Source organism: Acinonyx jubatus, chromosome C1 (assembly GCF_027475565.1).
Source record: "Acinonyx jubatus isolate Ajub_Pintada_27869175 chromosome C1, VMU_Ajub_asm_v1.0, whole genome shotgun sequence".
NCBI classification, from domain to species: Eukaryota; Metazoa; Chordata; class Mammalia; order Carnivora; family Felidae; genus Acinonyx; species Acinonyx jubatus.
In genome coordinates, this window is record NC_069381.1 from 186,402,181 (window position 1) to 186,474,269 (window position 72,089).

The 72,089-nt window shown below is 39.2% G+C and overlaps 1 protein-coding gene across 3 annotated transcripts; it reads left to right on the top strand.

Moving 5' to 3' along the window:
* The first annotated feature begins 15,926 nt into the window (after positions 1 to 15,926).
* On the top strand, positions 15,927 to 51,709 carry CD28 (CD28 molecule). 3 transcript variants are annotated; one of them, XM_015074151.3, is made up of 4 exons: positions 15,927 to 16,165; positions 36,760 to 37,116; positions 37,346 to 37,470; positions 42,824 to 51,709. In XM_015074151.3, exons 1-4 carry the CDS (start codon positions 16,009 to 16,011, stop codon positions 42,950 to 42,952), a joined length of 768 nt encoding a protein of 255 aa, XP_014929637.1. In that variant the 5' UTR covers positions 15,927 to 16,008; the 3' UTR covers positions 42,953 to 51,709. The 3 variants fall into 3 exon arrangements, with proteins under 3 accessions (XP_014929637.1, XP_053071630.1, XP_053071629.1); XM_053215655.1 differs by having other exon boundaries at positions 15,939 to 16,035; positions 42,824 to 43,413; XM_053215654.1 differs by lacking the exon at positions 15,927 to 16,165 and adding an exon at positions 16,172 to 20,476 and having other exon boundaries at positions 42,824 to 43,413.
* Positions 51,710 to 72,089: the final 20,380 nt, after the last annotated feature.

Sequence of the window (72,089 nt, forward strand, 5' to 3'; positions counted from 1 at the left end):
ATGTGCTAAGAGAGCAGAGGAAGGAGTGACTAAACAGGTCTGAGTGCATGACACCTGTGCAGTTTCCCTTGTCCATTGCCAGAAATTGACATAGTGGAGTCTTTTTAGGGCATGCTTTATTATTACTATCCATGGATTCAGATACAGAGCTCAATTTATGTTGTCCTTCTGCTTCTCCCAAGCACAACAGCACTTAAAATAATTTCTTCCTGACATCTTGGATCCCTTCCAAGGTTCTGTTCAAACTTTTGGACAAGGCAGAAACAGGAAGAGGATGTCCTAATGTTCCCTGACTAGAGATTTGAGTTGGAATTTGGAATAGTTTTGTGATTAAAATCATTGCTAAGACTCTACTGTCCTGCACTATACATATGTGTATATGTATACACACACATAGTTTATATATAAACTATATATAGTTTATAAATCACTAAAATCTTCTGTAAGTTTGAATTTCTATACCTTTGTGTGTATCAACTATATTATATACAGTTTATAAATCACTAAAATCTTCTGTAAGATTGAATTTCTATACCTTTATACTTTATAAGTCTTATGTTACATGATGATGATTTTTTTTTATAATGTGGGATTTTCTCACCTCAAACACTTTTTTTGGCTATGACTTTATCATAAGTTAGTAGTAACATATCACAAACTCTCCTAACAACACAAAACAAATTCACTTTTCTATATCATCACTCTAGGTAGGAATTATTTCAATTTGGCTCCTTTTAATGAATCATTTCACAGATTATCTTTAAGATATTGAACATCCATATCTTTGGTTTTTTAATCATTTGATACTAGAGTAAATATCATTAAGTTTATATGACCAGACCGCACACTATAAACTGGTGCTGTTGTCTGCCTCTAAGAGATGGTCCATTCATGTCAGGATATTAAGTACATCCTGCATTTTGGTGTAAACACCAGGTGGGATTCTAATCCATTCAGCACAGAGCCCCTCACTCTTTCCTTCTTGATGAATGAAAATCTCTGGGAAGTCCCTGCTCAGGAATTCTCTATACCTTTTGAAGTCCATAATCTCACTCCAAAATGACTCAAGAAGAGGCTGGGTCAATTCCTCCCAAGCCTCCTTTATTCACAGCCTATTTCTATTCTTCAGAAACTCACAGAAAAAAGCCCAGGTTAACATATATCCCTTCTTGTACCAGGTTACTCTTTCAGGGTTGCAAGGTAGGAGAAATCCTCCCTCCTGTCCAAAGTTAAAATCGCCTGGGAGCTTTGTGCCCCTGACTCATTCCTACCTTATTTTCCTTCTAGGGCCGTCGAGAAGCCATTGTGAGACAAAGTGATCCTCACAACCATGGGATAACCTTTGGGTGAAAGTGTCTTTGGTTTATAGAACAAATGATGACAATACTCAGAACCAACTAGAGCAGAGGAGTTTCCCAGGTGGGGGTACAGCCCTGCTTTCTGATCTGGCCAGACATCACCACACAAAGCGCACAGGTGCTGGGGCTCTACTCTCATGGCCTTTCCTTCCTTACTACTGGTGTACCATGCTGGCATGGGTGGTCTGACAAATGGGCCAGTTCTGGAGGGGGGCACAGTACAGTAGCTTTGCAGAAAAAGAGGCTGTGTCTTCTGATGATTTAACCATCACCAAAGGAGTAATATGAAAATTGACAATTGTAGAAAACCACAGGCTGCCTGTTGGTATTGATTCTTCCCTTCCCTCCCCTCCCCCCCATAGTAACAGAATCCCTAACACTGGGATTCTGGGAACAGCCTTGAAAGCTCTGCTGCTCATATGACTAAGTTTTGACCAATGGGATATAAGCGGAAGTGGTGTTATTTCTGGGTTATGCCCATTATGGGGAGGGGCAGGCCCTCTCTTTCTTCGACCTACTTTCTGGTTTGCTGGGATGTTGGTGTGAAGGTATCCATCCTGGACCACGTGGGTTCAAGGGTGCAGAACTACACAATAGAAGGCATCTGGGCCTCTGAGCTTTGAGCTGCCATACCAGTCCTGGACTGCTTACTCCCAGACCATTAGCTGAGAGAGGAAAAACTGATTGAGTTTAAACCACTATTATTTTGTGTCTCTGTCAAAGCAGTCAAGACTTGATCCTAAATCAGTGTGACTTTGGATTTCAGTAGAATAGAGTCAGTTTTAGTTGAGAACATTGCTTTTTTATTGCAATTCATCTGTTTCAACAGGTAGCATGACTCTTCTCAGAGCTCTATAGCTTTCATGTAGGGTGTTGCCTTTTGGGGTGTACATAGAAAAAGAAAGCCCTGTGAAATTGGGCCTCTGCTAAAATAGAGTAGAGATCTGGAATTTTTATTTAGACTCAGAAATCCTGCCCAGAACTGTCACTTACTCCAAACGCTGCCATATTTCTCTGGCACTCCCCGTGATTGATGTCTATAAGAGCAGGAGTACTTTCTCAGACACAACTATAGTGTTTAAATTTGTTGCTAGGACATCCATGGAATTTCCATATTCTATCCCAGGAAAGAAATCTAATTTTTCTTTGATGCTACATTCTTCTTTAGCCAGAAATACAAGGCAACCGCTGTTTGCTGTAGCATTTTGGCAGAACTCTGAAGCGTGGCCTGATCTGGGAACCCACGATCCAAGAATAAGGCACCATTTACGTACAAAATTATTGAATTTGGGTAGAAACTAGGCTCAGCTATGCTTGTGAAGCCACTGTCTTGCAGGGTCAAAAAGAGCTTATTTTTCAAGTAAGTGTGTTTCACTGTTTACTGGCGACTACCAAAATAATTATTTCCTGTGTGGGTCACTGGGAGTGAGGTAATTCCAAAGAAAATGTTCCATTGTGCTTACTGGGCTGGGCAGTGCTACAACTCCAGACATTCCCTTAAAGCAGCAGTAACCATGTTGAATGATAAAATCTTGTTCATATACCCCTAGGAGGGAGATTCATTTTCTAATTAATATTTGCAGGACCTTGAAAGAGATGGCAAGTATAAATGTACACACACACACACACACACGAACATATCTCTGGTGCCCTTATGCTGATTCATTTAAGTAGTTTTATAGATGTTTTACAAAGAGAATGTCTATATGAACCAAGATAATGCTCTCTACTCCTTTCTTTTTTTAAAATTTATTTTTTATTTTTGAGACAGAGAGCATAAGTAGGGCAGGGGAAGAGAGAGAGGGACAGAGGATCGATCCCAAGTAGGCTCCACTGATAGCAGAGAGCCTGACACGGGGCTTGAACCCGTGAACCATGAGATCATGACCTGAGCCGAAGTCAGATGCTCAACTGACAGAGCCACCCATGTGGCCCATCTGCTCCTTTCTATGTAAAAGTTGAAACTTACTTTGTAAAGTAGTTAATGGTTTACCTGTCTTGAGGGCATGCTTCATTTGCCTGTGTCTTCCTAGCCCACATTAACAGGCCCATCACTGAGTGCAATGCTCATTAGTCATCTGTGGATGAACGTATGGCTTGTAAAGGAAGTGAATTTCAGGGAGGGGACTACTATTCTAAAACTGATGTCCCTGGAACTATGACACTGAGATAAGAGAGTTTTTCAGAAGGAGTTCCTGGCCAGCTAGAATTGGCGTATTCCTAAGGCACCAAAATCTATGGTTCCAGAGATTAAACAATTCTGTACTTCCTACTACCATATTCCCCGGGTTGAGAGAAGTAAGGCACGGAATTATCCACACCAGTTGTTAGATACTGGCATAGCAGGTACAGTGAACTGTGGCAGCCAGATCAATAGGTGATAGACAATCGAACTAGGCTGGATGGACTACTACTAAATTTTTTGTTGAGTTCCTAATTATGTGCTGAGATACAGAGGTGAAGAAGCCAGATGTGGTCCTTGCCCTTAAGAAGTTTAGCTTCTAATGGAAGAGATGGACAAAAGTACAAATATATAAAATAACTATAAACTGTGAGCATTTAAAAAAGTAAGCTGGATATTGAGGTAGGGAATAAAAGAAGTACCTAATTTAAATATGGCAGCCAGAAATGACTGTCAGGAGGAGAAGCAAGCCTCCAGAAGAGCCAAGGGGAAGAAGATTCCAGGAGAAAGCTCAAGTGAAGTCCTGTTGCCTAGAAGAAACTGGTGTTTCAGAGGATTAAAAACAACACTCATGGGTCTGCAGCAGAGGGAGGAAGGGAGGGAGTGTGCTCTGACAGAAATTCTCCAAGAATTTTTTGATTTACTGTCAAGGACAGACTATCAAATGGAAGATGTGGAGTGCCTGCAGTGGTCAGGGGGCTTGATGTTATCATGCAGAGCAGGAGGTCTGAGCCTGAGTGTGGTCCTTTCACTGTATATTGAAAGTCTCAGCACTGTATGTCTCACCCTGTTGAGGGACAGTGAGTAGAATGGAATGTTGGAATTCATCTAAAATGCAGGAGAAAAACAAGCACAGGTGGAACGGTCGAGCTTGTGATTCTGGCTCAGTATCAGGCCCACATGAGAAAACCATGGTTGGGAGTGGCCATCTGTGCCTGGTCAGGCATGGAATTGGAGGCTGAAGAGCATACTGATATTGAGGTCTCTAATGTTATTCACACTTTCTGCTCCTTGACCTTTCAGGATATAAGACATCTGGGATGTGTCCTTTATGAATGTCATTAAGATGCTGCCAGATTCCAGCTGAGGCTGAAGAGCATGTGTGTGTATGTGTGTGTGTGTGTGTGTGTGTGTGTGTGTGTGCGCGCGTACTGTGTGCACCCCACAGGTTGGTGGATGGGCTGCTGACGGCAGCCAGATGCACTGGCTTGTTCTGGGATTGTTAACCAGGAGTCTGATGTAATCTCGGGCAGGAGAGAAATTACATCTTCGTTTTCACTAACCCCTGAAACTTAGCATTGCAACAATATACTTAGGCCACAAATCACAGTAATTTTAACAGTACTCATGACTTTGTCATCAGTAGAAATCACATGATTAAGAGAGGGGTTTTTAGGCTTTCGGACCACCAATGGGTCCTTGACACAAAAAAGTTAAGAACTGTCAGATGTCATGGACACAGTCTCGACAGTTGGATGTAATAGGAATGTTGGGGACAGAATGTCCACACATCCTCTTGCATATCAAGCCATGTGAAGTAAATACTGAGGCAAGACTTACTCATCAACCCCATGTTTGTGCAAATGCATACATATTTTTATTCAGCTTGTGGATCAATTCAGAGACTGAGTTTCTGAGAAATAAAAAGAGAGGGATTGATCAAGGGAGACTTAGAGAGAGAGAAAGAGAGAGAGGAGGGAAAGTGCCCACAATCTTGGGTACAAAGACTGCATTTCCATCAACGTTTCTTAAGTAGACGGCTGGAAAAAAGCACACATAATCTTGCAACTCCGACCTCCTGGAGGAAGGCCATTCAGTCAGCCTGAGTCTTCCCCATTTCCTTGGGCTGTAGACCCAGGGTCCTCAGAGGTGACACCTCAAGAGTGCACGATGCAGATTGTTAGCCAGTCTGCCACCTCCCCCGCTTAGCCACTCAACAGGTGCTATTTTTAGGAAGTCTAATTTCTCAGCAGGGAGGTAACACCAAAAGCCCTGAGAAGTCAGCCTGGTTTCCCAAAAGTCTGAGGTGGCACCCAGAGAGAAGAAATCCTTTCATGTCCCTCTGCTGAAATTAAAATATTTCTTTTTTTTTTTTTTAAATTAAAAAAAATTTTTTAACGTTTATTTATTTTTGGGACAGAGACAGAGCATGAACGGGGGAGGGGCAGAGAGAGAGGGAGACACAGAATCGGAAGCAGGCTCCAGGCTCTGAGCCATCAGCCCAGAGCCCGACGCAGGGCTCGAACTCACGGACCGCGAGATCATGACCTGAGCCGAAGTCGGACGCTTAACCTACTGAGCCACCCAGGCGCCCCGAAATTAAAATATTTCTATTTCTGCACCCTGAGGCGATGGAGACAAAAAGGAAAAGGAGATGTTTGTTCACTTTTTCAGAGATTTCAGAAACCGGATTTAAAGCTTATGAGGCCATTCACTTGCTCCCAGCCTCCGCCCTCCACCCCACAAACTGAATGATGGTTTCTGAACGTGCCTCTTCTGTTGATTCGTGGTCTAGTGGAAGCTCTTTCTAAAGGGACGGTTTAATGAGATGATGGTTTAATTGAGAAGAGCAAGGAATCAGAGAATTCAACTCTCCCAGGATCAGTCTCAGAGCAGCAACAGAGCGGTTCAGTTCTTTTCTGCTACTAGTAGTCTTCTCATCTGTAAAATGAACCAGTAGACAGGGCTGCTCCCCATGGCTTCTATGAGATAATGTGTGTAAATTGAAAGGTGCCTGGTCAATGGCCATTAATCTGGAACTGCTTTCACTTCCGTTTCCCTAGATGAATGGCCAATCTCAAAGAAGTGCCCTCCTTTTTAATTAATGCTAGGTATTAGATTATGATCTAGGCCTATTTCCTATCACCTCTTTCCTTTTCCCCCTACAAATTATCCCATCTTACCTCTTCAGTCTTTCTGCAGTATCTTCCTTGCTGGATCATGAAAACATGCTTACCTCTCTGTATCTTCTACCTTAAACAGACCCTCCTCCTGACCTCACATCTCCCTCTGGCTCCTGCTGCCTCCTGTCCACATGATTGGGACCCATCTGCCTGCAGAGAACAGTGTTCTGCTCTGGCCCCAGTGGTAGCTTAGTGGTAAAGACTCTGCTCCTGTAGGTGGGGCCTCTGGTTTTCTAGCAATGACCTAACTTGGCAGGGGGGGGGGGTGGGGTGGTAAATCTGCCTAATTCTGGGGAGCCTGTTGTGGCTGCCCATCTTAGCCACATTCTCTGGTAGTACTCTTACCAGTGATATTTGCGTCTTCACCAAAGCCTGACTCCTTTGTCTTTTTCAGTCTTACTTGATTTAAAACCGTATTAGCAAGTAGAAGGGAACAATTTGTTAACCTCCTCCAACCCCAACAATGTAAAAATGCCAAGATTTAAGGGACAGATGGGGGAAGAGTAACCTGCAATCTGATCTGTGTTCATGGCTTTACTATAATCCCAGTCAGGGAGCCACAGAGAGCCATTCCTATCCTTCCCCTGGCCCTTCCCATGCTCCTACTGAAATCCTGGTCACCACCGTGATTCAGGCAGCTGATATCAATCAGTTGGAACTGATGTAAGAAATTAAACCTATCTGACAGCCTGGATCTAGCATGCTTATGTTCCTAAACCTGTGTCAGCAGCCCAGACCTGCATGCTGACCCATATTGTTCTCAGTGCAAAGAGCAAACTTCTTACCATGGCATGACTGCCCTGAATGCCTGTCACCTCCCTTGCCTTTCCACAGTGTTCTTTCTGCTCCAGCCACACTGAGCTTCTTATGGTTCCTTAAACAAGCCATGAACTTTCAGGGTCTTTCCTAGAAGGAAGTTCCCATTCTTCCCCATTGCTGATTGGGCCAATTTTGCTTATCCTCCAAACTGTAGCATCCCTGTCCAGAGAAGTTTCTCTAAGCAAGTTAGGGGCTTCTTCTTCAGTGTTTCTTCCAGACTTGAGTCTCGCCTGGACTCTCAGCACGTAGAACAAGGCCTTCTCTATTGTGGGCACCAAACATGGGTTTATTGGGTGAACACGTGCCTTTTCAAGGTCACTACAGACTTCCTAGTGTTGTTTGTTCTGTTTTGAAGCCCACTAAATAATTCCCATTTCTCTACAAAAGTCCTGTTTGGCATAGCAAAGCTGGATAAACTTCACACAATGAACAGGAGCATGAGAAATCAGAATTGTTTAGGTTCTTGACATGGATGAGATTTCCCTGTGTTTCCAATATTGATTCTGGCCCCTCAATGAAGAGAATGATGAGTTAGCTTTTAGTCACTTCAAATCTGAGCAGCCTAATATATCTATGTATCTATATCATCTATATCTATATCTAATCACCTATCATATAACAGAAACTAAACAAACCAGTTTAGTCTGAAATTTTCCTCAAGACTGTGTATGAAAGACATACACACTATGGTGTAAATGGATGTTTCTGGATGGATTCTTCCAGTTTATTTATTTATTTATTTTGAGAGAGAGAAAGTGTGAGTTGGGGAGGGGCAGGGAGAGAGAATCCCAAGCAGGCTCTGCACTGAGTGCAGAGCCCGATGTGGGGCTTGAATTCCTGAACCGTGAGATCATGACCCAAGTTGAAGTCGGACGCTTAACTGACCGAGCCACCCAGGTGACTTGGATGGATTCATAAATACTACATTTGTCTGGACCTTGCCTCAGACCATAGCCTTGCTCTTAACAATTCTATATATTACTCAGTGCTACCAAGAGAAGTGTAGTCACCATCTGTCACCATATAACATTCTTGATCCCTTACTGTTGGGCTTCTTGTTATAGTCTTTTCTTCTCATGTTTCCTTTTTTCCCTTCCATAATTTCTAGGAGAAAACATAAAATCTTCATTTTTATCATCAGTACATATGGAAGGTTAGTAAATGTGTGTGAGTGGATAAGATGTGGGGGTATAGTGACTTAGAAGGGAAAATCCCGCTTTTTCTAAAACTTAAAGGAAAAAATAGAACTTAAAAACTTGGAGTTCTTTTAGCTTATTTCTATATCTGGCACATAGGAAATACTTAATAAACATTTGCTACAATTGTTCTTTTAATTTTCATATTATTAGTATAATAGGATCCAGTACTTGAAAGCAGGTTGTTTTTACACCAAAGCATGTGTAGGGAATATACTCTCCTGGCCCTACACTCTCCATAGGAAGTAGAGATTGTATATATTCTCTGGAGTTCATCCAAGCTACTTTTGGGACAAACAGGATCATGTATTTGGAACAGAGGTCAACAGCTGCTACTCCTCTGTGGCATTCCGGAGATGTGGACAGATGTATTCAGATTGACCTTCCCTATTCTGTGAGTGTGGGAACCAGTGGGAAGGGGTAGGGGGAGGGGAGATACTGTAGCAGGGAGGGTGGGAAGGTTCCCTTGGGGCCCAGTAATATGAGAGACCACTGAAAATAATGTTGAAGTGAATAGCTCTATTTCCCGGAGGTTCTGGGCTAAAAACATGTTAGGGGGATGAAGGCCCTTAAATTTTTTCTAAAATGAGGAAAACCAGACATGACAGTTTTCCCAAGGCCAGGACAAGAGTGCACTTCCTGAAGAGGTCAGAGGTTTCCTCCTTACCATTCCACTGATTGCACAGTAGGGAATAGAAGAGGGTCAAAACAGGTTTAATACAAGATGTGGAGTGAAATACATTCCTTACTTTGCTCTCCCAACCCCAGTCATATTTAATTAACATTCCTGTTACCAGGAAATATCCAAATATCCCAGTGGCTTCAAAAACTTAAAAATTCAGCCTGACTCAAGGTCCTTGGTACCTTTGTGTAATGCCAGAAATAAGGCAGACAGCTGGTCTTCTATAAGACTGAAAGAATGTGGCTCCATGAGGCTGTTAGATTTTCTGAATAATAGGATTTGAGAAAAGCACAGTAGACTTCCCTCCTAATAATACCTTTAGGTCCTAAAACCTGTAAGTTTACATGGTCGTAATGGGTTAGCCAGAATCTGGTTGTTGGTAAACTTTCATGATGGTGATCGATATTTTCTGTACTCGCCACTCTTCTTTTTCCCCCAGATTACCAAGTGAATGAACCTGTTTTCATGAAAACACCTTTTCCTAAAGCTGAGATTAGCATTGCCTAAGCTCACCATGTATCTTTGCTGATGGGACACAGATTCCTGGTCTCGTCAGGATGGATTCCTTTACTGACGATGTCAAAACTCTACACATATTATTTCTTCCTCTCGACTGGGTCAGCAGAAAAGTAATGAGAACCACACACTCCTGATTGAAGAAAGACTTTGCAAGTCACAGAGAATTGTCACTGAATCTTTTTTTTTAGGTATAATTAACATACAATGTTATATTAGTTTCAGGTGTACAATATACTGATTCAACAATTTTATGTATTAGTGCTACCAAGATAAGTGTAGTCACCATTGTCACCATATATCATCATTATTGTACTATTGACTATATTCTTTATGCTGTGCTTTTCATCTCTGTGACTTATTTATTTTATAACTGGAAGTTTGTACGTCTTAATCTCCTTTATCTATTCATTCATCTCCATTCACTTCCCTTTGGGCAATTACCAGTTTGTTCCTCCTGTTTAAGAGTCTTTTTGTCTGTTTCTTTGCTTCTTTACGAAGTTGGTGCTAAAGGTCAGATGTGCCTATAAAAAGATACATTTCTCTCTAAAATCCTTGCTCCTAAACACTGCACTATCAATTACATATTCAAGCTGCTGTTGACCAGGGTTATGTCTGCTTCTACCATGATGTACGGATCCAGACCAAATGGAGCTTATCCCTGGTTTGCTACTTACTGTGTGATTGTGGGTAAATGACTTAAATTCTCTAAGTTTCTGCTTCCTTATCTATAAAATGGAGATATTAATAGTACCCACCTACTAGGGTTGTTGTGGATATTAGATGAGATAATGTATGAGTAATGCTTAGCTACTAGCAGGAAGTCTCCAGGAAATGTTAGCTCCAGCTTTTTTAATTTTTTTTATTTTTTTAAATGTTTATTTATTTTTGAAAGAGAGAGAAAGAGAAAGAGAGAGAGAGAGAGGGAGAGAGAGAGAAAGCTGGTGAGGGGCAGAGAGAGGGAAACAAGGAATCCAAAGCAGGCTCCAGGCTCTGAGCTGTCAGCACAGAGCCCGATGCAGGGCTTCAACTCATGGACCATGAGATCATGACCTGAACTGAAGTCGGATGCTCAACTGACTGAGCCACCCAGGCACCCCTGATAGCTCCAGCTTTTACCACTTGGAGTGGTAGACCTGCCTTTCTAAGTGCTCAAAAGGTTTTTAGATAGTTGTTTTTGGCTATTTTTTTACCATATTTTTCATGTAATCCTTGGTAAAACCTCCTAGATGGTTCTTGCAAAAAGATCTTTTTGTAATAGCTGTTTACTCAGTGGGATTAGTCAACAAATATGGCAGTTATTTTTTTGTTTTTCCTTTTTTTAGGCATAATGTTTTTCAAGATTTGGTCCTGCTGGCTTGTGCTAACATGCATGACTTTCTTAATGTCATTGTTGTCTATTTTTTAAAAGTTTTTCATACCAACAGCTGAGGTGATAGTACACAGATCAGAGAGAAAATCTCAGGCTTCATTATTTTCCCACAATCACCATGTGAGCATTTGAACCTCTGTAAGTCAGAGTTTGGGGGAGAATTAGAAACTAAAATGAAAGGCAAATTTCTTGCTGGAATTTATATCAAAGAAGATAATATCCTGGTAGGCTTGCTCTATATGAGTTAGAGAGAGCCACAGGGCTTCTCATCGTTGTTTGGGTTGACAACTATAATTCTTTATATTCTTCAGTAATACTTTGTAGTTTATACTGGTATATGTTAATATTAAAGCATTGTGCATCAAGGAAGAATACTATGCTAATTTCTTTTTTGAAACATTATTTTTTTTAATGTTTTTTTTTTTATTTTTGAGAGAGAGACAATGAGAGAGAGAGAGAGGGAAGGGGAGACAAAGGATCTGAAGCACTGGCCCTATGCTGAGAGCATAGAGCCTGATGTGGGGCTTGGGCTCATGAACCCTGAGATTATGACCTAATCGTGACCAAATCGTGACCTGAGCTGGAGTCGGAGGCTTAACCACTGAACCACCCAGGCGCCCCTATGCTAATTTCTAAAATAAGAGTTCTGGTGGCGCTCACGCTATGAAGTAAAATCAATCCACATAAATATACCGAACATACATTCAATGATCCATTTTGGTTGATCCAACAAACATCTATTCAGCCTATTATAAATGTGGTGAAATGGAGATTCATGAAATCTGATTTCTATCCTGATGGTGGGAAGAGTTACACATTATGTGAGATATAAACAGCTTATCGAGTGAGGTATTTTCATCTCCATTTTACACATGAGGAATTCAGACTGTGAATTTCTAGGATCATGTAGCTACAAAGTGGCCCAACTGAGGTATTTGACCCCTAAACTCACAGGACTTCAAATCTTAGCCATTGGAATTCAAGATGTGTGATTTTCTCCCTATTCCTACCATTTCTCCAATACCAGCTGGATGTCCTACAGTTCAGTTCAGTTCTGACACTGTTTAGTTAGTGTCAGATCCTACAAATTAAGGACTCAGTCCCAGGAGACTTCCTTCACTTCAGATGCCAATTCTAAGTCTCAAGTTGTCCATTTGTACTTCTGTCTGGCTTGCCTATAAACTGGGTTTCTACGACTCCTTACTTAGGGTCAATAATTTGCTAGAACAGCTCACAGAACTCAGGAAAACACTTACTTACCAGTTTATTATGTAATAAAGGATATGACAGAGGATGCAAATGAATAGCCAGATGAAGAGATATATAAGGTGAGGCCTGGATTCTAAGTTCTGGAGATTCTGTCTCTGTGGATTTAGGGTGCATCACCCTCCTTGCTTGTGATATGTTTACCAGCTCAGAAACTCCTTGAACCCTGAATTTCAGGGATATTTACAAAGGCTTCATCATATATGCATAACCAATCATTAACTCAATCTCTAACTGTTCTTCCCTTCCCAGAGGATAGGGGCTAAGCTTCTAATCATAGCTTGATCTTTCTGGTGAACTGCCCCCATCCTAAAACTATCCAGGAACCTACCAAAAGTTGCCTCCTTAGAATATAAGATGCTCCTACCACCCAGGAAATTCCACAGGATTTAAGAGCTGTGTGTCAGAAACTAGGGTCAAAGACCCAAATATTAAAACAGAAGATGCTCCTAGCAACTTCATTGATTAGGAAATCACAAGAGTTTTAGGAGCTATTGCCAGGAGCCAAGGACAAAGACCAAAATATATATTACATCACAATCTTACATGCTCTGAGATTCTTTTCTTCCCCCCAGGCTCTTACCCCTAGCCTTATTTCCTATTAGGTTTCAAATAGCCTATAGAATTTGGACACTTGTATTATATTTTTTTCTACAAGCCATGTAGTTGGGACTTCAGTATACTTGTTGATTGAGTAAGGTCATTTGTTTCATCATGTTGCATATGTCCTTGCATTTCAAGAGCATGTGCGGATTTAAGGAATCTGGAGTTTCTCCAGAAAAGTACATGTGCTGTTTTATGAAACACAGTTGGATTTATATATCCCCAGTGCCGTCTTGGCCCACTAGCTCCTTTCCTCTCTATACTCCAGTCACACAGGCTCTAATAACACATCTTCTTAAATATGCCTTGCAATGGAAACGTAACACGCATTCCCTATTCTTTGGTCCTGAAGGAATTTACAACACTGGGGAGGGTTGAAAGCAGGGAGTCAGTGCCGTGGTTAAGGAATAGCGGTTCAAGTTTGAAAGATCTAGGTTCAAATCCTGGCTGCACTGCTTCCTGACACTTCCTAACCCTCTCTCAGGGTCAGTCTTCTCATCTGTGTAATGGGGATAATAATAGCCTCTTCCTTATAGTTTGTGTGAGTATTGAATGAGATCAGGCATGTAAGCTGCTTGGTACATTAGCGCTTGCTACTATTATTGGAAATGCGCTAGAGTCTCAGTACTGTACCCATGTACTGCAATTGGGTCCCTTATTTGACCTCTATCATTTCTACTTCTTAGTATATGTGAGTGCTTTTGAATTTCAGGAGGAAATGTGAAAGGATTCTAATAAAATGATTTACTTTTTTTGTGTGATACATGTTGAAAACAAGAAGTCAAAGTTTGTGTTTCTTTTTATTCTAAAGAATGAAAACCAAATAAAGTTGGTCAAGTAATAAAATCAAGTACATTTAATTACTTAATTAAGTCATCTATCCTCTCTGGGCTTTAGTCTCCTTTGCAAGATAAAGGCATTAGACCAGATAACTGCACTATTTCTTTCTACTTAATATGATTCTATTAAACACTACCGTAGATACAATATTAACTAGATGCTATACCGTCATCCTTGGTATACTTGAAAATAGTTATTAACTCACATCTTAGCCTTTGTTATCAGTCATTGGAAAGTTTGGGTGGTCTTCGTTTCTACTATACATATTTTTAACCCTGGTAATGAGTTTCAGAGCCTCAAATTCTAGATCTGTGTAGTCTGGTGGCTCCAGAATAGGGGTTATCTTTTAGAGAAGGGTACCTTGCCTTCTATGACTGCTCCTGGAAAGACATCAGGCCCTAGGTAAGATCTAGAGGGTCAGAGCCAGGAATACTGGGTCAAATTCTAGAAGTGAATTTTCTCCAGGACTGGGGACACGACTTCATCATTTACTTTTAATTCAGAAGTGTAAGTGAACCGCTGCCAAATTGTTCCAAAGTGCAGAGAAATATGTCAGTACAAAAGGGTCACCAAGATCTGTTTGTGAGAAAATTGAAATGAGGACAAAGAGGGTCTGTCCGGAGACAAAATACTTTTGATCTGTCATTTACCAGATGAGGAGGAAGAGACATGAAGACTTTTTCCACTTGTAGCTAGATCATCAAAGATGTTCACAGTAGCATTTCAAAATAGCAAAAAGTTGGTAAGAACATTAAGGGATTTTTTTTAATGTTCATTTATTTTTGAGAGACTGAGAGAGACAGAGCCTGAGCAGGGGAAGGGCAGAGAAAGAAGGAGACACAGAATCTGAAGCAGGCTCCAGGCCCTGAGCTGTCAGCACAGAGCCCGATGCAGGGCTTGAACCCACGAACGGTGAGATCATGACCTGAGCAGAAGTTGGACACCTAACCGACGGAGCCACCCAGGCATCCCGAACGTTAAGGGATTTTTAAATAATTTATGATATAATTATAGGACGGGATATTATATATCAATTAAAAATGATGTTTATAAAGAATACTTACATGTCATGGGAAAATGATTACGGTATAACAGATAATAGTATATATCTGTTGAAAATATAAATAAAACGTAATATTAAATACATAAAACTCTTAATAGAAAAACCTATGGAAGGCAGTGGACCAGAATATTAACAGTGTTTATATCAGGGTGGTAAGATTATGGATGAGTTTTGTTTTAATAATTATTTTTAATAATTAAAAAGGTAAAATGAATCTTTTAATAAATTTTATATATGAAATATGTCCTTTCACAGTCAGAATAAAAAGCAGGACAGGTTATCTTAAAAAAATACATAACACCCCAAATTAGGGTAGTCATATAAAGCTTAGATTATCAGGAAAGGAGGAGAAAAATTATGAGAAAGGTCTTGAGAAAGCCAGTAAGTGCAAGATCTTGACCTGGATGGCCAGATGAGGAGAGCAGTGTTGGCTCCACCAGTGGGCTGGCCGTATATGCAGAAGGCCTGGCCAGCAGCAGAGGGTTGTGGAAGCATGGTGACTGGTCTTGGGAGCCTTCTAGAGAGCCTGTGTTCATGCCTCTTACTTAACCTTGAATGGTTCCTTGAGGAACCTAGGGAGATACAAAGGGGCTTTTGGTTACACTAGTGTCATATGTGAAACTTTTTGACTTTCCCGCTGCTCAGGGAACCCTTTCCAGATATTCACTGGGCTGGCACCTGCGTGTGGGGTGTGTTCCTCAAAGTTCCTGGAAGGGAGTTGGGGGAGGCTTGGTATAAACTAAGGCTTGTGTGCTGAATGCTCCACAGAGCTACCTATGTCTAACACAAAAGTTCAATTCCTAATATTTATAACTCCTCTCAACACCGATAGGGATGTTTCCCAAACCCTGTAATTCTTGTTGTTGTCTTTTGGACACAATCTCTACTCATGCTATAAAAAAATCTCTCTGCTGCGGTTGGTTCTCTTCCTCTTTTGAGAATACTTTGTTTGTCTTCCCTTCAATTCTTGGTGGGTTTCAAGCACCTATTCCACAAGCTCTGATACCTGTGTACAGAAAATAATTCTCATCAGCCCATCATAGAGTAACTGACATTCTTTTTCAATGACAAGAAAAGCTTGTCTTTAAAAGAAGAGGAAAAGTCTAAAGTCATCAAAACAATGTAATATCCTGTGTGAAATGTTGCAGTCATGATGTCTTGTGGTTTAAGTCCCTTGATCATGTGCCCTGAGTTGGTGGTGGCTGTGGATGACGGAGACACTCAGACTCTGGCAGGTGCATCTTCAGCTGCCCTCACACTTTGGGCTCCTCGGGGAGGAGGGGCTGGAGCCCTGGCCCACCGTTAGCACAATGATCCTCAGGCTGCTTCTGGCTCTCAACTTCTTCCCCTCAATTCAAGTAACAGGTAAAGAATTTTGATTTCTTTCCTCCTCTCAGTTTTTCTTTTGAAGTTTTCGATTGGCTTGGCTCATCTTAAATTTCAGACAACTTATGAAATGTAGTTTTTCAACTATTTGAAATGTAGTTTTGCTCTAATATGGCAACCTGTTATTTAGGAACTCATTGATTCTCAGTCTACAGTATAATATTTTAAGAAACATTGTTTGGAATTAAGTAAGATTTATTTAGCTAGTAGTTGACAATGTTTCAGGGAGCTCTAAAAATTATGCTTTGAAAAAAATTAAGACGATTGCTATAAGAGGGTTGGTTCTGAAAGCTCTGGATTTAGACCGCTAGGGTTCATATCACAGATCCATTTCTTACTAGCTGAGCTTAGGCTAGTATGTAAACTGTATGAGTCTCAGTTTTCATGTCTATAAAATGGGGATACTAACAACCTCATCTCAAGGGCACTGTGGGGATAAAATGAAAAAAATCTGTGTGAAATTCTTAGCACAGTCAGTGCTTGGCTTGCAAGATGAATGTTAGTCGTAGTTCCTATGTCTACTCAGATTGAATTCAGTGTGTCAGAATGAATTCTGGCGTCATTGCAGAAGGTGGCACAATCCAAAATCCAAATGCTAATGGAGAATTAGTTTCTTTTACAATTGGCTGAAATCTGTTACCTTAGATTAAAATCCTTTAAATTCCCAATGATGATGATGAAGATCGTACACTTAGTGCTATTATAATGGAACTCCTTTTCAGATGAAGAGATCAGGTGGTAGGGATGTTAATTTGTCCGAGGATATACAGATATGAGTTACTGCAGTCAGGGTCTGAACCACCTTAACCTGACTCTTCAGCTCTTGACGATTATACTATTCTGCCTGACGTGATGTGGTTTATGATTTCATAGCTCCAGATATATCCAGGGTTAAATTATCTTTGAAAATCACAATTCCAAACAGAAAGAGCTTGTTGCTTTGGTGGGCTGGGGACGGGTATTCGAATGGTTCTCAGAATTTGAAAAATGTCCCGCTTGGCTCAGGATTTGTACTGATTAGTGAGCACATCTAAATAGGATAATTATTTTTCCTTTAAGGTATGTTGACTAGCCAGTATCTTCAATGTTCTTTCTCATTTATTTTGGTGGTGTGGAGACTGCATTATTTGATGTTGTTCTTAACATCATGTGCATGAACTCCAAAGGGTATAATTTCCCAACCTGCACAAGTGAAATAGTTACATATACACCCATCTATTCCATTGCCTTTTGTGCCAGTGAGCACATTTACAAACTGTGTGTATTTATAAAACGTGCCGATACAACGAAAGACATAAGCTGGTGATGAGCTAGGTTATGCCCCAGTATCTGGTGCCAAGCATTTAAAACTACCAAATATATTTTAAAAGAATTTAAAAAATTTCTTTTAGAAAAAGGTCTTTAAACTATTTTTAAGGGATCTTTAAAATTTATTTTTAAAGATATTTAAAATTTCTCAATTTGTTACACAGTCAAGGATAGACAGAAAGGAAAGACAAGCCTCATTCTCACCGAAACTATTCAAGTATTTGTACACAAAATACTCTCCTGATGTGCTTTGTGGACAACCATCTGTCATCAACTCACTGAATCTCTTTTGAAGGTATTTTTTGTAAGATGCAAAGCTTTATATTTTTCCTTTAGAACATTTATTGAAAGAGGAGTAGCTAAAACTGTCATTAAGGATATACACATGTGGGACCTCTGTTTTCTACTTGGAGATATATCTGCATTTCAAATGCCAACTCACCCCCATAATAACTTTTAAGATTTGATACTGAGTGGCCGTCTAATGAAGTAGGGGTAGAAATGCTTTTAAATGCTTCTTCCGGTAAGAAAACTTATGAGAAAAAATACAACATAAAAAGATGCATGATCCATTCTAATCAATGATGCAAAACCTGCCATATGCTTTTTGCCTCTCTGTATTTGCCTTCCATAAAGAAATTATAGATAAAATAATTCTCTTGTCACACTGTAACTGTCCTCCCTAGGATTGAGAGAGATTACTGGTACGTCTGTGTTGAAGCGTGTGTGTGTGTGTGTGTGTGTGTGTGTGTGTGTGTGAAGAACTGTTCTTTTCCACTATTTAAAAAATTTGAACTCACTGGCTCACAGCATAGCTTAAAATGTTTATTCTATGAAGGTTAAACCTAACCTGATTCTTCATGATTTTAATGACACTGTAGAAAGATCTTTACAGCTAACTTAAAAAAAATATAATTTAGGAAGCATGAGGAAACCTTAACTTAGACAAATCCTTTAAGAAATTTACATGTTTCCTACCAGATTTGGGCAACTGTGCAGTTGAGATCTACAAATTGAGAGGATTTTGTTGGACTTTCAAATAGAGTCCAACTTAGAATTGCAGTCCTTGAATGGGAACCAAGTTGTGATTGATGGTAGAAGGAAGGTGCATATCGTAGATGGCATTGATCATAGATTTTTCAGTCAGTATTGGTTATTTTTCACCAAGGCTAATCATCCAGCATGAAGATAAAAATCAGGAAAACACCACTTATTTTTGTATGTGAGGATTTCTTTTCATTTTTCCCCAAACCTCCACAAATAAACTGTCCAAATGTCCAGTTTGAACACAGTGGATTTCTCCAATGCTTTTGCATTTCCCTTGGCACTTCTTTTTATGAGAGAGGCATAGAAGGCAGGAGGAAGATGATTTTTTTTTTAAATCATCAGTGAAGCAAGGTAATTAAGGACTTCATTTTTAGTTCAGCAAATGACCCCTCTGAGGTCGTTGTCCACAACAAGAAGTAATTGACCTCTCACAGGAAAGTGTTGCTGTGAGGCTGGGCTTAGGAAAGATAAGATAGAGAGATGAGCATTGAAAATGCTATATAATCGGCAGATTGCTGTATCTCATGACATCCACTATACTGTAGCCCGTTTTTCTGACTGTTAAAGAATCTACTGGGTGTTTTGTCATCTCAAGTAAATTTGATGGACATTTCAAATGTACAGACATTGCTTAAGAATTTATTTGACTCTACTCCCACACATACGATAGGATTATTACTTTTTATTTTTTTTAAAGACAACCATCCAGACAGGACTTTTATAGCAGGGACCATAAAACCAATATCAATATATCAATACCAAGGAATAGAATGAGTCATTTTCACAGACTGATTAGAAAGAGAAATCAATCTGTGACTGTAACTCTGAAGCTCTCACATTAAAACCCTTTTTATGGATGGGAGGTGGGGATCTCGCTGCCTCTTCTTTAGACTTAGACTGTCTTCCCTTTTAATTTTATTTTCCTGAGTGGAGAAGTGCCAGACGATTACCATTCAGCTTTTACAACATGTGGTTATTTTCCTCCAAGTAGTTCCTGTATGCAGTGTGCTGACGTTTACAAAATGAAAATTTTTATGCCACCAGTATCCTAGAAGACAATTCCATTGTGGTTTATCATCTCTAAAACAATAGCTCTTTATTAACTAGTACGGGCATTGATAAGGATACACGATTGCAAACTTTCTCATCTACAAATTGGAGGGCGGGCAATCTTTCGAAGCCGTTATTTTACAGCAGGTCACTTAAAAGGATAAAACCTTTCATTTTTCCCTTTCATCTTGGTTAAAGTTTTGCTTGCCTTTTTCTTCAAGAAATTTGTTACTTATGTAACTTCCTAGAGGCTGGTACTTTTCTCCTTAGTAGATGGTTTAGCTGAACTCTTGGAAAAAATGACATCTGGGTGGTTTTGTGACTAACTGAAGGGGTCTCTGGTTTTTGAAGACGTGTTAAGGAATCTATGTCTCTTTTATGGTCATTTCTTGACTCTTTTGGTCTTAACATGGTGTTGTCATAAAAAAAAAAAAAAAAGGTACCCAGAGTTTTCAGTCTGAGAATCGTTGCCTAAGAATTGGTCCGTGAAGCCGGAGAGAAGGCAATCCAGGCCCCAGGGAGAAGTGATTGCAAAGTAGGGGTCAAACTTCTTGCTTGCCACTCTCATTTTGATGATTCTGAACATTAGAAAAGAGGAACACTGGATGGAGTCAAGGGCTCCTTGGTTACTTGTTAGAGGATGTGAAAAAGAGAGTTTAGACTTCTTTGGCCTAGTGTTTCAATACTCATGTCATAGGCATCTTGATTTAGTCTGTGTGTCACCATACATGTTACGTGGGTTTATATTTTCATTGCTGGATGGAAACCTGCACTTTGGTGGAGAATTTCTTAACTATGAGCTGCAACTTTATCTGTGCATCGCCATTACCGTCATCTTGTTCATTTGTCATCATCTTCATTATCTGTGGGACTTCAGCTGTCAAGGTAACTGGGTTAATGGTTCCTGATGGTGTCACAAATGTCACCCACTCATAATTCACTCTGACCTCTGATCTAATCAGGACCCCTTTTCTGCAGTATCTAAGTCAACTTTGTGGCTCATGATTCACCATGTAATGTATTGATTATAGCAGGAACTCCTATTCACCCACTCATTCACACAAGAATCTGAATTATTGACATGTCTTGCATTTTAACAGTGACATAGATTCCCTTGTTAGGAACTGAGGTGGGTGGGTCTTTTCTTTTCTTTTCTTTCTTTTTTGTTGTTTTTACTTGCTGAGATGGTAGAGGTTGTAGTCTTCATTGTTTAATTAAGAACACTTGTCAGATGCTGAAGTGGCAGAATATCACTGTCGCTAGATCTGCAGCTTTCATGTGATGTGATGACTTTCTTTGATATTGAACACTACTAAAAAAGAGAGCACATAATTTAAGACCAGCTTTAGGAACATCAGGTCCAGGAGGGTTCCGCTTCTGATCCACAGACTCTGTCCCATAGAAACTGGGAAAGAATGGGCACGTATAAGAAGACTGTTTCCTTTCACGTTGGAGCTCCTGGGAGGACTAAAACCAGGCTGTTACTAGGTTTCTGTTCTGTAAAGTGCCTGCTTCTTCTTGTGCTTTAGCAAGACAGGTCTTCATTCATGTACTCATTCTATAGGTATTTATTAATATCTTCTATGTGCTATTCTAGGTTCTGTGACTGATATAAAAATCCAGTTTGAGTTTCAAGGAAGTACAAATGAGAATTGTGAAATCTTTCTAGAATTTTTTTCTTTCAATTTAGTATCATTGAGAATAATTTTCTGTTCACAGTAATTTATTTTATGCCGAACAGTTACAAACAGAATTCTCCATGCAAGTGGTGGATCCAACCACGGATACTTAGAGATGGGCAAGAACTTAGACATCTCTCCAGCTATAGAAAAGCAAGTTGTGTTGATGGTTCCTAGACGATGCTCATAGAAAGGTGACTTTGCAACGTGTCCTGGCATTTTTGGATGATCTTAGACCGGATCCATCTCACTTATCCAGTCTATTTTCTTTCATTCCCTAATATAGGATCCTAAAACCCAATATTGCAGCTTTCTTCATAGTCGCACCTACCTGAACTCTGTGTTTATGCCCTTTCTGATGCTGCATCCCTCCTGGAACTCTCTCTCTCTCTTTCCATCCATCCAAATCCTACTCATCTTTCACTTTAGAATACAGTGCAAGATTCACCTCCTTTGAGGAAGTTCTCCTTGGGCATCCAGCCTGTGTTATGGACTTGTAAGAAGAGTCCCAATGGGAACGTAACTCAATCTAACATGTAGTAAACCTCTGTTATTTTTTTAATCTCTGTTGGAGTCTGAAGGAATACAAAAAGAGGAAAAGCATTATAAAGACTTACTTAGCACACAAGAGCTGCTTGTGTAATTAACCAAGTTCTCTCTGACTTTATGATCCAGTTGAGAAGACTATACATGACAGGATATGGCAGCTGGAAACAGATAACTAACTCGGGGCAACTTCCTCATGCTATTTGGTGCCTTAGTGATTTTGCATATATTATTCTTGTAATCTGAAGTGTCCCTTACACCTCTCACCTGAAGAAGCCTTCTCTGAGACCCTAAAAGGCAAAGTGAGGGACTTCTTTCCTTCTCAGGTTTCCCAAAACAGTTATTATGCATTTATACATCTTTTTATCTGTTTTTTTCCCCTAGACTGTGAGCTCTTTGCAGGAAGAATCATGTCTTATTCATCCTGATAACAACACACTGAAGTTATAACTTATTTCAGCACAGTGCTGGAAGCATTATAGGTGTTCAACAAATACCTGAAGAAGGAAATGAATGAGTTACTACTAAAATGAAGAAGCATAACATAAATATGCTAGTAAGATTAATGCAGAATGTAAGCATTTATGGAGAGGTGGGAATTGAAGTGGATATTAAAAAATAGGATTTGAATGGATGATGTTATTAATAAAATTGCTAGCTAATACTTATTTAGCACTTATAATGTGCCAGACACTGCTCTACCCGGTTTTCCCTATATTAAATCACTTATTCTTCCCTGAAATTCTTTGAAACAGTTACTATGATTATCTTATCTATAAGATGGGGAGACTGAAGCATGGAGCAAATAGAGTGACTTGCTTGTGCTCACACAGCTAATAAGTGAGTAAATCCAGACACTCTTGCTCCAGGCTTCATATTCTTACCAATTCCATGTTACTTCAGGAGGGAGAAGCAATACAAATAAAGAAATTAAACAAGGCATACTGTTCCGTGTTCTTGGAACAAAGGGCCAGTCTGAATGTGTGGAGGCTTGGAAAGTTAGGGTAGAATCAGGTCAAACCAAGGATTGAATACTGATAACCCAAGTTCAGACTTCATTTTCAAGGCCTTGTGAAGCAGCTGGAAAGTTTTTGGAAGCAGGATGGTCTAGAATGCCTAGAGATTAATGGTAAGGAGATCATGTTGTAACGCTCTGCACTTTGCCAGGAGAAGGGGTATATTAGAATTTGGGTAGCAAAGGTAGGAACAGAAAGAAACAACTATTCTGAGAAATGATTGAAAAGTAGAAATTCCAGGATTTAGTGCCTGAAAGAGAGGGAGGGATTAAGAGTGATGCCAAGGTTTTTGGCTTAACAGGGGAATGGTGGTATCACCACCTGAGATGAAGGTGTTGCTGTGCAGCTGAGTTTGGGAGCCAAATAGTGTTTAGTTTTAGACACACTGAGTTTGAAGTAAGGGCCTGAGATGGCAGAAAAGTGTCCAGTACAAACCTGAAGCTATGGGAGTTGGGTAAGAAGAAAACATCTAGGAATCCTCATCTTTGGAGTAAAGCTGATGTCATGAGAATGGATGGCCACTAGAAAGGAGAGAGTATAACTATAGAAAAGCAGAGTTGAATCTTACCTGGAAAACAGCTCTGGTTAGGAGTTGGCTAACAAAGATGAGGAGCCAGTGAAGGAGACATAGAATGTGTTTGGAGAAATAAGAAAAGAATAAGGCTCGATAGAACACCACTAAAGCCAAAGGAGGAAAGAATTTCAAAAAGAGATAGTGCTTAATAGCATTAATTGTATAAGGGGAGAAGTGAATAGTGACTTGGGGAGGTATTGGTTTTGGCTCAAAGGAGACCAGTTGGAATTTTGGAGCTTAGACAGAATGGTGAGGAAGCAAGGTAACACTTTAAAAGGTCAAGAAAAAGTGGAGGGGAACAAAATAGAGATAGTGGAAAGAGAGGAAATTGCTAGATTAGAGACAATTGGGAGCTTATATCACCTATAATGTCTACCATTTTTTCATATATGGTAGGTATGTAATAAATGTTTGCAAACTGAATGACTTCATTACGTTTGACATGTGGAAGAAGCCAAATGCTGTTCTTGAGGGAGGGAGTGAATAAGTGAATGTGCAGTGTTGAAGGGGTGGAGGGGAAAGAAGACCATTGGGAAATACAAGAGGAAGAGGGAGAAAAATAAAGGAGAATGGAAGCAGTTTTCTCCAGGTGGGGAGGGAGATTTGGGGCACAAAGGATGGGAGTATTAGAGAAAGGAGGATAAATGTCTAAGAGGAATGAGGAAGAAAAGAAGAGATTTATAGGGGCAGAGATATGTATGTTAGTATGGAGCTAGGGTAGATGAATGATTCCATGCTGGCATACCTGACATTAAACTTTTATTAAATGTGTGTGTGTGTGTGTGTGTGTGTGTGTGTGTGTGTGTGTGTATATATATATATATATATATATATATATATATAATTCTTTCAGAACAGACCTTGGTGTTAAACCTGTATCAACAAGAGCTACTGGATAATACATACCTTGACTTTGAAGGCTTAGCCCATTTGTATTTTAAATTTGCTTGAGCCTTCAAAAATGAACAATATGGCTAGACTTGGCCTCAGCTCATGCCTGAGATAAGAGGGTCACAAGGTTCAGAACAACCTTGCCCAACATCATGGGCAGGGCTCCAATTTCCAGTCAGGGAAGTTAATCTCAGAATCTCCATGTGTTTTTCAGAACAAGGATGTAGCTGCTTGCCCTTGGCTTTGTGGAGGACATGTCTGTTATTCTACAACCCCCCTCCCCCCTTATTTTCCCCAAACTTAAAAGCTAAAGTCACTGATTTCTCAAGGAAAGGGGATGTGATTAGGAGTTTTAGTCTGTTGAATTGTGACAAAACTTTTCTAGGCCCTCATTTCCTTGTCTGATATGTGAGGAGGTTGGATTTGAAGACATCTCAGGTCTATTTCTGGTTTAAAAATGCTTCTTACATGGAATAAGAAATGCTGGCTTTTATCTGCCCTCATGAGGCAACTCAGCCACCCGCCCCTTTGTGGATGCTCTTATGATCTGAGAGAGAAAATACAAAGAATTGCAGAGCAGACATCTCTGAAATTGCTTGGAGAGACTGCAAGCCAGGACATTAAGTACTAAGATGCTCAGAAATTATGGCAGGACTTGGTCTTTGCTCCCTCTCTTCCACCTTCCTGTGTAATGTTAAGGTTCAACATAGTAATTACTTTCAAACTTCCAGGTCATGACATTTGCCTAGAAGATTGTGTATGTGCCAAGGTGGCCTCAAGGAGGCTCTTTGGAGATGTAAGATTGAATTATCATCATACTGTTTATGTAGAAAGCTGTGAAGTACTGGTTACCTACCACTTGGACTACAGGTAACTACTGTAGTAGTAGTAGGTAATTACTACTAGGGTAATAAAACTGGATATTTGGGAGTGGTCTGGCAGCGTTTGTATAAGTTAAGGTGCTCCTCCTGGTTGGCCTCTTAGATTTTCCTTCTAGCATTTGGAGCTGAGAGGACAACTGAGGACTTCTGAATTGTAGGGCTGGGTCACATCACACTCATTTATGTCACATTGTGCTTAGGAAGCTTCAGTCCTGGAGCACTCACACTCTGCACTCCTGGGCAGCATCCGAATGGGGATGGATGATGGGGATGGCTACGACAGTGCAGGCAATGGCTTTCGGCAGCCTTAACATTAACTGTTATCTTCATACAGAGGACATCCTGATGTATGTGTTTATCTCTGACTTTCTTGAGCTCTGGTCCGGCACATCTAATTCCTGGACCTTTCCTTCAGGATGCCTTACCCACCTCTCAAACCCAGTGTATCTAAAACTGAACCCTATGGCTTTTTTTTCCAAACAAATTTCCGCTCTTCACTTACCAAATTTTGTTAACAATGCCTCCACTGCCACCCTCCCCCTCCCCACAAACTCTGTGTCCTTTCTGATTCTTGTTCACCATCAGTGAGCACAACCAAGTGCCAACTCCACGTCCGTCCTTTCCATCCAGCCCCCTCCACAGCTCTGGCCCCATGAGCTCACATCAGAGCTACTGCAACAGCCTCCTGATTGGTCTCTGCCTCCCCTCCACCCTCCTCCAGCTATTGCACCCCGCACGGCAGCACTTACCACACCGTTCTCAACTCAGCTGTCTTCAATACCTCCCGTTGCCTTTCTAGTAAAATCCAGATGCCTTTTCTTGGCATTGAAACCTCTCTATGATTGCTATCAGCCATCTTTACCTATTTCCCCTTTATGTAAAAGGAATGTTCTGCTGGTCACCAATGAACCTTTATGCTAAAAGTCATTCCCTTGATCTTAGTCTGTCTAAATTTGCCCCAGACTTCATGGCCCGGCTAAAGGTCAGTCTGTCTGCACAGAAGCCTCCAGAATCATCTCATCTGGAAATAAGGTCTTTTTCATGCGACTGTCCATGACAGGGCTCCTGCACCGCACGCGCTTTGGAGTATAGCTAATTGTGCATTTGCCTTAGGATTTCACCTAGAAGAAAGAGGCTGAGTCTTTTACATCTCCCAGGAACCTAGGACATTTTGTTCTATTACTTATTTGCTGAATAAATGCATGACTTTGTCATGGCAGAAGTCAGAATACCAAAGAACAATTTTCTGACACATTGAAATTTCTTTTCAGAAAGTACTCATTGATCGTTTTGATAATTTTTCTCTCTTCAGAATTAATGACTCGGTGCTCAGATGGGACTTTTTGCTACTGAACTACTTGACCTCTGAGTTACTTTCCGACAATTGCATGGAGCACAACAGTTTTTCAAAAGGACAAGAACAAATGTCCTCTATGCTAGAGTGTCCAGCCTGTGTATAAAAAGATGAGGGTGAAACATGGAGCTTAGATTGGTGCTGGTTAACAGCAGCTTGTTGAGTACATTTATTAATCAGGTTTCTATTTCTATTTTTATTGCTACCTATAATCATTGTACTTGTTTGAACTAAGGAATCTGGATTTTGTATACAAATCATCCTTTTGATACGAGTAAATATGCTTGACAGAACTGATGGTTGTACACACACAGTCTTGGGCAGGGCTGGTCCCGTGGCCAGTTTCTCTGAAAAAAGTCATTGCATCTGTCATGGTGGCCTCCTCTTCATGATTCTCTTTCCTTCTGGTTCTGGTAGGCTTACCCTGCCCATGCCCTTTTAGACCTAAGGGTGGTCATAATTGCTGCTGTGAGCCAGTTTCTAGCATTTGCCTTGTGGTTCCACACTTTTGACAACAGTCCTTTTATAAATAAGCCTTCCTCCTATTGCCCAATTTTGATCGTGCCATTTGTTTTCCGCAGGGATCCTGAATGAGGCGCTCTCTCTCTCTCTCTTTATACACATACATACATATGGCTGGCTTTGAAAATACAACATGCTTTTTCAAAGCTCTTTTTTTGGAGGAGCTTTCCTTAAATCTTTATTCCTTGTGAAAATGGGGAAATTTTCAAGACAACAGTCATTAGAAAACTAGATGGAACAACCACAACGTGATTTTGAAAATGTAATGTGTATTTTTTTTTTTTCATTTTAACATGAATTTCAGAGAGTCTGGAGCCATTCAAGGTATGCTAGGTCATTCCTAGCTTTGTTTTTAGCTCAAAGAAGATGGCAAAATTCTGCTAAGTGTTTTGTAGCCCTCTTTCTCACATTTGTATGAGGCAAAGCCACCAGCTAGAGTTATCAGAGTCACAGACAGAGGAAAGAGCCACTTTCCTCCCAGAAAGCACAGTTTGTCTTACAGTTCCCTGAGCAAACACTGGATTGGCCTGTGAGCAAGCCTGCCCTTAATGGAGCTTAAAATGGAGCAAGTGGTCAGATGGCCACGTGTTAAAGAGTATCCTAGGCCTGAAGAGGAAATATACTCAGAGGAAAGTTACAGTAACTTCACTGGCTCTGTGGTCAGGAGGGAGGTGCCGTACCCCAAGGAAATCAGCGTCACCTTCATACTGCGTTCACAAACACCACGGAGCAAGATAGTTGAAAATAGAAAGCTTTCATTTTCTTGGGTTCCTGCCTGACACGTTAAATTCTGTTCAGTCAGAATTTTAAAAAAGGAAACAACGTGATTAGGATCTTACGATCTGATTTTTAAGCTGAAAAAAAAAAAAACCCCAAAAAACCACTGATTGTGATGTGCAGAGATGGAACCCAATAAAGTTCTTGAGAGGTTCTGAAAGAAAATCACATTGCCAATTAAAGATGTGTTATATTTCTACTTACTGCTTCCTTAATGTCTCAATGCAAATACCAGTCTTGAGTGCTGTCTACTCTACTCTCTAGTTCACTAGCCCTAGGTGCTATTCTGTTTCTCTGTGGTGCTATAAGGAAAAGGAAAGATGGCATATCATAAATTAAACATGATACATATATGTAATTCACAGGTGTCCTGAAGAATTTGCCCAGTAAGGTTTGAACTGAAAAGTGACTATGTTTCAACTAATGTTCATGTTCAAAGTGTTTTGTGCAAGTGCATTACAGGTAAAGAAAGTTTGAAAACACACTTTTTCTAGGGGTGCCTGGGTGGCTCAGTCAGTTAAGTACCTGGCTTCAGCTCAGGTCATGAGCTCACAGTCTGTGAGTTTGAGCTTCCAATAGGGCTCTGTGTTGACAGGTAAGCCTGGAGCCTGCTTTGGATTCTGTGTTTCCCTTTCTTTTTGTCCCTTCTCCACTCATGCTTTGTCTCTTTCTGTCTCTGAAAAAAGAATAAACCTTAAAGAAAACCCAAAAAAACCAAACACACTTTTTCTAAATATGACCATGAATCACCAGAAATCACGTGAATCTGCTGAATGCACAAAGTTGGTTTTCTATTCATTCATGATTTAAAGCATTATTTCTAGAAACATAAATAAATAATCTTAGCTGTTCCACTATTTGTGTGACCTTGTTTAAAAAGTCACTTACTTTTTTCATTTTCACTTATCTCTTCTATAAAATAAAGGGTTGGCTTGGATTATTTCCAACATTCCTTCCAGCTGAGCACTTTTTGCATGATGGTACTCCAGCAAAATGGTGGAGAAAATTGAATTTAATTTGGTTTTATCTTGATCTCACTCCATTTATTCCCCTACTCAATTGTGTTTTCCTCCCTAATTCTCACTTCTAGTACCATCCAACTGTCCAGTCCTGCTTTCCGATGATCTAGGATCACTCACCGAAATTGTGTTGAAAGTGTTACACAACGCAACCCAGAGGGAAAAGAACAATACATTACAAGTCATGAAGCATGAGCCACGTCCTTAAGGTCACTTGTCCTAAAACTTGGGCAACTTATTTGGCCTCTTTAACCTCAGTTTCCCTATCTATAAAATGGGCATAAAAATGGCTGTCCTATATGTTTACTTCAGAGGTTTATATGGAGTTCATATGAGATAAAATAGGAAAAAGCATTTTGTAGTCCTATGACTGTAGGCCACAATTACTAATTGAAGTCAATATGTTCCCTACATGGCATTTTAGGATTCATCTTCTTTTGAAATCCAAGCATTAACTGAGCTGGTGAGAAGGGACCTTCCAGGGTCAGGGTTCCTTCTCTGGTGCTTGGAACCACACCTTAGAGATGGTTATCCGGTTCACCTGTGCAGAGAGTTGACAGCTATTAATGTAGTAATTGACCCATTTACAATAGGGAAAAAGGGAAAGGTTTTTGTTTTTGCTTTTGTTTTGTTTTTTTGTAACCAGTTCTCATGGAAGCACATGTAACTTCCAATTTTCCAAAAGTCAACTGTATCACAAGATTCACAGATTATCTATGGGAAATCTTTTAGTTCTCACTGCCTTGCTTATAAGGAACAGATAAGTACATTTTCGCCTCCAATCTTATTCTTCATGTTGCCTGTTGTTAAGGAGGAGTTGTGAGGGAGAGAGGTTTGAGGTTATAGCTTCCTGTCCCCACACCTTTAGCTGATTTAGCTGCTAGGAAAGGCTTTGAAAGCAAAGCACTAAATTCATCATCAAAACAACTTGTCAATTCAGTTAGAGAAATGTCAGTCAAGCGGATCTTTTGAAACCAGAAGCAAATACAATTGTTGAATTTACAGTATTTTTCTTTTAATGTAGTAGGTTTGACCTAGGTGGACCTTGCCTAAGCACTCGCAAGAAGGAAACCAAATATCCACAGGGAAAGGCTTGGTCTGCTAAGACCAAATTAACCTGACAAGGATGCTTTTCACTCCTAGCATGAACTAAAGAGCAAAAAGGAATCAAATAAATGTTAGTATGGGGAAGCTAGATATTTCTCTAGTTTTTTTTGTGAGTCTAGGTATGTTCTTAAATTTTACAATGTGTTCTTAAATTATTTGAAGTACTGTGTGGATTCCCTGAAACTCAGAGAACCAAAATACGTATCAAAGTCCAATGTCATTTGTTGTTTCCGTTATTGGTTGCTATGACTTATCCATGTTATTGCCCCACTCCCCTAGAGGAAAGGGTGTGCATTTTTACAGTGCTCCATTTTAAGAAAAAATAAGAGGAATCAGAATTAAGGTGTCTACTGTAAGTTGTAATGATCACATATATTCAATATCACTTAGAGAAATTGGTTATCTTTTTCTACCACCAAAAGTGAATTTCCTTCATTTAGTGTCTCTTTAAAGCAGATGTAGATTTTGAAGCCCTGTGAGATGGTTTCACACTTAGGCTTCTCTGAATGATTGACATGAACCAAGGTGGAACCAAGGGCTATCAGGATATAAATGTTGAAAACAAGAAGTTCTATCAGCCAATCCTTAACTTGGGTTGAACACTAAGCTAGAAATCATAGCCACATGCTCACACATATTTGGCAAACCACTTGAAGCATAGCACCTAATTTTAAAATTATGTGATGACATGGAAGACAGAGAAAAGTAAACATTGACAAATACATTGGATGTCTCTTTCATCAAATGGCCACATAATCAATATTTTTCAAGCTTTTTCCTGACACAGTATTAGTACAGGGAGTCACACACAAAAGGATTATTCCTTCCCTCTTGCAGTTGTTGGATGTGCCATCAACTGAGAGAATACCGAATATGTAACAGCCAGCCAAGACACTGGGATCTTGGATTGCTTTTCCCTGAGAAATTTCTCAATTTGTAGTGCTGAGGTAGAATATGTTCAGGAGATATCCCAGCAGTCTTAAACATGCTGAGGTTTGACTTTGGAGGCTCCACAATAAACAGAAGGAAAATATTATCACTATATTATGCTTTGTGAAGGAAAATCAGTTTCAGGAGAGGAAGACTACCACTTCTCCTTTGTGAAAACAGAAAACACCAAACAAAGTTCCAGGCAGTCAACTGTGTTCCCAGGAACCTTGGAGGTAACTCACATTTTCTTTGCAGCAATCTCTTAGGCTGGAAGAACGTCTTTTCATAGCCCAGATGTATAAACTTTACCTCAGTTTGAGCATAATGAGTGAAGAAGAGATGTAGGCAAAACAGTATTACTTACTTGGTTGGTCTGTGGGCCTGAGGACAATCATTTTTAACTCCTCCTTCTCCCTCACTCACCACATCTAAGCCAATGCTGAGTTCTGCCAATTTTTTTTTAACTGTTCCATCTTTATTAGAAAAGAAACCAGAAAAAGGGAGTGGGGCAAGCCCAACCCTAAATGACCCCTCCACTATGACACAGGCAAAGCCCGGCTCATCTGGGCATCAAGGTGTGGACACGGCCACCTAGACTGGGCGTGGACATGGTTATACAAAGTCAACGTCTCATAGAAAAGGTTGAGTTCTGCCAATTTTAACCTGTAAATATTTCTTGAGTTCATCCACTTCTTTGTAATTGTAGTTCAGGCCCTTATCACCTCTTGCCTAGACTACTATGATTGTATCCTAATGGTCTCCATGTTTTCTTACTTGTGCCCTTCAAATTTACCTTCCATATTTTTTTTTTAATTTATTTTTGAGACAGAGAGAGACAGCGCATGAACGGGAGAGGGTCAGAGAGAGAGGGAGACACAGAATCCGAAACAGGCTCCAGGCTCTGAGTTGTCAGCACAGAGCCTGACGCAGGGCTCGAACTCACGGACCACGAGATCGTGACCTGAGCTGAAGTCAGCTGCTTAACCGACTGAGCCACCCAGGCGCCCCTCCATATTTTTTATAAAATGAAATCACCTTTCTGCTTATGATGCTTCAATAGGTCCTTGTCACCTGCAAGAGAGAGCCCAAGCTATGAACTCTGCTTGTTTGCCAATCTTGTCTTTTACAAGTCATGGTCCAGCAAAATTGAGGTAGCTATAATTCTCTACCTCTGCCATACTCTTTCTCACCTCCTTATCTCCTCTGCCTAGACTCTTCTTTTTCTCTCTTTGTCTTATATTCCCTGCAGTCCACTACTTCATGCCCCATGTCCTACCACACAGTCTCCTACTTCACCCCACCCCTGACACAAAGGCTCATCTTAGCTAGGCTTTTACTTAATAAATTTGTTGAATAAGTGTATGCATACATCAACACTTAGGTCAGCACTCACTTTCAGAAATCCTGAGCTGGTTCTCCAGTCACACCCAGAAACACTGTGCAGATCACTGTGCCAGTATTTTAAAAGTAGCCGTTTGTTTACGTATCTTTCTTTCCCATCAGGCTGTAAGCTGCCCAAGGATAGAAACTGCGCCCTGTTCATCTTTGGGAAATGAAATTTTCTCTTCTGTGTGCATCTTGGGAAGGTGTCATATTCTGAGTTACACAAGAATATTAAGCAAACTACTGGAGTATAAATGCTAGAGCTTCTCTTCCTTCTTCCGTCTCCCTTCCTCTCTCTACCTCACTGTGGGTGCTGGGAGAAGGAAGCCAAAGTGGCTAACCTTCCAGGGTTTCTCTCTAGATTTTCTTGGTTTATCTGCTTATTCTCCCTTTTATTACCTTGGCAAAGAAGTCCTGTTGTCATCTTTTTCCTTATAGCAGCTCTTGAAGGCAGAGCAGGAAGAATTTGACTGTCTCTTAAAACAGAATCCAAATAATTAGTAAGAGAAACAACCCCTGGAGGGCTCAGTAAGCGGAAATACCAATAGCTAACCTGTACTCCTTGAAAAGGAGGGGAGATGCTGGCATTTCTTGCTGGGTTTGGTTCTTCTAGTCAGAAATGGCTCAATGATTCTTTCTAGGTAAGCAAAGTATAAAACCAAACAAAATAAAACAAAACAAAACACAAGTTGCATTTCCCTATCATAACAGGTTGAACTTTTTGATTCCTTACATGTGCTTTTCAGTGCTTTTAGGGAGTGTTTGAATGAATCATAAATGAAGCTCAGTTGTTGAGACACACATTTTGAATAAGGATTTAGTGAGATGGTAATCAGACCTAGCTGCTGATAACAATCATACAGTCAGGTTACCATCTTTCACTTATTGACTATTTAATGAGATCCTATTATTCACATGGTACCATACAAAGAAACATAAAAGGTTGTCCTTGCTCAAAGAAGACATGGAAACTAGAAGTCTAGAGGAAATACACACAAGTCAAAAGCTTGAAGCATATGAAACAGGAGGTGCTCAAAATGTAGAACCTGACCAAATGATACAGATAGTAATCGTTTTGAGACCTGAGAAAGGAGATATTCTAGGCCATGAAATTAGTTAACAAAGTATGGAGAGAGCAATGCTCACACAGTACGTTGCTGAGATGTTGACTTAAATAGTCTGGCTAATGGAGGCTTGGGTTTGAGGAAATGAGGTTGGAAAAGCCCGTGGAGGCCTATGAGTTGAGGATAAGAAATGAGTTTTCAACTGTAAGGTTCTGTAACCACTGAAAATTAGAATCTCCTGAGAAACTGAAAGTACTGATGTTTGGATCCTGTACACAGAGATTCTGATTGAACAGGCCTGGGAATCAAGGGTTTTTAAAATTTCAGGTGATTCTAATATGCTGTCAGCTTAAGAAATCTGTTACACGATAGTGATTTTCAACCCTAACTAAATATTAGAATCAAAGGGGGGAATTTTTATGGCAATACTAAAGATGATCCATAGAATGGGAAAAATATTTGCAAATCACATATCTGATAAGGAACTTGCATCAAAAATATGTAAAGAACTCTGATGATTCAACAATAAAAAGGCAACCCAGTTAAGTAGGCAAATAATCTGAATAAACATTTCTCTAAAAAGGATATACAAATGCTAATAAGCACATAAAAATGCTCAACGTCATAGTCATTTGAGAAATGCATATCAAACCACAATAAGATACGGTTTCATATCCACTGGAATGGCTATAATAAAAAAGATGAACAATAACAAATGTTGGCAAGAATGTGGAGAAATCAGAGCCCTCATACACTGCTGGTAGATATGTAAAATACTGCAGTTGCTTTGGAAAATATTTTGTCAGTTCCTCATAAAGTTAAACAGAGTTAAACCATATGACCTAGCAATTCCCCTCCTGGTATACACCCAAGAGAACTGAAAACATGTCCACACAAAAATGTGCACACGAACATTCATAGCAGCATTATTCATAATAATGAAGAAGTGAAAGCAAATGATGAATAGAAAAAAATTTGGTATATCCATACAGCAGGATATTATTTGGCCATGAAAAGGAATAAAGTTCTGATACATTTTACAACATAGATGAACTTTGAAAACATTATGCTAAATGAAAGAAACCAGACAAAAAAGGCCACATATTGTATGATCCCATATATGTGAAATGCTCAGAATAAGCACATCCATGGAGATCGAAAACAGTTTAGTGATTGCCAGGGGCTAGAGGGAAGGAAGAATGGAGAGTCATTGCTAATGAGCATGGGATTTCTTTTATACAATATTCTGGAATCAGATTGTGGCAATCCATTCATAATTTGTGAGTATAGTAAAAAAACCACTGCCAAAGGGAAAGAAGGTGGGGGTGGTGGGCAAAATGGGTGAAAGGGAATGGGAGATATGGCTTCCAACTGTGGAATGAGTAAGTCATGGGAATAAATGGTACAGCACAGGGAATACAGTCAATGATATTATAATATGGTTGTATGGTGACAAGATAATAGCTACACTTGTAGTGAGCATAGCATAAAGTATAAACTCGTTGAATCACTATGTTGCACAACTGAAACTAATGTCACGTTGTGTGTCAACTATAAACAAAGAAAACAATATGAAACACAACCACTGAATTGTATACATTATATACTTTATTATAAAGTATAATTATAATATACTTTATAAGTATAATTGTATACTTTTTTTAATAAAAAAAAGAGTGGCTTTATGGTACATGACTTGTATCCCAATAAGTTGTTTTAAAAAATGCAAATAGATGATACAAATCCCTTATCCCATCCAGCATAGACAAATTTCATCAGAATTTCTGGAAATGGGACCTGGATAGGTTTTTGTTTTTGTTTCTTAAGTTCTTGGTGTACAACTAGTGTTTAGAACTATATAGGTGATGAAAAGCTTTTAGTTAGTTCTATGCATCTTCCTTCTTCCCAAAGCAAAAATAAAACACCTGAGCACTTGAATTCAAATCCAGGCTAAATTGTAGGTTTTATTTTAATAGATTTTTATTCTATTTGGCTCTTCAGTATGGGTGTGTGGGATGTTGCTTCAAATAACCTTAAAAAATATTTTTTAATGTTTGTTTATTTTTGAGAGAGAGAACGAGCATGAACAGCAGAGGGGCAGAGAGAGAGAGAGAGGGAAACACAGAATCCAAAGCAGGCTTCAGGTTCTGGGCTATCAGCACAGACCCTGATGTCAGCCTTGAACCCATGGACCATGGGATCATGACCTGAGCCAAAGTCGGACGCTTAACCAACTGAGCCACCCAGGCACCCCTAACATTTTTTTTAAAGAAAATGAAAATAGGTAGACAATTATTAGCATACCCCAAAATAATGGCAAAGATGTTTGGTTCTTATTAAAGTTTGAGTCAGAGACACAAAGCAATTCATTGTTTTAGAATAATGGAAAATTTAGAGAACTTTGCAAAGTTGATTCTTAATGCTTAAGTGGTCTATTTCTCAGGTTATTGTAGTTTACTTGGGTTTTTTAGTCTTAGCTTTGCTCATCATCTCTTTAGTGATTTAGACAAATCATCTATTATTTCTAGGCCTTAAACAGTCATTATATATATATATATATATATATATATATATATATATATATATATATATATATATATATTGTTGTGTTCCAGGCAATGGGGATATAGTGGGAAGTAAGATGGGATGGATATGGTCTCTTCTACATGTAGGTTATAACACCTAGCTTCAGGTTCTTTGCTTTAAAAGTGAAAAGATTGAACTAGATGGTCTCCAGATTCTTTGATCATTTACTGGAATAGCATAAAGGTAGAAAAATGGCAAAGAGGGGGAACTCTTGTATATCTCTTCTATCTTCTGTGATTTAAGGGAACAAATATGTGAAGTTCTTGAGAAGGCTTCTCTCAGAATATGCTATGGAAGGTAAGTTAAACTCCTTGGGTTATGTTTTCTCTTACTCTTTATCCTACTTCATCCTTCTTACTCTTCATCCCAATAAAGTCAAATGGCTCAAAACATTTTAATTCCTTCACAAAAACCTGCATCACAACTTAAAGACAAATCTATTTGTGTATCTATGTCAGGTGTTACAAGCCATTTCTAAGTATCCCACTCAATCAGGAAAATAACAAAATTAAACATGATTAACATCTTTGGAATCTTAGTCAAGATTCAAAAATTCCAAACGCATAGCTGTGGTGCTCAATGCCAAAAGGAGGCCACCTTCTGCCCTCCAAGTGAAAGCATTCTCCATTGTCCCATTCTAAGAAGGATGGAAATAATATAAAAATGTAAACTTTTAAACTCTCAGTGTATTGTCTTCCGAAGAGTTCCTGCATCTTCTTCTGCCAAGAGAAAGCCTTTGCTGGAGATCTGTTTATTTTGTTCATTAATATATCTTGATTTCAGGGGGATAAAAAAGTCCTCATGACCTTGTTCTAAGCAAATGATTTTTCCTCCTTCAGAAAACAAGATTTTGGTGAAGCAGTTGCCCAGGCTTGTGGTGTACAACAATGAGGTCAACCTTAGCTGCAAGTACACTCACAACCTCTTCTCAAAGGAGTTCCGGGCATCCCTTTATAAGGGAGTAGATAGTGCTGTGGAAGTCTGCGTTGTGAATGGAAATTACTCCCATCAGCCTCAGTTCTACTCAAGTACAGGATTCGACTGTGATGGGAAATTGGGCAACGAAACAGTGACATTCTACCTCCGAAATTTGTTTGTTAACCAAACGGATATTTACTTCTGCAAAATTGAAGTCATGTATCCACCTCCTTACATAGACAATGAGAAGAGCAATGGGACCATTATCCACGTGAAAGGTAACATGCAACTCTACCAGTGCACCACTCTAAAGTAATGGTTTTCAATGGCAGTCTTGAAAACTAGGTCATGATCAGTGACTTCCCAAAGAGGAAGTCTGCACATTCTAAGCTACTGATATTTTGCATATTTTGATTCATCTCCCGTTCTTCCATAATGTTCAGAAGGAAGGAAATGTACTCAAGTGCCATTCCCATGTCATTTAACCCACTCTATTCTATTTTTCAGAGAAACATCTTTGTCCAGCTCAGCTGTCTCCTGAATCTTCCAAGCCATTTTGGGCACTGGTGGTGGTTGGTGGAATCCTAGGTTTCTATAGCTTGCTAGCAACAGTGGCTCTTGGTGCTTGCTGGGTAAGAGAAGCAACACTGCTTTTGTGTACCTTTTCCACTACACATGTAATCTGAACATGTTCAAGAACTGTGCCTGTGTGGTTTATTTTCTGTTTAGCATGTGATTGTTACTACTATTGCTATTTTTTCCCTGCTAGGTTTGAGTAGGCTCTCTTTTAGCTTTCAACTGTATTGGAGATGAAAACCTAATGTGAATTCTAGTTTTTAGAAGGCATTAATTAGGTGGCCAGGCAGAATAAGAAGCTAAATGGGTACATTGTGGGTGATGGTTGGGAGTCTTAGGGCCAGGTACTTTTCTTCTCCCCATTTTGCAATATCATTATGACACGTAAAATAGCTTTAATATACATATATGTATAAGAATCTAAGCAACTTGGGAATCTAGGCAATGAAACCAATGAACAATTTTGGTTCAGGGTCAAAAATTGTGAGAAATTTGGCTACTGAAATTATGCATTCTGCATTCAAACCTAGCAAAGAAACTAGGTCTGTTTATCTGAGTCATATTTTTATCTCCTCTGAAGCAGTTGAATTTTGTGAGGCCAAGTATGGTTGCTGTCATTATGAAACTATAATGGGAGTTAGACTTTTCTGAGCTCTCAGCACTGAATTAGAGTTTACCAACTTGTGCAAATGTTCAAGTAACAAACTTGGCATATTTTTCTTTACCTTCTTCAAAATTGAAGTTTTGAACATATCTTGATGACTGTATTTACTGTTAAATTGGGATTCCCTTACCAAAGGGTCTTTCCCCTTACTCAGAAACCTCCCATTCTCATGTACATGGTGTGGGACAGAGTATCTCCTGCTTTGATTCCATGTTGTCTTTGAATTTTTTTTCTATAAGTCAGACGCATGTATGAGTCATGTCTTCAATAAGAAATGTTACTCCTCAAGGACAAAGGATTATTTCTCTTGATATTCACCATCCATCTGGTATTAAGCATATTTAATGCTTAATGAGTGCTTGTCAGATTGTTGAATTGATAACCCCCATAAAGGTCTTTAAGGCATATTCCACACATTTAACTAATCTACACATGGGTCAGTGAAAACCATGACAAGTGGAATCATCCTATTTACTATAGCATTGTTATAGTGCTGGGGTGGTGGTGGTAGGTGGAGGTGAGGAGGGCATCCCCGGGTTCATGGTCATGTCAATGATAGATGCAGCCCGAGATCCTTTTAAACTTCGTTGGCCTATTACCAAAGTTTGCCTCTCCATCCTTCCCATTCCCCACATGCATTGTGAGAGATTCTAAGGGCAGATGGACATTTGCTAAGCTGCCTGTTGCCTAATCTGTACCTTCTGCAGGGTAGGGAACAAAGTGGCTACTTTTTCCTGGAAATCCTTTATACTAGATATCAAGTTGATATTTACCTGTCTTGCCTTCTCTAAGTTGCCCAACCCTGAGAGCTTTTTATGTAGAGAAAATTGCCTAAATTCTTCCTCTGATGTCAGTTGAGTCCCTCATCTTTCTGGATCTTGGTGTTTTCATACAAGGTACCTTCCCACTTTTGAACCTCTGTGGTACTTGCCAATGATTTAGAATGTAGAACCTTAGTCCTTATTTTTATCCCTTAGGAATTTCAATGTCTTAATCTAAAATATAGGTGCAGCGGCTTTTTGGGTACATCTCCAAGACAGGTGCTCCCCTATAATATGCTGACTTAGGTCAATGTAATTTACTAGCTTCCCAGGAGGTAGTTTTGAGAATTACTTTAACTTTCAGTGGTCAGAAGGGTGTTGCTCATCATTTAAAACTTATTGTAAATACGCATTAGAATATCAGTTACTATTACCAGGCACTAATTCCAGGCTCAGTGACTGGGACTGCCCAGAGGAACAAAGCCTGCTTCTCCTTTTCAGTGAATTTAAACAGTTTACTTTCAAATTGGAAACATCATAGATGCTATGGGCTTTTCTTTAGTAGCACTACTTGCTTTGTCTTGATAAAACTTATTTTAGTCTTATTCTAGTTCATAGGTTCCCCGTGAATTAGGAAGAGCCAGTTGTTGGCATAATCTTATATCCTGTGGTCTCTTGTAGTCAGGTTGTCCAATAAGAACTCTTTATTTGCATCTCAACCTAGATCTTTATACTCTCTGACCAAAAGGGTGTGAAATAAATATATATGTATATTTTGTAGAATAATACAGCATTTTTACCTTTGGCTCATCTTTCTTGCTGCTGTTACTATCTAAGCAACCACCAACTTGCTAAGCTAGACAGGGCATTAGGGATCCCTAGAGTTCAGCCATTTCCTGGGTCCTATTCTGGGATCCTATTTTTGACTGGTCTACATTGTGCCTTGGTGTAGCTGCTGTTTTCCCGGAACTTCCTGAGTGCTTGTGATGTGCTACCGTAGGCAGTTGTAGGTTGAGTGGGTTTCTGGGAGCAGCTGCACATTCTATCTCTGTTCTTGACCTGTTGCTGACATTTGAATAAATAAAGAGCTATCCTCTGCCAGGCTGCTGCAGAACAGCACCTGTTACTGTCACTCAATCCACCATTCACTCAGCTGAATGGTAAAACCTATTCTCTTTCTTAAAGGAGCCTTTTAAAAAACATGGTCTTCTCCACTATCAATCACAATGTAGGGAACGTAGATAGTATGTGGATAGGTAGTATCTGCCTTTAAATTCAGTGTGTTCTTGAAGACTGTGTCTTTAAGCGAACTGTCTTTTGTCTTGCTGTTGTTTTGAGGAAATAAGGAGGTAAGAGTGGGAGTGGAGGAAGGGCAAGGGAAGATAGATTGTGAAGTCACACATCTTTAGCAGACACAGCGGATTGGTGAAGGGGCAGAATAGATGACCCAGTCACAGAGACACATAAGGCAAATACTCCCCACACATATAGGCATGTGCTAGATGCAGCTGGACACTACGGGTTCTGTATGGTGTTCCCAGCCATGCACGTGTCATTTCCATCCCACTTTCATGTTTATGGCTAAGTGGACTAAGTCCACTATATGATAACAGCATGAGGGTAAGCATGGGAGCCAATTGAGCAGATCTTTCATAGTCTTTGTGCAACCTGGAGAGCCTCCGACTCAAGACATCTTCATTATTGGGGCCAGCTATAGTTTTATTTGGGTGTCTGAAGGCAAAGGCTGCCATTGGGAGTCTGTCAAGGGAAGTCCTCAGAGCTGCAGTAAGAGCTAAAATTCTTGCCAGGGTATCATTAGCAGCCTTCCACATTTATTTGGGGGCAGACGTTTCCTTGCCCTTACTCCTGCCGTGTCATAACCTTGTGCCCAAGAGAACTCTAGTCTTTCATTTATAGAAAGGATGTAGAGCCAAGATGTTTGAAGAGCAACTTCCCTCACCCACTTGGTTTCCATGGCTACTTCTCTTGAATGAATCTCCCAATTATGTCTGTTTAATGTTATGGTCTTCTTAGTTTCAGCTGGATCATTCACCCATCATTCAAATCCCAAATCACCAAAGCTGAATTTGTAACCTTCTCTTACAAATCTACTTCTCCTACTGTCTTGTCTTATATCTATGGATGGAGCAGCATCCTTCCAGGCTCCCAGGCTCAAATCATCAGTCATCTCTGGGTATGAGCAAAAAGGAAGGGACAAGCAATCCAATAATATTCATTCTAAATTTGGTCACATATTTTGTATCCATTACTTCCCTTTCACTCCATTCATTTTCATGATCAGACTCCTTCGATCATGATTTATCAGTCTTGGCACTATTGACATTTTGGGCTGGATAATTCTTTGTTGTAGGGGGCTGCCCTGTGCATCAGAGGGTATTCAGCAGCATCTCTGGCCTCTACCCACTAGGTGCCATAGCATTCTTCCTAGATGTGACAACCCAAAATATCTTCAGACATTGTCAAATGTCCCCTGGAACAGGGGATAGGGAGCTGGTTGTGTCAAGAATGAGGCTTAGGTCATCTGGTTTGGGCAACCGTATATATGGTAATATCACCCGCTGAGATCAGAAACAATGAGAGAGGACCAGACTTTAGGGGAGGCTCTTGAGTTTCCTTTTGGACATGTTGAGTTTTAAGTGCCTTTGAGGTCTAGGTCAGAGATATAAATTTGGGTGAATAGTTGCAAATGGGGATGAGATTGCCTATAGAGAGAGAGGAAGGAGTGAGTAGAAGTCTATGGGGAACTCACATTGAATGACTACTTAAAGAAGGATGAGCTTGCAAGGGAAGCAGGCAAGGAGTAGCCAGACAGGTAGGATGAAAACCAGGATGGTACCATCTCACAGAAGGCAAATGGAAGAGTGTTTCAAAAAGGAGAGAATAATCATTAGTGTAGAATGTGGCTGAGAATTCAAATGATGAGAACTGAAAACATGTTAGCTGTATTTGGTAATGTGGGAGTCAGTATTTTTCCAACCTTCAACACTTGCTCCTGCCCATTTGACAACGAAGGTATGAATGGTTCATGGAGGAGTGCATGGAAATAGGCCAGGGCAGAAGTCACTTGCTTATGTATTTATTCAAGTGTTCATTCCATTCACATGCAATATATCTACTTATGCACCAGGCCTAGGTGCCAAGAAATAGACATTTTGTTTTTTCATAATAGAGAATTCTGCATTCAGAAATCTGGGTAGCTTTCTATTTCTAGAATTTTTATGGGACTTTTATCAAATATGTAAATTTTACCATCACGTTGGTTCAGAAAAGATGCTCCTAATGCCCAATCAAAACTTTGCTAAGATTTATGGCAAGTATGCTCTTGCTCTGGGTTTAGGATTGCCCCTACTTTCTTCCCTTACCCCTGATAGAAAGGGGAAGAAGTAGAGTCTGAGGAACAGAGATGAAGGACACTATTGTCTTTACAGAAATGTACGTGCATATAAAAGAATAGGAATGTAAGTAGTTGTCTAGAACCATAACTCTCCACTAATTTGGACTCCACTGCTATGCATTTTATGATCATTTCAGAATCTAAGGTCCTCTTGGATTACTTAAGGAAAAATAGCTTGTTAACCAAATGACTAACGTAAGAAGATTGCAGTGGAGAGGCTCAACCTTTTCATAGGAGGAAGGGCCTTAAAGAGTATTTACATATCAACAAAGGATACGTTAATTAGATATGCTTTTGGAATTCAGATCAAATGATTGTATTAAGAGTAACATGGGTACATTTATCTAAAATACGTTGTTTGATTCCGATTTCGCAATTTGGAAGAGTCCAAAGTAATTAGGTTTGATTAGTCACTATCCAGGTCCAAGGCGCTCAATGAAGTCAGGTGTATTCAGCTTCATTTGACAGTCTATGTCCTGAATAGTTTGCTCCCAAGTCTTAGAGCTCCTCCCATGACGTCTCTTTCTGTGCCCCCGCCCCCTTCACAGTGATGTTTCTCTTTTCTGCAGATGAAGACCAAGAGGAGTAGGATCCTTCAGAGTGACTATATGAACATGACCCCCCGGAGGCCAGGGCCCACCCGAAGGCACTACCAACCCTACGCCCCAGCACGCGACTTTGCGGCATACCGTTCCTGACATGGACGCCTATCCAGATGCAAGCCGGCTGGCAGCGCTTCACCTGCTCAACACAACTGCTCTGGATAGGAAAAAACTGCCTCGTCTTCAGCCGGCCACCAGCTCCCATTAGGGGCTCCTATTAGGCCAACGATGCCAATGTTTCTTGAATGACTAGACCAAATAACATTATTTTGAGGCTCTGAAATGAAGTTAAAGAATATTGCTGTGGCAGGCTCTATCTTGTAGTGCCATGACCCAAATTTCAACTTACCATGTATTTATTGACTTGATCAAGAGGTTACAGTAGAGAACAAAAAGCCAGTGGATTCTGTTAGCCTTGAAATCTGTTTTCCATTTCACTTCTTTTTCATCTCACTCACCTGAACACTGTGGCCAAGTGGAGTGTGATATGGAAGGACTTTTTAGATGGAGAAGAAAGGTTACAAAACCATTCCTTTTGGTTAAAGGGGGGTTTAGGGTGGGGGTAGGTAAGGGTGGGGGAGGGGGGAGACTTCATATTTTTAAAATCATTAAAACACTGTCTCTCATTCATGAAATGAGCCACTAGTTCCTATTTAATACTTTTGGTTAAGAAAGATATAGACATTGTGTTTTTTGTTTTTTTGTTTTTTTGAATTCTGGTCATATTTAGTCCTTTGGACCAGTGGAATACCTTCAAAGCAATTTGAAGCAGTCTTGCTCTTCTTACTCCCTGCAATGGGAATTCAATGTAGTATTGACAATATGATTTGAAAAGAATAAAGCAGTCCCCCCAAACCACAGAAGAATGTGTCAGGAAATGAAACCACCTGATGTCAAAATTATTTGAATACTATGAAGTGTTATTTCTTTAGCAGATCATTCCAGTCACATCATAGAGGGGGCTTTTCTGTTCCATATATTTCAGATTTGCTGGGTTGGTCTCTTTGTTATCTGTGCGGAAATCTAAAGTGGGATGCTGAAAGCGTATCCAGAGCAGCAATTATACTGTGAAAAAGGGGTGTTAGTACTCATTAGGGTATATGGAGGATGAGTCCCAAGATGCTTCTTCTAAAGGAGGAGAATAGAAGGGAATGATGGGACTCTTGCCAGTGTGCTCAGGGAGTGGCTGGCATCTGGTGGAAGATTTCCAGAAGACAACAGGCAAAAGGAAACGTGGCAAGAACTCCTTTACAGAGACTTTATGTGCTTTAGGGCTCAGCGCTCCAGAACTCTGTGGGTTCAGCTGTGTGTTTACCCTGGAGGTCCAATGACATGGAAAAGTATTTTGGAGTATGTCTTTTGAGTCCACATCAAAGTTCTCAAGATACTCAACAAAGCCTGACCCTGTAAAGCCTGACCTTGTAATGAGCACAGATATTTTTCTGCCTCCAGTTTGGGTCAAATGGAGTATGCCTGGGGACCTTGAAGAAGAGCTTTACTGCTGCCTTTACAATTTGTTCAGTGCCTCGATTTATTCAGACGTTAGAGGAGTCTAGGTTGTAGAAGCAGATGAAATAGATCTTGTCCAAGTCCCATTACTAGTTGGCCTCAGGCAAGTTGCTGACTTTCTAAGACTCTGGCTTTTCAACTATAAAATGGAGGTAATGATCATAATGTACTGGACCAGTGATGTACTGCTCTGTCCCTATACTATAATCTCCATCAGGGCATGGCCCAAATTTGTCCTTTTTTCATGCTTGTCCCTGATGCTTAGTACCATACCTGACAAATAATGTTAACTATTATTATTATTGCCATATAAATTATGTATAAAGATTAAACTGGGAAATGCCCCAAGAAGGGGAAGAATATTGTAACACAAATTTAAACCCACTACCCAGGGATAAGGTGCTATAAAATTTGAGAATCTCTTAACTTCTGCCATTTTCCTGTTTTGGAATATTTTAGCTTGTAATGAAATGTACAGCATTCTGCCCCCCACTTTTATGTATAGAAAGAAGTCTTCTTTAATTTTTTTTTGTGTGTGTGTGATGTGGGGAGGGATAGGAATCCTATGATTCCAGGCAGAAAATATTGTACTTCAGTTGACTTTGAAATGGGCTTCCATTCCATGAATATAATTAACCCAAAGAAGGTCAAACTCGCTAGTACTTGGGTGACAAAAACTCCTGAATTTTTACTGGCACATGTGCTGCATTGCCAGCCTCTTGGCACACAGAGTTCTTTAATCCAAGTGACTGGATTGGATTTGAAAATGATAGAGCTAGAGAATTTTTAGAAAGGGCAATGTCAAAACATAAATTTCAAAAATGGAAAGATTTGATCTTTGGTAAAAAAAATGGTTTTATTTTCTGATGGGAAAAATAGGTCTACTAAAGATGAATCACACTTTAGATTTCTCTTACTCACTCTGAACAGAGCCAAAGTAGAAATGTTAACAGGGAAGTCCATTTTCATTATTAGTATGAGCCAAGAAATGGTTTAAAAACAGTGGTTGGAGCAATGCTTTTACAGTTTCACATAAGGTAATTATGAAGAAAATAATGCCATTTGCTGCTATTATTGTAAGAGTCTCATAGTTAACAGTATTTCTACAATTTTTGATTGTGAACTCACTTATGTTGGACTAAGCATGCCAGTTTAAAGAGACCAAGTGTACATTATGTTCTGTGTACTCAGTGGTAAAATTACTGAACTGTCACGTACCTGTTTTTAAATTTATGCTTTAGTATTTGTCTTTCAAAGCAGGTATGCTTCAGTTTTGGCCATGAATCTGGAGAAAACTTGCTATTTAAAAGTGGTGTGGGATAAATCTTTTAAAGTAAATCTCCAGTTTAGCTTTTTTAAAAAAACCCAAACTTTCAGATAGTAGTTTTATTTCAAGCAAGGTACACTCCTGGTTTGTTTACTTGGCTTTAGTCACAATTTCTCATCAGACCAATGGTTTAGATCTTTGAGATGTCAGGCTGTGCATTTTGTGTGATGTGAATGTTCTACGCGAGACATCAAACTTTAGTCTTGACCCCATCAGTCCCTTGGGTTAACTAACGGATCCACTAGTTATCATGGCTAATTCAATGGGGATGTTGATGGTTAAATGGATGTTAGATCCCTCATTTCAGCTTTTTGCTCTGCTGGATAAGAGCCACAGCCCACCTGGGACTGAACCCAAAGTGTTAAATTCAAATACATTCTGGAGGTTAGAGATGGTGGCAGTGATGGACCCAGAACTAGGGTCATCACTGCTGTAGACCTGTAATTGACCCAAGTCAAGGATTGGGTCAATCCTTGGCAAGGATTTTCTCAAGTCCTGGGCTGAGTGACTTCTCACTCTAAGCACATTTGAGGCTCAGGAAATCTCACCTAGAGGTATATGCATACTTTCCAACATATTTCTCCTCAAACATCACAGGCATGTTTCCATCTCGGGGCTTTTACACATACTCTTTCCTTTGTCTGGAATGTTCTCTTCTGGGTATCTATCTGGCTTGCTCCCTCATTTCCTTCAGGCCTCTGCTCAAATGTTACTTTCTGCCCTAGTTAATACGCCCACTTGCCCCACCAACCCTATATACTTTCCTTGCTTGCCTTGTTACCATAGCATTTCACCATCTCTTATGCAAGATTTTTAAAAACTTATTTATTTGTTTATTGTTTGTTTCCCCAAAGTAGAATGTAAGATTCATGAGGGATGGAACTTTGTCTGCTTTGTTTACTGCCATATCCCCAGTGCCTAGAAAAGTACCTGGAATGAAATGTATATTTATTGATTAAATGAATGAACTGCATACACCTTATGTAGTAATGGTCAGCTTAAATGTACTAATCATACTCTGAGAAAGAGAGAGTCAGCTCTGTTTTCTACTTTTCTATTAATAAGTTCAAAAATCCATTTTATCAGTGAAACAGGAGGTAAAACATATATAATACACAGCCAAACTTGATGAAAGAAAACCTGATAGATAGAAGTTCATTCACATTTTAGAAATTTTTGTGCAGTGATGAAAACCAATACTGTTAGAATCATCTTAAAAGGTCATGCTTAAATAAGCCCCAGACAAGAGTAAGTTGCTTTTCCATTGTAGTTCCCAAATTTACTCTTAACAGAGTATCGACCATGTTTTAAACATGACTTTAGACTGAGACTTCTAACACTGTTGCCTTGGTAGTTAAAATCCCATCTCACTATGAACTGCTACTCATTTCTCTCTTTTTTTTTTTTTTTTTGACCCCAGCAAATTCTATAAATGCCTTGCCTGGCTATGATTCAAAAAGAGCTCACAGATGAGAATGCTGGGGATAGATAATTTCAGCTTCTTTATCTGTCATGCTCATAACTGAACACTCTAATGGCTTGTAACAGTTTAAAAATAAAAGACCAACAACAAACAAAATAGTGGCACTTTTAGTAAATTGAAAATTCAAATCAGATATGTTAATCACCACACACACACACACACACACACACACACACGCACACACACACGGCTATCATCTTGCAGGTAGGGGAAGGCCCTTGAAAAAGAGACACAGAGCTTGTCTGATAATTTACATAGCGGCTCCTATTTATTTAATTGCAAACTCTTCTTTGAAGGTGGCCTGAAGTTAGATAGGTGTACCATGAGTTCTTCTCCAAAGTGACTCTTCCTTGTTGAAGTGGAGCTCATTAAATTTAATAAAGGTAAACTTGAAAAAGATGAGTTTATATGCATCCTCCTACTCCAAAAAACCCTGAACTTAGCTAATCACTCATGAATTCAATTGGACAAACCAATTCAATCAGAAAGGGACAAGACTGGTAAAAACCAGCCATTAAATGTATCTGCTCAATAAGTGCTCCTTTATTGGGCTAATAAAAATAGTGTAACCTAGTTATGTAAAAAGGTTCTAGCACCTTGAAACCCAAGTTCAAAGTGAAATCAAATGCAAACTTAATAACTTTACCTAACAGATCTCCCACCATGTTCTAACTACATAACTATTGAATGATATAATTGCTCACAGCCCTGAATTACCTTTTTTTCTCTAGTCTGATAAAAAATATGGATTTTTTTTTAAGCAGTATTCTTTCTCCTCTCTCATCTTGCCTGTAACAGAGATAATGGATGAGTGAGAAAAATCAAAGAAACTTCTAGATCCATCATAATGGAGGCCAAACCACCACACCAGCAGCAGCAACTGGAATGGTCTGAGAGTCATTACCAGACCCTTGTTTGGTAACTTATTTGTGTCTCCTAAGTTGAGGCACTGCCTCACTCTTGACTTTTTGTCAGTGGTACTCAGAAGTTTGGTTCTTAAGGAACAAATCTGCATGGGTGGATCCTCGACTGTCTCTGATGGCATCCCAAATGAATGGATGCTTTCCCTTCGAAGATTCACAGGCTCTCACAACTTAGAAACCCAGACCACTGTCCAGAGCAGAATGTAGTACACTTTTGCGGTATTTCTTTTGTTCTTTTCAGGGTGTGTGGACACTTGGGCTCCATACTTGAAAAATGCTCGGGATGAAATACAGGTGATCCAAGAATATTTTGTCTTTTCTAAGCTGACCTCATTATTGAGACTACTCAAAAGGCCAGAATGTATGCTTTCCAAAGACCAGCTTCGTATCCTGTTTGCCTGATTAAATTGTGAAAGGTGTTGGAGTGCCAGGAATTCAAGGGGACGAAAAGTCACAGAAGGGTGAATTTATCCTAGAGTAGGGGTGGACTAGATTCTCCTTACATTGCATCTTGATAGTGCTGTCTTGATGACAGATTTAAACACTCCTCTGGCTCCAAAGAACAAGTTGTGAGAGCTGGGTGGAAATGTCAGTTGAAACAGAAGAGCAGCAAACAGCTTTGTTTTCCTATAGTTGTGGTTTTACTTGGTGATGATGACACATGAAGATGAAAATGTGCAGCATGAACTCCAGTTGTTATCTGAGTGAGCATCTCTGCCAACACTGAAGGATATGTGTGGGTGTCACCTGCAAGCAAAGAGAGAGAGAAAGAAAAAGAGGCCCTGTTTCGGAAAGAAGAGCCAGTTAATCAAAGATCAACAAGTGGTGATGTTTATTTCATGAGCTTTATCTTTGATTTCCTTCCCCTCGTTAATCTTCAAGTCTCAATTTTGTCTCTGGACTAAATATATAAGTGTCTGGTGATTGAGGAAGGGGTGGAAAGGTGGACTTGAATGGGGATCATGGCCATTACTATAGTCATTTGGTCATTTTTTCGTCTCCTGGGCACAGATTAACAATTGATACGTTAGCTTCTAAATGGTATGTTAGCTTCTAACTTTTGAGAACCTGTGGCATATTATGCAAGGATAGACAAACTTGAGATTGCTGTTGGGGACCCTTTTTCACTCCCAACCCTGTGCAACTCTTGTTTCACTTGTTTTATGCTTCTTCCTCCTTCCTTCCTATTCATTCGTTCAATAACTATTCAACGAGCACCTGCTCAGCTCTAAGAAATGGGGTAGATACTGGGTATGTGGCAGTGAGCAACACGGACATTATTATCTCCACACTTACTAAATGTAAAAGGTAGACTTTATATAGCCCTTTTCCTTCTTCTTTAAACATGCTCCTCCTCTTGGTAACCATTTAGTCTTAATTATGGGCTCAGACCTTCATGTGGCTGTTTGATAACCTCTGTTCTGTTGGTTTGCCTGAAATCTATTTCTTTGAGACGTTCTTATTTAACATTTCTAGCACCTTTAATGTCTTAGATGAGGTATTGATAAACTTTTTCTGGAAAGGGCCAGATAGTAAATATTTTAGGCTTTGCAACCACATGGTCTCTTGCAGCTATTCAACTCTGCCACTGTAGTGCAAAAGCAGCCATAGACAATATGTAAACAAATGAGCATGTCTGCATTCCAATAAACCTTTATTTGTAGACATTGATACTTGAATATCATGTAACTTTCATATGTTACACAATATGAGTATTCTTTTGATTTTTTTTCCCAACCACATATACATGTAAAATCCATTCTTAGCTCATGGGCTGTTCAAAAGCAGGCTGTGGGCTGCATTTGGCCTGCAGGCTGCAGTTTGCTGACTTAGACCCACGCCACAATTTTAGTTACAATTATGTCTTTGAGTTCCAGTCACCATCTGCATTTTTAGGGCTGGAAGCAATCAGTTTGGATGTGTAAAAAGGCTTCTTGGAAGTGGTGAATGTTAAGCATCTGTTTTGAAAGAAGGACATGGATCATGCAAGAAGGAAGAAGAAACTTCGTCTGAGGGAAAGTCATTTTAGGTAGAAGAAATGGGAAATTAAAAGTAAAGATGAGGAGAAGCTGTTTGAATGATGATGCAGTCCCCTGTACATTATTGCTAAAAGCCTAAAAATCTTAGGAATTGTGGTTACTCTTCTCTCAAGTCCAGTTTGCCTTTTCTCCTCTTTTCTAAGCATCAAATCCTTTTAATCTCCAAAGAAACAAAGCAAATTTTGAGTCACAGCAGGTAGGGCCAAAAAATATGGCTTTGTTTAGTGTAATGAACAGGACCACTTTCACGGTGAACTCTTCTACACGTAGCACAATCTAATCCAACATGGGGTAGGTGCAGCAGAGATCAGAAGCAGCTGTCTCAGAATTGGCCCCCTACTTTCTGCCCATAATCCATGATTTCAATCTGCACTTGGCTGCCATTTTGTAGGGGACCAAGAGTGACCACCCCCTGGAATCCAAACTTTCACAGGGAAGTGGTAAAATCAGTTTTACTTACATAAGAAGGACACTGACCTGGCCCTTACCATTCTCTCATCTCCATTCATGTCTCTTGTCTACAGCTGCTGGTTACACCCAAGGTACGAACAGTCTCTGGAAGCAGTCCAGCATATGTGGGCACCCCAAGTCATACACCCATCTGGGCAATTTAAAAATAGAGCCAAATGTAACATTTAGTCTGATCTGTCCAGCCAAGATGAGGAAATTGCCTCTAAAAGGTCAGATGATTAAGATCATTGTGCCAATAGTCTAGCATGTCAGTAATGAATAAAGATTCTGGCAGAATGAATTTATCCTGACTTTGTATATGGCATTCAAGTTCTGGGTCTACATGAACAGCCTCAGGAATTCCAAGATTTTTCTTTTCCGTCATGTAGGCCCACTGTGTATATTTATGTGTTGTGTGCCCTGCACAGGGCCCCTAGCCAAAGGGGGTGGAGGGGGCTGAAATCCCTTTGGATCCCCTTAAGCTACTCCCCTGCAAGAGCTATGTCCACCTGCAGAGAGTGCCTTTCTCTACTGCCCACACATATGGACTGCTGAGGTCCTGACAGAATGCTTGCCTTTCTGCTACTTGGTGACTGAATTCCTTATAGAATAAATTAGGTCCTCATTCTCAAAACAGGAATTATCTAGGATGAGCAAGAGTTAAAAATCAACCAAAAAAGTGGAATTGTTCTTAATACCATAAAAATTTCTCTCTTGGGTCCCTTCTTTATTCTTTTCTGCACTATTTATTTATTTATTTATTTTTCTGCACAATTTAATTCAGTTGGGTGGTTTTCTCTGAAATACTTCTTGGTGGGGGGAGGGTGGTTTAGGAGTAATGTGAGAAGAAACTTCCTGGCTCAGATCTCAGAGGAAAAAAACCTGTGCCCTGGAGAACACCAGGTTTGGAGTTCTTTCCTGGGCTGTCCTTGGAACTTTTCTGTTAATGGCAGAATGTATTCTTATTTTGTAGTTCTCAGTACATGAGGGGCTTGGACTTCAAGTCTGATATCTATAATAGGTATGGTATAATCATATTCCCGATTATAACTCTGCCAAAATAATCATCCCCAAATAAATTCATTGCTTTGGGTTTTTGTCCATCACCACATTCCTATTTTATAGCTATAAATATTTTATGTTTGATATTTTTCAGTAAGGATTATTTGAATAAATCTATAATTTCCTATAACTCTTAAATTCAATAATTGATCATAAAGGTTTCCATTACTTTCTCTTAAGAAAATCATGAATTTTATTCATACATTTTAGGTCAGAAATATTGAAAACTTTTTGGAACTTATGGATTTCTTGTGTGAATTTAATCTTAAAAGCACCTTCATGTTATAGCACAAGAAACTATTACATCATTTTTAGAGTTTATCATTTTCCAAATAATAAACTTCTTGATGACATAAACTTTACATTATTTAGTCTTCCATGGTGAACTATTATCTTGAATATGATACGTGCTCAGCACATCTTTTTTTTGTTGTTGTTAACATTTTGTTTTAATTTAATTTTAAAGAGAGAGAGAGAGAGCGAGAGCGAGTGAGAGCATGCCTGTGCAGCAGATGGCCGGGTAGGGCGGGGTGGGGGGGGGGGGGGAGAGAGAGAGAGAGAGAGAGAGAGAGAGAATCCCAAGTAGGCTCAGCGCTATCAGCACAGAGTCCAATGTGGGGCTTAAACTTACAAACCATGAAATCATGACCTGAGCCAAAAGCAAGAGTCAGATGCTTAACTGACTGAACCACATAGGTATCCCACTCCCCACTCAGCACATCTTAATTGGATGAATAAATGGATGGATGAATGAACATCTGTCATTTGATAAATATCTGCAAGCTGTTTTGGTCTTTGACAGATTAGATGAACTAGCTACTGTGAAAAGACTTGGGAAAATTGAGGACTACTGATAAAGATTTAGAATTTCATAAATTGTGAAAATGTATTCTATTAATATATACATTTTCAGACATTGTTTAGACATTCAGAAGCAAAACCCATTTCCCCTTCCTTGGCAACAAACAGAACTCTAATTGTGTTCATGTATCTACCCCCATTGTGCTTCTGGGACGTTCCAGGGAGTGGGTAATAATTGGTTTAAGCGGGAATAGTGGTCCTATCTTCTCATTAGTGACTGTTTTAAGCATGGGCATGTGACAACATTCTGAACTAGAGCCAAGGCAGTGTGTTCTAAGAGGTCTCTGGGAAATTTTTTCCTGGCTCTTTAAAAGAGGTCGGTGGAAATAAACAGTCTCTTTCCTGCTACAGAGTGTTGTGTCTGTAAGTGGCATCTGGAACAGTCATTTTAGGACTGTGAGGAGAGGAGAGTTAACCCAAAAAGAACACGCAGAGATACACAGAGCGGGAAGAGAGGAGGAACCTGTGTTCTGATGACATTGTTGAGCTGTAGAATGAACCAACACTGAAGCTGTTCTTCCTTCAACTTTTTGTCATGTCAAACAATAAATAACTTTATCATTTAAGACATTTGAGTTGGCTTTTCTGTTGCATGAAGCTTAAAGCATTTAACTAGTAACTCCTTTATGCTTATTGATGTTCATAAACACTCAGATTATATTACTTGGTATACACAGAACTTGACTCACTAGTATCTTGTCTTGTTGACATGCTCAGCAATTAGTCTCTGGTAACTGTGAATAACTAAATGTTATGCTAGATGTATACTTACGACAGTATTCATACCTGCTGACATGGGAAACTTGGGAAACTTGCTGCCTTGAACACACTGCCTATTGGGGTGTTGTAGATTGCAGAATAGCTGAAGATACAAGAAACTCACAAGAGATCAGTAAGACTTAACTGATAAGAAGGAGCACCTCCTACAAGGAGTCTGGGGAACTTATAGTCATATATTTTTATTTTATTTTATTTTATTTTACTTTTTTAATCTACTCCCAAATTAGTTAGCATATAGTGCAACAATGATTTCAGGAGTAGATTCCTTAATGCCCCCTACCCATTTAGCCCATCGCCCCTCCCACAACCCCTCCAGTAACCCTGTATGTTCTCCATATTTAAAAGTCTCTTATATTTTGTCCCCCTCCCTGTTTTTATATTATTTTTGCTTGAATTAAATATATATGTGAAATATAAGAACACTGGTTTGCTTCCTTATAGTGTAGGACACTACACACCAGTAAAATCTAGCTGACTAGTCTCTTTTTATCCCTGTGTTTGTTTGTTTGTTTCTCTTTTTACCTGTTTATGCCTTTATTGTCAATAATTGTTTTCTGTTACATAAACATGCCAAAAACTGAAGTTTCTGACACGTTCTCTTTTTTAATTTTTTTAATATTTATTCATTTTTGAGAGAGCATGAGCGAGGGAGGGGCAGAGAGAGAGGGAGACACAGAATCCAAAGCAGGCTCCAGGCTCTGAGCTGTAAGCACAGAGCCCAGTACGGGACTCAAACTCACAGACCGGAAGATCAGGACCTGAGCTGAAGTCAGATGCTTAACCGACTGAGCCAGGTCCCCCTACACTTACTTTCTTTTTCTTTCTTTCTTTCTTTCTTTCTTTCTTTCTTTCTTTCTTTCTTTCTTTCTTTCTTTCTTTCTTTCTTTCTTTTTCTTTTTCTTTCTTTCTTTCTTTCTTTCTTTCTTTCTTTCTTTCTTTCTTTCTTTCTATATAATTTATTGTCAAGGTAGCTAACATACAGTGTATACAGTGTGCTCTTGGCTTCGCGAATAGATTCCTATGATTCATCACTTATATACAATACCGAGTGCTCATCCCAACAAATGCCCTCCTCAATGCCCATCACCCATTTTCTCCTCCTCCCCACCCCCCATCAACCCTCAGTTTGTTCTCTTTATCTAAGAGTCTCTTATGTTTTGTCTCCCTCTCTGTTTGAAACTATTTTTAATGCTCCTTAAACTCCGGGACCAATAAGAGAGAGAGAGGTCATAGGTTATTGTGTAAAACAATAAATATTTAAAAATATTTTAAATTTAAAAATTCAAAATGTACTTTATTAAAAATTTAATTAAAAAATTACATTGTTGATTTAGACCAGCAGCTTAAAATTAAAAAACAAAACAAAACAAAAACCTCTCCCATTTTTCTTCTACTGAAATCCTACCGAAAGGTCAAAGTAGGTTTGCTTAGTAGGCTTAGCCCTGATTACTTCAGTATCTCTTTCTTAGTTTCTGCAGTGGCTACTCAGGTAACACCAATCTTCCTTGGGATGACACATTAACTTCTAGAGTAGCTTTGGGGTTTCCTGGAGGAAGCCTTGTGTCATGTGAAGAGAATGCAAACAGCACACATATGTTCAGTATAGTGATAGACACTGAGAAGGACAGAGAGGTTTAACACATAGTCCTGATCTCAGAAATTTACTATCTGGTTGGGTAAATAGAAGAGATTTACATAAACAGTATATGCTAAGCTCCAACTAAATGTTATACAATTCAAATTCAGAGGTGAAAGATCATGGTGGACTAGAATTTCAGATCTGGCTCTGGACTGGAATGAATGTTACTGTATATATATCTTTTCAAACTTGTGTGAAGTAGAATTGCTTTGAGGGGGAGTATTTGCACTTTCAATTTTTAGAAATATTGTCAATTTGCTTTGCATAGAGATCATACTGATATATATTCCCATCAGCCTTGTACGAGAGACACTGTTATCCTATTTATTACCAATAACACAGTTTTATCACAGTTTGATCTTTGCCAATTTGGTAGCTTAAAATGGTATCTCATCACTGAGTTAATTTGCATTTCCTTTTTTGTGAATCAGATTCAGTATCTTTTCATATGGTTAAGAGTCGTTCATATCTCATTTTTTGTGAACTATCTACTCACATTTTTTGTCCATTTTGTTTTCAGCTGTACTATTGCCTTTTAATGTAGGACCTCTTTAAGGAAAGTAGCTTTTTGCTTGTAACTCCTTCATTTTAGTGATGAGCAGATGCAAGCTCCTCATCAATATCTGCGAAATACTCATTCTGCGCCTGCACTGAACTTGGCACCGAAGTTAGATATAGCCCCTGTCCTCAGGAAGCTTCCGGGTTGTGGGAGACACAGTACCAGTCCCATGTTTTTTTGGTCTATTATAAATAAGGCATAGGGAGTTATTGGAGCTCAAGGGTGTGGCACCACCTACGCATGGGAGGAGTTGGGAGACTTAGGGAAGTATTCGTGGAACACGTGACACCAGCTGAATCTTAAAGGACAAGGGAGACTTAACCAGATCACAGAGAAGAGATTTACATTTCAGGTAGAGAGACCAGCTTGTGCAAAAACACAAGCATGGTGCCTTTGAGGAGTTCAGCATATGATTTCAGAGTGGCTGGAGAGCAGGTTGATATGGGAGAATGTAAGAGATGAGACTAGCAGTGTGGCTGACTTCATATTATGACAGACCCATGCCAAGAAATTTGGAGTTTATTCCAAGGGCATTGGAAAGCTAATAAAATATATATATTTTTTAAATCTTCATTTTAAATTATTATAATTTATGATTAATAACCTTACCTTATGGAAAGCCACACAATAAACACTAAAAGTCTTCCTCATCCTTGTTGCCTCTGCTACAGTACTAGTCTTCATTTTTTTACAGTTTCTATTTATTTTCATAACCCTAAATATGTGTATATTCATATTTCTTGATTTATTAAACTTAATGGTACTTAAATACTTTCCACAGTGAAAGATGAAGATCTAGCTCATTTACACTAACTCCTACCCTCCCAACTTTCTGGAAGAATTTTAAGCACAGGGGACCCAATTAGATTTGCATTTTAGAAAGGTAATTTTGCTAGTGTGTGAAGGGTGGTTTGGTAGCTGCTATAGTAAGTGGAACAAGAATGTGGGATGGAGGGAGGGGTTAGCGGAAGGTGCTTGGGAAGGTTAAGATGGTGGCTGACTAGGAGTTTTTGGAGGGAGGGAGAGAGTTGCTCTCTGGGTGCTGACTGGTGCTACAGCAGGTGGTACTTGCAATCTAAGACACAGATGTAGGAGGAGACAGTGATTTTTAGCAGGGAAGGAAGATGATGAATTTCACTTTGGATATGTTGAGTTGGACATGTTTCTGGGAATCCAGGAAGAGATGCCTTCTGAGGCAGCTGGCCATAGAACTGTGGCACTCAAGAGTCAGACCTGGGCTAGTAGACAGATTTTTGAGTCAGGCATCCATCCACAGTTTATTCATTTTCTCATTTGTTCCTTCAACACATATTTGTTGAGTGTCTTCTATCAGCTACACGCTGGGTATAAAATAATGACAGCAGACAAATTTCCTCCTCCTGGAACTTTCAAAAAGGTGGAAGATAAACAGTAACACATAAACTTACAAAAATATGCATACAGTCTGAGGTAGGCGCTATGAAGAAAAGAATAAGGCTTATGAGCTAGAATAACAGCATAAAACAAATTTAGACTGGGGGGACAAGGGGAGAAATTATGCATAGGTAAGTCATCTCTATACCTAGACCTGGAGAGTGCCAAGCATTAAGGAGGTCTTGAACAGAGGGCCTTTTAAAGTTGAAGTCATGGGCAGGCCAAGCCCTAATCTTCGTGGAGCTCAAGATAAAGTACTAAATACCTAAACATCATAAATCAAGGCAACAAAGTGTCAATAAATATGTTCTATTCCCCGACTGAGATGAATTTCATGATGACAAAATATAAAAATAAGTGTGAAGACAGAGCAAACTATGGACTACAGCTGAATTCTGCTATTATCACATATGGCTGGTCTTCCATTAGTGGGTTGAGGTGTCTGAATGAGCAATAAAATTAAGACACATATCATGCTCTGTTTTTTGAACTAGGTGCTGGTTATTTGCTCTGAAAACTCACTGAGCTGTACATGTATGATTTGTGTACTTTCTGTATTGTTACACTGTAGCAAAGAGTTTTAGGAATTTGTCATATACTTATGTCATAATTCTATTTTTCTTGTTTTTATTTCAGCAAAAATCATATGTGTTATAATCAAGACTTTAAACACAATTTGTGTATCACTGACTGTAATGTTGAATGGGACAACTTATCTGTGTTCACTGTAATTCTTTGTCTCAATTGAGATGATGCCTTGATCTCAGATGGTCAGAATATAGTTGTAGAGAAATTTGTTATAGGATTACTTATAGGTGAATCTTCTTCATATCCATTTCTTTTTATTTTATTAAAATGCCACTTTTGTTGTATTTTGCACATGTAGTTTCTCTTCATTTGGAAAAATAATTTACTCTAAAAAAGTGCTTTCAATTTATTTTAAAAAGAAAATATCCATGTTTATATCTATTTATTTTTTATAATAAATAACAAGGAATAGTCCATAACAAATAACTTAGCCAGAACAAGTACAGAAGTAACTTCACTTTCTAACACAACCACAATTTGTTTTTTATTTGAGGATCTTCTGTTATTTCACTTCATTCTTCTAATGGATTCTCTGTCTTGTCTAAGCTAAGTCTAATTGCTTTAACAGTATTTAGTTGACATTCCCATCATGTACTCAAAAGCAGTTGTAAGGTCAAATTTGCTATCTGTTCCATGAGGATTTCTGTCTTTTGACAGGTCCATAAAATATTGTGTATAATCTTTGAATTTTTTCAAAGAAAGTTCACTCTCAGCATATTTGAAGCCATATCTCATATAGTGCCAAATAAAAACAATGAATCATATGTGACCTCTGTATTTTGGGCCAAAAATTCTGGCTTATCTACATTTTTCTTTCCAACCATGTTAGTGTCATTCTCATAGGCTTTCTTTTGACAATTGGAAAAATTTATTAAAATAAAATTGTTTTAGGGTCTCCTGGGTGGCACAGTCAGTTGGGCATCCATTTCTTGATTTCAGCTCGGGTCATGATCCCAGGGTCATGGGATCAAGCCCCCCATCAGACTCCACGCTGTCAGCATGGATTCTCTCGCTCTTCCTCTGCCTCTCTCTTGTTAGCCTGTGTGCACAAACACACATGCACACATGCCTGCGCACTCCCTCCCTCCAAAAAATAAAATAAAATAAAATAAAATAAAATAAAATAAAATAAAATAAAATAAAATAAAATAAAATAAAATTGTTTTATTAATTTCTTTTGAAGATTTGAGTAAATGGTATTAATATTTTTATAAATGTTACATACTTTGCAATTCTACCATGTAATGCCCATTTAGTTGCCCTTGTAAATGTGGTGGATACGAAGATGTGCGGTCCAGATCCCCTGCAGAATCAACGCTTCATTTCTGAGCTGCTAGAGTGCTTGCTTCAGATGCCACCTTCTCTAGGAATTGCTCTCTGCTTTACCCAGAGTTATAACTTCTCCCTTAGAACAGACTTTGTTCAATGGTGGGTCAATTTGGAGGTGCCACCATTGGGACAACTCAGCAGGGCCAACCATCCCTTTTCCACAACTTCTAGTAGAATTGACTGAGGCTTTTGTTTTAACTGTAACTGCATCCCAGTTCAATTTCTTCCTGTGCCCAATCCATAGTCCACATGAGGGTTCACTTTTGGTGTTGTACATTTCATGGTTTTGACAAATATATAGCGATGTGTGTTCATCATTATAATATACGGAATAGTTTCAGACTGCTAAAAAAAATTCCCTGAGTTCTACCATCATCCTTTTCTTCCTCAAGGTCTTGATTATTTGCCTATTTTTGAGCTAAAGATAGTTACTTCATACACTTCAATGTAAAGAAGAGAAATGATTACATTTACTCTAAAAGAGAAGAAAATTTGAAGTCTGACAGCACGGTCAGCAGTGTTCATTAGGTAAGATAAGTGATGAAATCAGCTCTTCGGATTTAGCAACTGGGGCCTTGGTAAGACTAGTTGCAGTTAAAAAGTGGGGCTGGAAGTGAAGTTCTAGCAGGAAAAATTGTTATCAGATAGTGAAAAATGGGAGGTCAAGAGAGTGAATTTCTGGCAAGAAGTTTCCTTCTGAAGAGAAGCTTCTTGACATCTGAGCTCCTTTATTGGTCTGGGAACTTCTTGATGGTATCTCCAAAGTTCAGCACACTATGTAGTAACTGGTCCATGACAGTCTCTCAAATGTTTGTTGATTAGAGAGCAAGAGGAAAGGAAAGTTTTGTTGTTGTAAGAAGGCAAAAATTTAAGCTGCTTAAGGAAAGAGGGCAGCTAGTAGAAAGAGAGAAATGAGAGCTGAAAGGATAAGAGAAAAAGTCATGGATGATGAAAGATCCTTCCCGAAATGGGGTGGTAGTGCTGGGGATGGGGACCTAGGGTTGGCTAGAGCCCTGAATCTTGACCTGGAGAGTGATTCTGGTTGCCTTTTACACATACATATCTGTACAGCGTGCCCTGAGCATCCATTATTTTTAGAGTGTGGGGAAAGGCCATTTCAACCATCTATTCCTGATCTTTTTGCTGCACTATGCACTAAATAGAAAGAAATGGACTGAGTGGGATTTGTTTTCTGCAAAGCAAGCTCTTCAATTCTTCTCTTAGTGCAAAATGCACAGGATGACTTGATTTCAGAAAGGCAAATACAAATCATCAGAGCTTGCACTATATTCCTTTTATGTGTGGACAGAGCAATTCCCTACATGGGATCAACTGGTTCTCTGAAGATTGTTGCCTATACCTACAAATAACACCCAAAGGTACTCCTGTTTTCATTCTGTTGTCTAATGGTATGTAACAAACTCTCCCAAACTTAATGGCACAAAACAACAACAACAATACAATAAATAATAATAATTAATAATAATAATAATAATAATAATAATAATAATAATAAAATAAATCTTATGGTTTGAAAGTCGACTGACTCAGCTTGCTGATCCTCACTTTGGTCTCTGGAGCTTCTTGAAAACATGAAAACCTCCAGGCTTTCCAAAACTTCCCAAGGCTTTCCATCTTGAAAGCTTCTCATGTAGTCTGTCAGCTGATGGTGTCTGGCTAGGAATTCCAGGGGTGCTGTTAGCCAGGGCTGTTGGCCTACATGGAATTTTCTATATGGCTAATATTCCTAATAGTATGGCAGCTGGGGGCCAAGGGCAAGGATCCCTTGAGAGATTCAGCAGAAACAGTTTGCCTTAGAAGTTAGAGCAACCCATTTTCAAAGGGAGGAGAATTAAACTCTAACTCAAGATGGGAGGAGGGGCAAAGAATTTTAAAATAGCCATATCCCAAATCCCAAATCAACAACAATGTAGTGAAACAAAGCATGGCAAAGTGGAAAGGGTATAACATTTGGAATTAGGAGACTTGACTTGGTGAATAATTTGCTATATACGATCACTTTAATATTCTATATTCTCTTTTTTAAAAATGTATATTCTCTTTTTTTAAAATGTAGTGTTTTTTTTTTTTTTGAGAGAGAGAGAGAGAGAAAGAGCAGGGGAGGGGCAGAGGAAGAGGGAGAGAGAGAATCTTAAGCAGGCTCCATGCTCAGCATGGAGCCCCACTCAGGGCTCAATCCCTCAAACCATGACATCATGACCTGAGCCAAAATCAAGAGTCGGGGGCTCAACTGATTGAGCCACCCGTGTGCCCTAACATTCTATATTCTCTTACGCTTGGAAATGAAGATGTCAGAAGATAATGTCAGTATTTGTTGGGAATCCTTCATCTGCATTCAGAATATCTGTAGTCTATATTACTTATAAATTCCTTCTAAATATATATATGTGTGTAGCTTTCATATGTTGGCATTCAAGGAGCTAATAGTTGAGGTGCCTGGGTGGCTCATTCATTTGAGATACTAACTCTTGATTCTTGATTTTGGTTCATATCATGATCCTAGGGTCCTGGGATCTCACCCCACTTTGGGATTCTGCACTGAGTGTGGAGCCTCTTCCCTTTTCCCTTGCTTGCACACGTTCTCTCCCTCTCTCTAAAAAACAAAAATTAAAAAAAAAACTAATAGTTGAATTTTCTATAATAATGTATGGCCAATGTCTAGAGAATGCTTAAAAGCAGCACCAAGCCCTGTAGCACATGCATTGTATACACGGTTTTATCCAATCTTCACAACTTTTCTATGTGATTGCCTTTATTATTATTTTGTTCATTTTAGATGCAATGAAACTAAGGCTTTGAGAATTTAAGTGTGCTGTCAAAGATTCAAACTCAGAGAATTTATTTCCAGAGCCACATTCTTAATCACTTTGCTTTACATATTTCTTTCAACTTATTGCAACTCATTGGTGTCCGTGACTTGTGGTAAACTGCAATTGTTCTTAGATGTGAATCTGAAACTTTCCTCTCTGAGGTTCATCTGTGAAGGCAAGTCACTTACCTAGAGAACGAACTATGCTAAGAATTGCTTGGATATTGCAGGTTCCCAAGTGCTTAGTACTGCCAGACTCTTCACGTTTTTGCTAGCAACTAGATAGTCAAATTCTTTCAACCTTCTCTGAACAAGACTATGGGGCTTGGGGATAGGGTATGCATGTGTATGTAGGAGGGCTAATGAGTGCATTCTGACCTGAGGCTGAATTTTTATTTTCTTTTCCTATTTATCTGAATCCACAGCCTCCTCTATCAGTCATTAATATAGCTCTTGCTACCATCCAGCCTCAGTCTCTTCCTCCTTGGGTAGTTGGCAACAACAATAAGGACATACTTTGTAATTCTTGGAAGACTTTCCAAAGATGGAATGGGCTGATGCGGCGGGCAAGGAGTTTCTCATCTCTGAAGTTAAGACAGCTGGATGATCATTTGTTGAGTATGTAGGAATTAAATAAGTAAGTAAATGAATAAGACCATAGCTATTATTTGTTTAGTGCTAGGCACAATGTTAAGCATCTTAAATATGTAACTTCCCATCTTCATGATAGCCCCGAACACTGTCTATTTTCAGCATTTTTCAGCTGAGGGAATGGAGACCCAGGACACTTAAGTAACTTGTCTAAGGCCATGTGACAAGAAATGGCAAGGCCAACTATTTCATCCAGCTTCAAAGCTTCCTCTCTTTTCACTAGTGCTCATGTTAATTTCACTATGGATTATGTGATTAAACCATCCTGACCTTAAGATCTCTTCTAATTCAGAGATTCTACAAGTCTGTGAACTTTTGTGTCAAAGCATGGTAGTAAAGGGGTATGAAATAATACTGTATGAGGCTTCCTTCCCACTTGTTTTTCTCTTCTTCATAATTTGGTGGGGGGAAGGGGATAGTCCAGAAATTGAAGTGATTAATACATCTCCATAACTCTTTTAACAAACAAGTGAATACAGTGGTTTTCACACTCAAATCAAACCCAAGATTGTTTCTGACTGTAGATGGGTCTTTGCAGAATGTAGTCATTTATAAATTAGGTGGAGCTTGTGCCTGGCTGCCCTCGCTGGAATGGAGAGAATGAGCCATGATGGTCTGTAGGAGTGTGGGGGTCATACTGGGGGAGGTGTGGGCAATCTTTTGAAAGACAATACCACAGTCAGAGATATGTTACACCTGGGTGGCCTCTGGGTGTTTGGGAAGGATTACAAGTACTACATATAATACAAAAGGAAAAAAGAGGGGTAGGGTCTGGCCCAAGAACTTACGATCTGACTCATACAGGCATGAAAACATTTGAGAGAAGGGGAAGATGTGTGCTTCAGTCAGATATGAATGCACACATATAGGATAGCAAATGTGTGCTTTGAGAGCATACTGGAACTTTATCATGCCCCCAGTAAGGAATTGAGTGTCACTTGAGCTATGCTAAGGCCTATTATGTGCTGGATGAAAAAACTTACTATGCATTCTGTCTTTATATTAGCATGCAAACCATGCCTTTAAGCCCCATATCATAGAGTATAGGCATCTAAACTACTATACAACTTGAAACTACCATGTAGTTTCATGTTGGGTCTTGAAAATTTATAGTAAAAGGACCTACAATTAAGACTTCATATCATAGTATTATTTCACAAGACAGAATAATTAAATATAAATTATGATGATTATTTACCTTTATGAAAACTTGCTATGTAGGTCAGGAAGGGGTAAATATCACTACAGTATAATTCATGTTTTTGTTGTTTTGGATTCCTGTTAATACTTTATTCCCTTGCATTCCTATCTGCTATTCTATATTACATAGAATGGGCTTACTCATGTAGTCTTTGCTCCGACAAAACATTGTTTTGGGAAATCTGTTATTCTCCACATATTAACAGATATTCAACATAGCAAAAAATTAGAGAGTGTGTTCTAAGAATAAGGTAACAAAAATATGAGTATGGAAATGGAAAAGAATGGGCAAAAGGTAAAGTTGTGCTTGTTAAAGATAGGATTTTGCAAAAAGGAAACAGAAAGGTGGTCAAAAAATTTGGGGAAACACCACAGATAATATTCCCTTCAGAAAGTCACCATATATGTTAGCATATTAAAGGTTTTGAGAAGCTTGTAATTAAAAAATGGATTTACCTTTTTGAAAAATTGAAGTATAGTTGACACACTATGTTACATTAGTTTCAAGTGTATAACATAGTGATTTGACAACTCTGTATGTCATGCTAATGATCACCAAAAACTGATTTACCTTTTCGACAAATGTTTCCCAACTAATTGTGATCCTTTTGGTTATTTTTAAATATACAATATCTATTAATAACTCATGGAACTAGTGTTCTGCATCACATCTTGGGATGCCAGTTTAGGATTCTCTTTGTTTCTACTTTTGACCTCTACAGAAGTTTGCTAATATTTGTCTTATCTGGTTTGGAGTTGAGAATTAAAACACCAATACTAATACTAAAGATCTATAGCACAATTCAGCTTATAAAATGCTGTCACATATACTTTCTCCATTGATCTTCATGGCAACACTCTGAGGTAGACATATTGTTCCATTTTTCTAGATGAAGAAAGTAAGGCATGGAGGGTTTAAGTAGTTGTTATGGTAGCACATGTACAAGAGAAAGGAGTTGAACCTTAGCCTTCTGCCTCTAAATGACAAACCCATACTGACCACATGATTATAAATTTTGAAAATGAATCTATATACTTGATTGAGTATATGTAACTGGATGGGACGAAAGGAAAGAGAAGTGTGCAACTGTATAAACATCAGTGAAGGTCCTAGTCTTTCTCTGGACAACCAGCACTCCCTGCTGGAGCAGATGTGTGGATGTGGAGAGCTTTCCTGTTCTCTCTAGACCAATATTTTGCTCCAGGAGATTGATCTAAAAGAAGACCAAAGTCGTTTAAGGAGAGACAAGTAGCCTAGGCTACTCTTTAAGTTCAGACCAAAGGGTGCAGAATCCACCCATCTTCAATATCTCCAATGGATGCTGGAAAAAATAGTTTATTTTGTTTATTGACATGGATTCCATAATGACTCCATGTTTATCATGATTTGGATTTTTCAGTTAAAAATTTTTTTAACTAAACACTTTAATCATTGGGAGGAAAGGACACAAAAAGCACCACTACTGAAGTGCAGAATATTTTATCCCCGTATTTGGTAACTGGATCGCGGATCAAACAAGGGCAATAAAACTTTTAACTCCCAGAAGGATTTCTAAATAGTCACATCCAAAAGTTTTTTTTTTAATTTTTTTAACATTTTATTTATTTTTGAGACAGGGAGAGACAGAGCATGAACAGGGGAGGGTCAGAGAGAGGGAGACACAGAATCTGAAACAGGCTCCAGGCTCTGAGCTGGCAGCACAGAGCCCGACGTGGGGCTCGAACTCACGGACCGTGAGATCATGACCTGAGCCGAAATCGGCCGCTTAACCGACTGAGCCACCCAGGCGCCCCCAAAAGTTTTTAACAAGAATTCTTAATGGCATGTGAAATTCAAAATTTCACAATACTGTTCTCAAAATCAAGGGTTTCATCTCTAATACATATGCATGTGCCTCCATGTGTGTGCATGTGTGAATGTGTTTGTACAGCCATATGAAGCACAATACGGTTAGATTACAAGATCTTCATGGGAAACCTCATTTTAAGGTCAGTTATTGAATTCAAGTGTAGGAGATCTTTTCACAGCATGAATCAAGAAATAATCTTGAAAAGGAAAAAAAAAAAAAAAGACTTATAAAGGATGGAGGGGAGAAATGTGCCCAGGGGAACAATATGCCCAGAAGCCATACTTTTCTCTTGACTCAAGTAAGGAGATCTCTAAAAATATAATATTTATAGATACAGAAAACATTTTTATAGAGATCTTTTGTAGGCGACCATTTGCAGATAATATTCCAGAGTATATTTCCCTGTCAGAGCTTTACTGTATTTTCAACATTTGCATGGATGTATGTAAAAATGTATAGGAGCATAATGAGCTACACCAATAGAGTCATAGTTAATGAAGCAAGTGGTTGAATTAGGAAGTATATGTTAAAATAGAAGTTCTAGAAGGCAAAGAAATTGGTAATATGTTGTAAACGTGTTGCTATTAGATTTGGTGCAAGAAGGGGATATGGATCAACATAGCCCATTGATACGAATGTGATCAGAGGATCAAGACAGAAGACTATAGTTGGGACTAGAATCCTGAGGGTTTCATTAATACTCTTTCCTAGGATTTAATTCAGCAAATCAATCAATGTGATACATCACATTAATAGAAGAAAGGATAAGAACCACATGCTCCTTTCAATAGATGTAGAAACAGCATTTGACAAGTATAACATCCTTTCTTAATACAATTCCAAAGTAGGGATAGAAGGAATATACCTCAGCATCATAGAGGCCATATAAAAAAGACCCACAGCTAATATCATCCTCAATGGAGAAAAACTGAGAGCCTTTCTCCTATGGTCAGGAACAAAACAAGGATATCTACTCTCACAATTACTATTTAACATAGTACTGGAAGTCTTAGCCTCAGCAATCAGACAACAAAAAGAAATAACAGGCATCCAAATTGGCAATGAGGAAGTCAAGCTTTCACTATTTGCAGATGATATGATAACTCTATATAGAAAACCTGAAAGACTATACAAAAAAAATTGCTAGAATTAATACATGAATTCAGCAAAGTTCCAGGATATAAAATCAACATACAGAAATTGGTTGCATTTCTATGCACCGATAATGAAGCAGCAGAAAAAGAAATCAAGGAATTGATCTCATTTGCAATTGCACCAAAAACAATTAAATACCTTGGAATAAACCTAACCAAAGAAATAAAGGATCTGTACCCTGAAAACTATAGAACACTTAAGAAAGAAAGAGGGCAAAAAGAAATGGAAAAGCATTCCATGCTCATGGATTGGAGGAACCAATAGTGTTAAAATGTCTACACTATCCAAAGCAATCAACAAATTTAATGCAATCCACATCAAAATACCACCAGTATTTTTCACAGAACTAGAACAAGCAATCCTAAAATTTGTATGGAACCACAAAAGACCATGAATATCCAAAGCAAACCTGAAAAAGAAAACAAAACTGGAGACATCACGATTCTGGACTTCAAGCAATATTAGAAAGCTGTAGTGATCAAGACAGTATGGTACTGGCCCCCAAACAGACACATAGATCAATGGAACAGAACAGAAAACCCAGAAATGGACCCACACATACATGGTCAACTAATTTTTGACAAAGCAGGAAAGAACCATCCATTGGGAAAAAGTCTCTCCAACAAATGGTACTGGGCAAACTGGAGAGCTACAGGTAAAATGAATGAAACCGGACCACTTTCTTACACTAAATACATACATACATACATACATACATACATACATACATTCCCAGAAACATACAATTACCAACAAGGAGATTGAATGAGTAATCAAAAGCCTCCTAACAACAAAAGTTTAGGACCAGACAACTTCACTGGTAAATTCTACCAAACATTCAAAGATGATTTAATATCTATCCTTCTTAAGATCTTCCAAAGAATTGAAAAGGAGACAAGGCTTCCAAACTCAGGTTACAAGGGCCAGAATTGCCTTGATACCATAACCATCGAAGACACCACAAGAAAAGTTATAGTCCAATATCCCTGATGAACATAGATGCAAAAATCTTCCACAAAATATTAGCAAGCTGAATTTGACAATTTGCTAAAATAATTCAGTAATAATGAACAATAATCTTATTACTAAAAGGATCATAGACCATGTTTATTCTACGGGTGCAGAGATGGTCCAATATCTGCAAATCAATCTATATGATGAAGGATAAAAATCGTATGAATATTATCACCTCAATAGACACAGAAACAGCATTTGACAAAGTCCAACATCCATTTATGAAAAATACTCTCATCAAAGTGGGTATAGAGAGAACATTGCTCAACATAATAAAGGTCATATATGACTAACTCACAGCTGACATCATACTCAATGGTAGAAAGCTGAAAGCTTTGCCTCTAAGACCAGGAACAAGATAAGGATGCCCACTCTTGCCACCTTTATTTAGCATAGTATTGGGAGTGCTAGCCATGGAAAGAAAAAGAAATAAAAGGTGTCCAAATAGTTAAGAACGAAGTAAAACTGTCACTATTTGTAGATGACATGATACTATATATAGAAAACCCTAAAGATTCTACCAAAAAGCTGTTGGATGAATTCACTAAAGTTGCAGGATACAACATCATCATACAGAAATCTGTTGCATGTCTATAGACTTACAATTAACTATCAGAAAGAGAAATTAGGAAAATAATCCCATTTACAGTTACACCAAAAAGAATAAAACACCTGGGAAGATACCAGTGGTTGCTAAAAGGGCTTCTGAGATGCTGGTAATGTTCTCTTTTTTGATCTAGGTGTTAGTTACACATGTGCATTCATTAAGTGACAATTCATTGAATTATTAATTCACTTATGATGTGTCACTTTCTTATAGGTACATAATTAATAAAGAAACAATTTAACATTAATAAAGATACATACAAAGTTTTGAATTAAAGTATAAACAAATGGGGGGTGCCTGGGTGGCGCAGTCGGTTAAGCGTCCGACTTCAGCCAGGTCACGATCTCGCGGTCCGGGAGTTCGAGCCCCGCGTCAGGCTCTGGGCTGATGGCTCAGAGCCTGGAGCCTGTTTCTGATTCTGTGTCTCCCTCTCTCTCTGCCCCTCCCCCGTTCATGCTCTGTCTCTCTCTGTCCCAAAAATAAATAAACGTTGAAAAAAAAAAGTATAAACAAATGAATTGCACTAGTACCAGGTTGGGGAGGCAAGTTAATTAATGGTAGATGTGGTATCAGAAAAACTCTGAAATTTTAGCATTTTAACACAGTAAACATTTACTTCTCACTTATGCAAAGTCTGATGCAAGTTGTGAAGTCTACCTTCACCTGGAATCTACCTTCATCTTCCAAGTTCACTGCGGTAGAGAAGAGAGCAATGGAGGGGGACACTGTCTTTTAACTGCCTCAGCCCAGGAGTGACACATGCCATTTCCATTCTCAGAAATATAAACTGGCTTCAGCTGAACTGCAAGGGACGCTGGGAAGCATAGGAAAGTAAGTGGGATAATTGGTGAATACTAAGTGTGCCATCACTGGCTAACAGAAATTGCCTTGCAAATACTTTGGTGTTTTTTGTTAACTACAAGTTTAACTTATACCTCATATGTATGTATGATGTGTTTGCTAAGCATAAAGCAACTTTGGAAAGCATTGGTACAAATCTACTCAGGAAAATAAGGAGGTAGTTTTCTTCCATCAGAGCCAGGTCACATTCGAAAAATTGTATTCCGATGGTACAAAAATTGTGTCATCTTTTAAGAGGGCCACTGACCAGCAAGTACATGTCCAGAGATGGGTAACTACAAAAATGCATTAGCCTTGATAGACTAGGATATATTGCAGTGATGAATAAACCTTCGTCTTAACTGTTTACTACAATAAAGGTTTATCTCCTACTTGTGTCACAGTCTGGCAGGTGCCTGACAGGTAGCTTTCTACCCCATGGTTTCCAGCTTCTTCCATCTCTGGCTTCCATGTCTCCTAGGTTTCCCATGTTGGGCTCTGTGCTGACAGCTCAGAACCTGAAGCCTGCTTCAGATTTGTGTCTCCTTCTCTCTCTGCCCCTCCCCTGCTCATGCTCTGTCTCTCTGTCTCTCAAAAATAAATAAACATTAAAAAAATTTAAAGATAAGGAAACCAAGTCTCAGAGAGATTAAGCAACTTGCCCAATGACACACAGATGGTAAGGGACAGACAGCTAGGATTTGAATTCTGGTCTTTCTGAACCCAAAGCCTGTGCACTTAAACCCTATGCCACACTGCCCTCAGGGAATTTGTATCAGGTAGTGTGGATAGCAGTTCAACAGGAATATTTCAAAGAAGATTTTGTCATTGTGTCTGAATTAGACAGACACGGAAGGTATTTCATGAAAAATGTGTAAAAAAACTTTGGGGAACATTGACCGTCTCTGTTGAGTAACTAATGCTTTTGTGTGGAAGGGAGTTGAAGCAGCAGAAGAAACATACAGGGAGGCAGATTTAAACAAAACCCATTGCTGGTGCAACTTAAACTTTGCCGTAAGTATGGTTGCCCTAAGTAATGAATAGCATCGGGAGGTATGGGGGATAAAAATGACCCCATGGTGTTATTTCCTATGCCTGAAGGTCCAGCCAGCGTCAAAGCAAATCTTGATATAGCCACTGCCAGAAAAGTTGTGCTTTCACTGGTCGCTCAACATCTCCCTCTGGAGGGCTTGGAGATACAGATCCTTTCTCTTGTGTAGGCTGTAGTAATTTTAGTTCACACTCAGCCCTACATAGGAGTTGGCTCTGACAGCCTTAGTAATTTTGTCAAGTAGCCATAGAGACACTGTGCTGCTCCAGAAATTCATAGCCCACAAAGGGAGAATGGGTTCTGAAGGCATTGGAAATGCATCATAACTTCCTGTCTCTGGCTTGTATTAGTAAAAATAGATGTGCAAAACGAATACAACTGGACCCAAGCATCCAATCCAAGTAAGAGACTCAACTGGACAGAATAGAGTACTACTAGTTCTTCATCTTATAACAAGCAAGATTTTAATTTTGACTCAAGTGCCCTTTCAGGAATTGCCGCGTGCCAAGAACCGTATACAAGAAAATGTACACTCACTAGTTTGCAAAAGTTTATACCCTGTCTAAAGTGGTTCGGAGGTCACCACAGAGCACAACAGTACAATATGTCATTTAAATGTAAACAAAATAGAGTTCACCTACAAGGAGGAGAAAGAATAAATATATTTAGACCACACAGTCAAACAGATTATCACATTTGGGCAAGAAAATGGCTGTAAGATTTCCAATTACTAAAGTTATAAGAGAAACACAGTACTATATACTTTTAATTTTCTGACAACAGGAAGCAAATAAATCCATCAGCATATAGTTTTTTTTCCCCTTTGAAACTGCATGAAATCACAAATAAATATCATGGGGTCTTGTATGAAACATAAAGATTTATGGAGTGAATAGAATCTTAACTTCAGTAGCATAAAGGATACTGAAACAAACCCTCAAATGATTTTTGAATCTATAAAGACAGGAGGAATAATTTTAAGAAGCAACAATGAAGTCAATTTTGTAACAGACTGTTGATAAGGAGAAAACATTGTTTTTCCAGGGTTTAAGTTTATAAAGAGATAGAATGTGAGGCTCTATACCAGAGATTCTCAAGCGTTAGTGAATCACCTTGGGATCTTGATAAAAAAGTGGATTCATAGGTCCTTTTCACTAAGGAGCTTTGGATTCAGTGGGTTGGGGGCAAGACCCAGAAATCTATATTTTTAACCTCACTCCACCAAGTGTTCGAGGTGGAGGTTGTCCTTGGATCTGATTTTGAGACACACAGATGGTGTAAGTGGGCTTGGGGCAGGTGCTGGATCAAGAGCTATTTACAATTTGTGGGAAATTAACTGGAGGCACTTCACAGCCTACGTGGAGCTGAGGCTCATTTGGAAAGGGAAAGTGTCAAGGTCTAATGAAGACCAGGCACAATCTGAGATGCTTTGCATACACTGACTCATTTAAAGAAGTGAGGAGCCACAGGCAGTATTTCTCTTTACAACACATTAGATATCTATTTAAAGTCTCTGCCACAAATTGCTTAGAGCAAAAAGTCTACCATATCATAATAGTTACAGAATTATGTGAGCTTGGTGTTATGTCCAAGAGTCCCAAGAATATTTATGTCCTCAAATGGTTTCATTTTTTTTTTTGTTGCTCACAGTTATGAAACACAGAAGTTTATAGGCTGTGTCCCCATGAAAATAATTCACACTTTGAAGTTTTTTCTACATCCGAGCAATCTAAACACAACAGTGGTCATCATGAACTGGAGGGGTACATGGGTGATGGTGATGGCAAGGGAATCGGGGTCAAGATCAGAGAGTTCCTTCAACATTTCCCATTGCTGCCACCGCAGGCAGTATACAGGTTTTGAAAGCAGAAACAAAAGAGAGACAAAACTCCACCTCACTCCTTGGGTCTAAGAGTGGTTAGCTTTTGGGGGGTTGTGTTGATACACACCCCTATTTGTGATGGAGTGCAGGTTAGAGAGCATGTGTAGGAGAGGGAAAGATCCATGACTACTGCTCAGTCTAATCCATGCCCCAGCAATGATGGTACAACAGGAAACCCTTGATGGTCCCCT

What these genes read in the sequence shown, in the direction of transcription:
- CD28 (XM_053215654.1), top strand. Translation starts at nt 20,164, where the DNA reads ATGATTCTGAACATTAGAAAAGAGGAACACTGGATGGAGTCAAGGGCT. An exon ending in GTGGGACTTCAGCTGTCAAG is followed by an intron (nt 20,477 to 36,759) that starts GTAACTGGGTTA and finishes TTCCTCCTTCAG; the next exon opens with AAAACAAGATTTTGGTGAAG. An exon ending in GACCATTATCCACGTGAAAG is followed by an intron (nt 37,117 to 37,345) that starts GTAACATGCAAC and finishes TCTATTTTTCAG; the next exon opens with AGAAACATCTTTGTCCAGCT.